Source organism: Dendropsophus ebraccatus, chromosome 1 (assembly GCF_027789765.1).
Source record: "Dendropsophus ebraccatus isolate aDenEbr1 chromosome 1, aDenEbr1.pat, whole genome shotgun sequence".
Taxonomy (NCBI): Eukaryota; Metazoa; Chordata; class Amphibia; order Anura; family Hylidae; genus Dendropsophus; species Dendropsophus ebraccatus.
Genome location: NC_091454.1, coordinates 30019893 through 30091981, shown reverse-complemented (window position 1 = coordinate 30091981; position 72089 = coordinate 30019893).

Genomic DNA, 72089 nt, shown 5'->3' with positions numbered 1-72089 from the left:
GTCTGTCCGTTTATTATTTTTTCCTGGGCACTTAAGTAGAGTAGGGATTGTCCACATGGTTGGGGCCACCCTGTTAAGGAGGTGAGTACCCCAAAAGGCAGGGAAAGATTACACCTCCTAGAGCAGTGTACACTTTCCCTGTGTCTTGTTCCATCTTCTAATATCTTGCCGATTCCACGCATACCCCTACTCTCTATGTACAGCACTTTTTGCATGCACTTTTTTCACGTTAGATGGGTTTGAGGTGTGTACCTCTTTTAGTGTAATTCAATAAATGTTAAGTTTTATGATTATTATTTGACCAACGGTGGACCATATTTCTCAGTGATACTTCAATATTTATTCTCCACTGGGTCGCCCCTACCTAGGGCTCACAGACCCTTACTTTTTCCTGTGTTTTGGATTGCTGTACAAATACAAAACAGACAGACAAACACAATGAAGAATAGTCCACAATCCGGGTCACAACAGTCGGGCAGCAAAAGTACAAAATCAGGATCCAAAGGCGTAATCAGAAAACAGGCAATATGATCAGGGGCAGGCAGCAAGCAAGGGAGGTCAGAGATACAAAGCAGTAGTCAGGAGATGCAAAGAAACAGAATCCACAAGCAGGCAGAGACTAAGTCAATAACCAGCAATGATATCCCAGACTGAGGTAGTTATATAGGAGGCCAGGGTTCTGATCCAGAACATCATTGGACCATCCCCCTGAACTCAAAGCACAGACACCTGAGAACAAAACAGATCCACTGGCAGGAAGACCTGTCAGTCAAAGCAGAACCAAAACACAGATTAACCCAGACATGGCCAGACAGAACTCAACAGGTGAAGTCGGGTGTGTCTCTCAAGGTGAGCAAATAACCAGTGTTCAGACACAGCAAAACAAAACACAGAAACAGAATGCAAGAAAATCAGCACCTTCTCGGCCGCACGGCACGAGCCGAGGGGCGCATAATGCTGCGCAAAGATACAGTCCTGACAGTACCTCCCCTGTTATGAGGGGCCTCAGGACCCTCACAGGACTCGGCCTCACTTAGAAAATTGCCATCTGACTCCCATTCATTAGAAGACGAGTCCATGGCATGGAGAACAGGCTTACTGACAGGACGAGCAAAGGAACATGATAAATTCACATCAGATACAGGCAAATAAGGTACAGCAGAACTAGAAACATTTATTTCGCCGGAGGGTACCTGTGCGCCCAAGTGACTTTCCTGGGAGTCACCTGAACGCTGATGATCTGAGTGCTGGTTTTCATGCCGCTTGGGACGCTTGTGGCAGAAACTGATGTAATGGCCACTGTCACCACAGTAGTAACATAGATCGTTGTGTCTCCAGTGTTCTCGCCTGGTCCTAGCGTCCAATTGTCCCAGCTGCATGGGGTCGTCCTCATGAATATCAGGGATAGCAACAGAGTTTTTGACAGAGCAGGGAACAGAGGTCTTAGAAGGGTCAGAGCCTACTTTCTCCCTATGTCTATCACGGAGCCTACGGTCTATGAGAATAGCCAAATTCATGGCCTGCTTAAGGGTGGAAGGATCTGGGTGTCCTGTCCAGGCATCCTTAATGCCATCAGACAACCCCTGCTTAAATTTGCATCTAAGCGCAGGATCATTCCATCCGGATGGAACGCACCACTGGCGGAAATTGGCACAATACTCCTCCACCGGTCGCTTGCCCTGTCTCAAAACTGTCAACTGCCTCTCAGCTGCTGCTGCACTGTCAGGATCATCATACTGTAATTCCAATGCAGAGAAAAACTGATCCACAGAAGACAATTCAGTGGCATCTGGAGACAAGAAAAGGCCCACTCCTGCGGAGGTCCTTGTAAGAGTGACATAATAATGCCCACTCTCTGGCTCTCATCCAAAGAGGACCGGGGACAAAGACTGAAAAACAACTTACATCCCTCTCTGAAGATTCGAAAGGCCCTTCTCTCGCGTTTGAACCTATCAGGAAGCTGCACTGGAGGTTCTGGGGGAACAGCAGCAGATAGCATGGCATTTTGGCCCAGGAAAGACTATACCTGCTGCACTTGTTGCGTAAGGTCCAGAACAAGCTGGGTGAGACTTTGCATTTGCTCAACCAGAGCTTTCATGGGGTCCATAGCCAGGTAGGGAGAGAGAAGAAAAAAAATTAAGGCTGGTTATTCTGTTAGGAACCGGTGACACCAGACACACAGAGACAGTGAATCCACAAGCAGGCAGAGACTAAGTCAATAACCAGAAATGATATCCCAGACTGAGGAGGTTATATAGGAGGCCAGGGTTCTGATCCAGAACATCATTGGACCATCCCCCTGATCTCCAAACACAGACACCTGAGAACAAAACAGATCCACTGGCAGAAAGACCTGTCAGTCACAGCAAAACCAAAACACAGATTAACCCAGACATGACCAGACAGAACTCAGCAGGTGAAGTCGGGTGTGTCTCTCAAGGTGAGCAAATAACCAGTGTTCACACACTACAAAACAAAACACAGAAACAGAATGCAAGAAAATCAGCCTCTCCTCGGCCGCACGGCACGAGCCGAGGGGCGCATAATGCTCCGCAAAGATACAGTCCTGACACCAGTACTATACACCAGTGCTTCTCAATTCCAGTCCTCAGGCCTCACCAACAGGTCATGTTTTGAGGATTTCCTATAGAAAGGACACCTGGCATAATACCTGATGCCCTGAGTATAATTATATCACCTGTGAAATACTAAGGAATTCCTCAAAACATGACCTGTTGGTGAGGCCTGAGGACTGGAATTGAGAAGCACTGCTGTACACCACAGTGAACCAACTGTGGAAACCCTTTTTTGAAGTAAACCTTAACAGGACTGTTACTTCTTCGAGAGGAGAGTGGCGACAGCCTAATCATGCAAGCTCTCCCATACACAGGCTATGACACACTGAGGCAGGAGGAGAGTTCCACCGCGGAATTCCGCATTATTTACTCAGTGTTATTATACCCTTAATCAAAACAGTGTGTCTCGACAACGTTTAATGCACACTTTTTCCAGCTGAAGGAGTTTTGTCCCTCCCGTCCTCTGCACCAAATATGTAAATCTGCAACAAGGCTTGAAGATTAGTTGTATGGTGAGTGCCAAACTTTATTTCTCTTTGGTGACTTTGTTTCTAGATTTTGAGTACCACTTGCTAATGGACATAATATATCCAGAGTTGGATTCCACAAATATTAGTACTTTAGTAGTGCCGGGTCTGTCTGCTTATTTTTGTGACAAATAAAATTGAGTATTCATTGGACATTACACATGGATATGGTCCATATCTGCATAGCCAACAACAATCTTAGAACATTTCCTAACACTGACCATCAAGGAAATGGGAAATCAAAAACTATTTTTGAGGGCAATAATTTTTATCATTTTTTTCTACCCTACACCCAGCACACATACCGCATCAATCATCCAACTATGTCCCTGAGAAGGGGGACCTTATGTTTTTTTGCCAATAGACCCATTTTTCTTTGAATGCCTCCCTGTTTAGATGTACTTAGGGCTTCAACTATAACTGATACAAGAAATTCTGTCTTCACGGAAAACATTAACTTGCATTTTGCATTGTATTAAGCATAATAATAACATTTCAATTTTGGAAATGCCTGTACATGTCCAATGCCTAAATGGAAATCGTGATCTTTTCTCATTTCTGTGTTCTGGTAGTAAAACTGATTTATGTTGTTTTAACAGTAATTTCCTGGAGGAATAAATCCCTAGGATGTACACCTCCAATCAAGCTATGACCATACACGCCCGAGTAACTGTAACATTGCACCGTACATTGATGCAGCTCATAATATTATATTGCAGGTCTAAAATCCATTTTCCATTCCAAAACAATTCCCTTCAATTTTATTCCTCGGAGATCAACAAATTTAACTTACTCTGCATGTTAGAAAATGATACTGTAAGAGGTTGTTCACGCCTATCGGTTCTTTATAAACGTTGATAGCATTCAGATTAAGGTGAGACGGCCCGGACGTGTTATAGAGTAAGATTTGTTAAAACGACTGGAAACCTTTTGCAGATATGACTTGAAAGGTTCGTCTTTTTCATTCTACTAGAGCTTTAAATGCATTTTTATTCCATTTCCTTCTCTTCTTCTTTAGTTTGCACAACACTTGCCAGAAGCTGATGTTAAACCGAGTTCTTCTTGCCTCAGTGACTCAGCCAGCCTAGGAAGCTCGAAGAAGACACGGATGAATTTCCATTCCATTAGCGTCTACTTTAAGGGGGAACCTCTGAGCTTTACAATCCATGAATACCATTAACATTTTAACAGTGTTTATACACCTGGAGAACAGGCAAAGTCTTATTCTTGACATCTGACCTTTTCTAAATGAAAACTTAAAGCAGAAGTAACAATGTATCAGACATGGGAAGCTAAGCAGTGGAGAGGTGAGGCCTGTAGATATTTTTCTGCAAGAATGGGGGGGTATGCACTTAAACTGCTGTTGTCTGTTCAGTCAACCACCATGTTTATTCTGAGCACATGCATTCATTATAGTGGTCACCCCCATCATATGTTTTTTTTGTTCAAATGAAATATAGAAATATATGAGTGGCTTTCAATAAAATTTACTGTCCATAACAGTTTGATATTAAAAATTATCTTCCAACTGTATTGACAGGAAGTCAAAAAATTGTATCTCTCACAAACACTATATTCACCGAAAATATCCAGTTCTATGAACAGTCAAACATAATGTTATATGGCTTTAGTAGTTCTGTGGCTCTTCACACTGATTCTCCAGGCAGCTGCTGTACGGAGTCTTAGGACAATGTACACTGGCTAGGTTCACACTGCATTTTTGCAATCCATTTTTTTCATCCGTTTTTTGCAGGAAAAAAAACCCGATGCATTTGTGTGCATCTGTTTTGATCCATTTTTCCATTGACTTTCACTGTAAAAAAAAAAAAAAAAAAAACGGATCAAAACTGATCTGTGTTTTTTTTTTTTTTTTTTATGGACACCAAAGTGGTATCAGCTACGTTTTTGTGTCCGTAAAAAGAAAAAAAAACGATCCATTTCGATCCTTTTTTTTTTTTTTTTTTTACAATAGAAGCCAATGGAAAAACAGATCAAAACAGATGCACACACATGCATCTGTTTTTTTTATCCGTTTTTTTTTTTTTGCAAAAAACGGATGGAAAGAACAGATTGCAAAAACGCAGTGTAAACCTAGCCTTAGGGGGAAAAGAAGCAAACTACCACCTTTTGTATAATATGTAATATCCCAGATCTGATAAAAATAAAATGTCTTCCCGACTATGTTCCTGAATTGGGATAATAGCCTTATGGCTTATTCCTACATCCTATATTTCACAGAAGCTCTGGAAGGGGAGACCCTATAGTGCAGTATTTCCCTGTCCACCATCATGTATTAATATGATGCCGGGAGCAGGAAAAGTGTTTGAATCTTCTTGGCACTGTGATGAAGCAGCTACCCGACAGTCCGCAGTGCGGCAGACTTGGAAATAAGCCCTAAGAAATTAGTTGGCAAATCTTAAATCTTGAGTTGATTGTTTGACACATATGGGCTCATGTACACGGTAGCGCCATTTTGTTTGATGGCATGCACAGTCCCTACAGGGATGTGCTGCTGTTTTTTGCTGCCTAATAGTATCATAATGCAAAGGCATTCTTCCTTTGATGCAATGCCCTACCATTCACCATTCAAAGTAGAGACTATTTTACACTGACTAGTAGGTCTATTCAGATCTTCGCTACAAATTTAGCCCAGCTTCTCTAGATCAAGTACTTAAACTCTACTATCTTTATGTGCTTCTCTATCATCCAAGAGCTGCAGTCAGGTTATGCTTAACCTCCTCTGCTTTGTGCGTTTTACCTATGCCTCACTATGCTTCTACTGGGGCTGCAATATGTTCTTTTTTTTCTAATTTGTTTCTAATTATTATTTTTATTTATTTCATTTTTTGTACATTATTATAAGTTCTGTCGTCTTGCCCGAGCTGTTTTAAACAGCAATTAATATTTTTTTTTTATAGCAAATTTCATGGACATAGAAGACAATGGGCAGGACCTATCCTAATGAGAAACATTACTGAGAATACTCTGTGACCTATAAAGAGGTCATTCCACAGGGAAGGAAGGCTGTGAGTTTCAGCTATTGTTTTCTCTATCTACTAATGTCATCTGTAACTATAGTACTATACAGATCACTTTACAGTAGAAAACTGCTCTGCTATTTTCGTCTGTATACTGATATGCAAATGAGGATAGCTGAGCACAGGAGGTAGTGCCCGGGAAGCACAGTTCAAAGTTGTCTCCTCCCCCCTGATGTATCCTCCCTGGGTGGCCTGTCAGTGCGGACGCATCCAGCGGCACCATAGCCGTAACTGAGGGGAGGAGGAGACGTGCGTCATCTGAGGGGAGGATAAAGCATTAAACTTCACTTCTCAGGCTTTACCTCCTGTACTCAGCTACCCTTATTTGCATATCGGTATACTGATTAAAATAATGGGAAGGGGGCAACTAATCATAAAAGGACCCCTTCAGTTGATTCAGTGGGGCAGTGCGGATCTAGGGGTATGCAACACTTAATATAGCCTGCAAAGTGGTACATTGGCTTTAAAATATACAATAGGTCATTTTCTGGTGACACATTCCCTTTAAGGTCCCCTTCCATCCCTGCTATACTTACATGCTATCCTTCTCATACATGCTATCATTTCCTAGCACTAGATTCTATAAAATTCATAAGAGTGCCAAGATGTATCTACAACTGTTTATCCTGGTAGGCTTGTTCTCCCCCTCATACTTCTGTTAACCTCCTCCCCTGACCTTCTGCATAGTCCACGACTTGCAAGACTCCAGCTGCCCTGACCACAACCTCTCTGTGTATAAATGTGTCTGATACCCTGTCTCAGATTCCAAACTGTCCAAAAACCAGTGGCTGCTATAGGAGACAACTACGGGGATTCTACATGTCCTTTTCCTTCTCTGAGGTCGAGAACAAAGAATCACATAATCCCTTAGATCAGTGTTCCTCAATTCCAGTCCTCAAAGCCTAGCAACAGTTAATGTTTTAAAGATAAAACCTGTTGCTATACAGGATTCAGTGACTAATAATATGGAAAACCTCAAAACATGAACTTATGGTGGGCCTTGAAGACCGAAGTTGGTGAACACTACTTTAGATGACTTGAGGCTCCACATTTCCGATAATAACAGTAAGAACTATGAACTTGGTTACTTAGTAAGCATAAATAGGCAAACCATGGAATAAAATGATTTTTAGATTGTACATCTATGTTTAGCATAAAGCTAATAGCACATTAATTTTTGTAATTTTGAAATTCTAATAAATTAGTTTTGCTTAATCATAATCGATTTAAGTGGGAAAAAAATCTTCACAATAGAGGAGAACATCTCCAGTTTATTCCAGTCGAATCCAGCTAATAACCTAAGTTATGTTCCGTTTCGAATGAAGAACCTTGGCCTGATCCCTTCTCCCCTGAATGTTTCACATTCCCCAGCCTATTCAATCCATTGTGTATCTGCAAGCACAGGCATTTTGTTTGTGTCCTTTATGTTCTAAATGGCATTTTTTTTTTTTTTTTTTGTGAAATCATTAGTAGTTTCATTCCGACATTACCACTGTGATATTTGTCAAACACTTTGCATTATAAATGTACCGACATATGCTGTTATTTGCAGCAGACATACAATTCTGTTTTTATTCAATAGAACTATCCATAGAATTAAATGCTGTATGGTTTCCATTTGCAACTTTTAAATAATCGGTTACAGTAGATATAAATATCAAGTAGTATTTTATAAAAGAACTAAGTACTCCCATTGGACACAAACGTCATAAATTGTTTGGATTGCTTCGATAAGAGAAAAAGCAAAATGCTGTGGGAGAACATAGTTTCCTTTCATATATATTGGAATGACGTTGACCTTGCTTTCACATATCATTTCATTTCACATGTATTGTCATATGGTGAGCAATATTCCTCATGTTGTCATGGCTGTACAGTAATTTCTCCAACCATGCTTAGTAGTAAATTTTTATTTTCATAAAAGTTGCCTGTTCTAATCTTTTGATAATGTTTTGACATTTTAAAGGGGTAGTGTGGTGAAAAACTTCCCTCCCCACATAAAAAGTTATATAGATCCATAATATATATTTATAGCGAATTCCAGAGCCTTACCCGACTTTTCCTGGTCCAGCTGGCTACCAGAAGAGGCTTACTTCCGGGTTTCAGCCAAGACCATGTTACAGCCATCTGGGGTCGACACGTAGGGCTCATACATCACAATACGGGGCGTTCCTAAGGCTCCCGGCACTCCCTCCCTGCTTTGGCACGCCTCCTAAGCTCTGCTATTGGCCAGCGTTTATAACAGTAATTCCACTACTATTAGAACTGCAAGTCCCAGCGCACCCGATGTCCATACACTGAACTGACATGTGTATGGCTGTTGGGTGCGCTGGGACTTGCAGTACTAATAGTAGTGACATTGCTGTAGATAGCGCGGCAGGATAAAGCAAGTCATACACTGACTGACAGTGTACAACCTGCTTTACCCTGCCGCACATTCAAATTGATATACAAGCAAATTTCAGACGGTAATCCATGTGAAATTCTATTGTGTGAACAAGTGGTTACTAACTGCCCCCTCCACTGGGAATAGGGAACTGTTTCCCTATTGAAAAGGAAATGGTAAAATCTATCCATTCCTTAATCCCTGTACTTAAGTGTGTGTCAACACCACGGAGCTAATCTATGTTATAAAGTACCTATTTTTGATGCTGCACAGCACAAATGACAACTAATATAGTGAGCAGAGTTTAAATTGTCTCATAACGATGCGTTTCAGGGTCTGTGCCCCTTTTTCAAGTTAGAAGAGACTAAAAGGGGCACAAACCCTGAAATGCGTTTTTATGAGATAATTAAAACTCTGTTCACTTTATTAGTTGTGATTTGTGCCGTTCAGCGCAAGAAATAGGTCCTATACAACCTCGGTTAACTCTGTGGTGTTGACACACACTTGCTCACTAGAAGTCCCCGATCTCGTGGCTCAGGATCTTAGATCATCTTTTTGACTGGCTGCTGCGGCCCTTTTGTCTTTTTTCACTGATGACTATTTTAGATGTTGCACTCTGTGCCTATTATGTCTTTTTAGCCGATTTATTTACTTTATCCCTGTGCTATCATCCATCACTATCTAAACACAATAAATAATCAATTGTCATTTCTTTGAAAATTACTCCCATTTATTAAAAACTGCCAAAAAACAAACACCTTGATGCAATAAAGGTGTGTTACAGCCATCCCCAGAAAAAAATAAATAAAAAAATTACTATAAAAAATCTATATACTAAAATGAAATTCATGATGCAATGCATTGAAATGCAATGCAAAATTTATTATTATTATTATTATTATTATTATTATTATTATTATTATTATTATTATTATTATTATTATTATTAATAAAATCATGACTAATACTGGTAAGAAAAACAAAGCACCTACCAACTTTTTTCTGTTAATTACAATGAATTATGCCAGCCATATGCCAGTGGCATTGAAGGAAAGTATGTGCTTCCAATTCTCATATAGTAAGGAAATAAAACTGCCTACCAGCTGTGACTTAATATAACCAATATCTTTATAAAACTGTGCAGCACAGATGCCCATGCCAAATATTTTATTAAACCATTATGGTTTTAGTATTATTTTTTTGGTATGAATAACATGTTCGTGGAAGCTAGTAAACTTTTTTTTTTTGGAAACTTTTAAAAATGTAACATAAAATAATAAGCTGAAGGTGACTTCAATAGGCAATAACTCCCACCCTAAGGGAAATATGAGGTTACTGACATGTTTTGTTCCCCACAATACAACAGTATAAAACCTTTACCTCTAAAACTTGCAAAAGCTAAGAGTAGTATTACATGGGTGGCACACTCTCTAGGTTTCCACCCTTTATCCCACTACAGCTACAGGTCCCTCTAAAGTAGTTGCTGGCGCAGTGGAGTAGGTGGCACCAGGGGGTCAGGCAAGTAGGCATAGTCAGCAATCCTGGTCAAAAACAGGAGAAGTAGAGATGTTACACAGGAAAAAAGAAAGTCAATGCAAACAAAAAGGTCAGGATAGGTGGTACAGGTTCAGTGTCAACAATATTGTTTATTAAAAAGTAGAGACAATGTTGGGTGAAGTTGGTGAATAGCACCCACCAATGCTACAATAAAATCCAGTAGCAAACAATAACCATGTTAAAAAATAAATAAATAAATATATATATATATATATATATATATATATATATATATATATACACACACACAGTGGTGCCTTGGATTACGAGCATATTTCGTTCTGGGACCGCGCTTGTAATCCAATACACTCTTACACCAAAGCAAATCTTCCCATAAGAAATCATAGAAATGCAGACAATTGGTTCCACACCCCAAAAATAATGATTTATTATTCTGAACAACATGTAAAACAGATGAAACAAACATTCAGAAACAGCAAAAGTTACTGTACAGTAATGGAGAGGATGGGAAACACAAGGGCGGATAGAGACTTCAGGGAGTATGAAGGAGTGAACAGGGCAGATGTGAGCACAGTATAGCAGCACTCTCTGTCCGGGGAGAGAGGGGTTACAGCTATGGAGAAATTACCTCCACAGTCCTGTCCCCTGATGGAATCCTCAGCCTGAAGTAGATCTGCTATGATTTGGAAGGTAAGGGAGACTTGCTGGGTCAAAGAACAGTGCTGTAGACCCCGCTATGCAGACCATTCCCCTCCTCCACTTCCCCTCCCACCCAGTACAGAGAGTTCTTAAACCAAAGCAACGCTCTTAAACCAAGTCACAATTTTGAAAAACTGTCAGCTCTTAAACCAAAACGCCCTTAAACCAAGTTACTCTTAAACCAAGGTACCACTGTATATATATATATATATATATATATATATATATATATATATATATATTATACTTTTTGGAAGGGTGATTAACTATATAACTATATAGGAACTATACAACTATATAAGAATGGGTAGAGTAGGCTACATTTTTTCATACAGTAAAGGAGAAGTCCGGCCAGACCCATTTTTTCGGGACCAGGGTGGCACTATGCGGCCACCAGAGCTGGGGAGGGGGGAGGGTTAAGAGCATGTTATTTCTTTAATCCTCCCCCTCTCCAGCACTTGCTATAATGGGTCTGGCTAGACTTTTTCTTTAATCAAAAACCTATAATAACACCTACTTTGTTGCCATCAGCTTATGTGCTTGGAGTATTTATTTCCTGTCGAATGTACAAACTGAACGTGGTGTGAGCTTAGGCTAACTGTTGCAGGACATGAGGAATCATCAGAATAATAGAGAACAAGTGCAAAATTAAATCTAAAGAAGAAGTAAGGAAAATGCAATGTACAGTATAAGGCAATGAAAGAAAAAAAACTTTTGAGAATGCGGCAGAAATATTATCATTACATTTACATCAACATTTAGGACCTATAGTAGTGTGGACTGCTGGATTGAAAGTTTGCATTGAGATCATAAATAATAAGTATTGTGGAGGTTAAAAAGACACTTTAGGGTACAAACCCACTTGCCGGATCTGCAGCGAGTCTCCTCGCTGCGTTTTTGCAGCGAGACTCGCTGCAGATCCTGGCCCTATACTTTCATTAGCAGAGAAACTCGCAGCAGGGATGTACATCCCTGCTGCGATTTTGTCTGCAGCCCTCCCCATTAACCCCCTAGCCGCCGGACATTATACATTACCGGGTCCCTGTTCCTGCTTGCTTCGGGGCTCCCGATGTCTTCACGGCCCGCCCGGCCAATCAGTGCGCTGCGGCAGTGCAGCGCACTGATTGGCAGGGGAGAACGTGTCGGGAGCCACCTAAGCAAGCAGGAGCGGGGACCTGGTAATGTATATCCTGCCCGCCCCCCCTGCAGCCCCGATCGCCCCCAGCCCCCGGCCGCACGATCGCCCCCCGCACCCCCCGGCCGCACGATCGCCCCGCGCAGCCCCCGGCCGCACAATCGCCCTGCGCAGCCCGTGCGGCCGGGGGGTGCGGGGGGCGATCATGCGGCCGGGGGCGATCGGGGCTGCGGGGGGCGATCGTGCGGCCGGGGGGTGCGGGGGGCGATCATGCGGCCGGAGGGTGCGAGGGGCGATCATGCGGCCGGGGGTGCGGGGGGCGATCGTGCGGCCGGGGGGTGCGGGGGGCGATCATGCGGCCGGGGCGATCGGGGCTGCAGGGGGGGCGGGCAGGATATTCATTACCAGGTCCCCGCTCCTGCTTGCTTCGGCGGCTCCCGGCACGTTCTGCCCGGCCAATCAGTGCGCTGCCCTGCCGCAGCGCACTGATTGGCCGGACGGGCCGTAAAGACACCGGGAGCCCCGAAGCAAGCAGGAACGGGGACCCGGTAATGTATAATGTTCGGCGGCTAGGGGGTTAATGGGGAGGGCTGCAGACAAAATCGCAGCAGGGATGTACATCCCTGCTGCGAGTTTCTCTGCTAATGAAAGTATAGGGCTGGAATCTGCAGCGAGTCTCGCTGCAAAAACGCAGCATGGAGACTCGCTGCAGATCCGGCAAGTGGGTTTAAACCCTTAGGAACATTTGTGTGCTTAAAGTGTCACATTTTTATTTTACTAACCAATATTAAAGAATTACATTCTTACAAAAAAAAGCCCCTTTTAATCAAACAGAAAAAAATTATCAAAGTAAATTTCATTAACCTAAAGGTAGATAAATGAAATTCACTTTTCTACCTTGTTTTTCACAAATATTATAAAAATCTGAAAAATGGGTTTGTCATTGAACATGCTTGATGTACCATACTAACAGTTATGAATGTAGCGATACACATAATAAGAGGAATTCTATCCAGGTACAATATGTCCATTAAATACTCAACTTGACCATTGAAGGCATTTATCTCTATAATAAGTACAGTACTAAAGCACTTATAGCACAATACAGTGTTATTTTGTTAAAAAGTTAATGGTACCAATGTTAGTGAAAACCATATTAGGGTCTAAGACCTCGGAGCTTACCGAGGACAGAATTGAAGGACCAATATCGGCGCTGGACAGCATGGGTCAGGAATAGGGATGGTAGCAGAAGTTTATTCGCCTCATACAACTTGACACATAATCTTCTGCTACCGTCGTTATTCCTGACCTGTGCCATCCAATGGCGATATTGGTCCTTCTGCACTGTCCTCAGTAAGCTCCGAGGTCTTGACACCTTCCTGCATCTGCACGTCCTTGGTCCCGTGGCTTAGGATCCTGGATCGTTCCCCTGGATCGGCTGCTGCAACAACCTTCTATCTCCACTGATAGCAATCACAGGTGTTGTACCTTCTGTAAAACTTGCAAAGGTGAGCATACCCATTATTGCCACTTTTGCATATTTGGTCCTTTACATTATTACCCTATCATGCCTCTCACATTTTTTTGCCTTTCTATTCTTGGGAAAACAGAAGTAGCAAGAACCTACCCACCATCCCATCATGGAAAGTAGAAGAGAGGAAGCCCTCCTGATTGCAGTATTTCTCTTGAGTTAGAGAAGAAGAAGAAGAGAACCCCAACTCCAATCAGTCTCGCTTACCTGGAGGGTTGTGCAGATCAGACAGGACACTGGAGGATAGAAATCATGAAGAGGGCCTGGTGCTTCACCTGTCTGCTCCAAGGGGAGGATAAACTTTAACAGACAAATAAGCAGGTACAGGATACAGGGGCACAGACAGACTAAGTAAATTGGAACCAGAGATAAAGCTTGAGGTAAAGCTTATCAAACACTTGAGGCATTTCATGGTCGTGCTGACCCATTCTTCAGAAATGTTAATCTACCATGGAACATAAGATAGAGAATATATAAACAAGAAACAAACCTGAGCCAGGTTTCATAAGGCAAAATCCTCTAAGGGGTGGGAGAATGATATCTGTATTGCACACCTGCCTGATCAGTAAAGGTCAAGCCATGCATACTAAAAACGAAGTCAACCATATAATTAGGAACTGAGCATTGCTCAGGTATTACTACAGAGATTTATCCTGACTCCAGACTTGTTCCTGACTATACTACTGCCCGGGTTCGGACTTCTAGCTTTTCCCTGACTATGGTTTATGCCCCGGGCCTGGCTTGTCACATTCTGATTGATCTCTGATTGAGAGGATAGATAAATAAAAAGCTCTTCCCACTCTAAATGGGAAGTGTGGTCATGTATTTAAGGGATACTATGGGACCCCATATGTAGCAAGCATAGTCCAGCACCAGCTTTGTTAAAATCTAAATTTTTATTTATTTTATTATGATTAGTGCTGAGCGAGGATGCTTGTTTGATCATAGTGCTCAATCGATTATTAGGGTTTTTGATCAAGCTTGATGCTCAACTGAGGGTGCTTTTTAAATATTTGTACTACTGTACTGACACCGCATGTCAGTACAGTAGCGCTAGTATTTTAACCCCCACCCTGAGAACCCCCGGCTCGAAAAAGGCCCTACGAGCACCTGGTTAAATGCTTGAGTCGCCCATTGATTTTAATGGGATTCATTACTTGAATCCAGCATTGAAAAAAGCTTGACTTAAGTAATGAGCACTCAAGCATTTAACATACATTACAACTTTGTAATGTATGTTATGTCTGTGAATGGCCCCCTTCCCCGTGTCCCACCACCCCCACCCATGTACCCGGAAGTGTGGTGCGCTATACTCACCTGTCACGTGCCGACACCCGTCTCCGATCTTCAGCAAGTGATGTCTTCTTTGGGTGGCCGGCGAACAGCTCCTACTCTCCCGAATGCCGCCCGCCCTCTGCAGCGTCATCAGCCGCTCAACCGCGATTGGCTGAGCATAACTGTGCTCAGCCACTCGCGGCTGAGCACAGTTGTGACGCGGCGGAGGGGGGACGGGCGGCAGCGACACGGATCAGGTAATGTATAATGCACCAACACTTCCGGGTACACGGGTGGGGGTGGTGGGACACGGGAAACAGGGCAATTCACAGACATAATATACATTACATAGTTGGATAAGTTTGTAATGTGTGTTATTCTGTGAATAATTTCTGAGCACCACACTACCCTTTTAAGTACTCACTCAACACTAATTGTGATCCACGATTAAAGGCAACAAACAAGTCACATAGTATCCAAAGCCCATACATTTTGACTGTTACACATTCATAGCTATGACTAAAAATGTATAGGGTAGGTATTGGATATTGATTGATATCAGTGGCTATCTTTTATCATGGATCTTCAATAAAGAATTGGACAACTGTTGCTGGACAAACCTTACTAAGGGTCCTATTACGCGAGCCGATGAAGGCCCTATCAATACTTTTAACCAGTTTAGATATGCTATATCGGCTCTCATTTACTGGGCCTATTACACTGCCCTATAATCAATTAGCAAGGGCTGCACAGACATCGTTAACGATGTCTATGCAGCCCTTGCCAAACAGTAAATACTTCACTTCTCCACACTCCCGGTCGTCTCATGCCCTCTGTATGCAGCACGGCACCATATTCTTTGGCTTCTATAAGCCAACAGGCCGCTCAGCCAAACACTGACCATGGCAGCTCCGGCAAGTAATTGGCTCAGCGGCCTGTCAGCTCAGACAGACCGTCCTGAAAACACAGTGTGTAGTGTTGGGATGCATAAAGAGAGCAGGAGAAGACTGGGAGCGTGGACATGTAAAGTAATAACTGTTTGGGCAATCACCAGTTGTCATCCGCGCAACGCTATTACACGTAGCAATTCACGTTTGGCGGATGATGATTTTTGGTCTGGGCCTAAAGAACCGTTTCATCAGTTGATCGTTGGTCCTTATTACACGGAACGATAATCGGCTGAATCAAAACGCTCCGTGCAATAGGGCCCTAAGTCTGATATTCTTGACCTGCTCTGAGGCCTTTCCTGATGACGATCTTGATTGACAGTAAATGCAGTGAAATGCTTTCTTTTTGGGAGATGTACATGTACTATAGAGGTTTTAAAGCTTATACCTCAATGGGCTAGAATTTCTTTCAAATATTGTAATATAAACAGAGTAGAAGTATTGAAATCTTTCCTGCATTCATCATGTTTATGGAAGTTTCAAAATACTACTTTGTAAGCAATTTGTAGGATGAAAGAGATCCCAATATATTTTATGGACAGTATCTCAATCATAACATATGCGTACCATGAAACATGCTGAATGTGGCATGAATCTTGGTGTGCTAGGCTTAGTTTATCTGTAAGAACATACGTATAAGGTTTCTGCTGATATGCCGTCAGCTGGTGTGCATCTACCTAACTCCGATTTCAGACTGAATCTCTAAGAGAGTGACGTTATGTTTTAGCCGATATCACCCTTATTGTGAGACCAAGACCTTGTCATGATAACCCAAGGGCCTGTTCTTTATGCTCTTAATCTTAGTGACATGTACAGTATGCAGAGGAAAGGAATCCTATAGAATAATAATAGAAATAAAAATAAAAGTTGGCCTTACATTGTACCAGCCATCATTATAATGCATCATTTCAAGATCTAAGTACTCTGTTTTTTTAAGGGACTCCTCACATCCCTTGCCAGAGAGAAATGTGGTATAAGCCTCAATATGATAAGATGATCAAATACATCTGCGTGCGTCCTAATAGCGATCTACAATACTGATTCATATTTTATCTCTCATTGTCTTACATGAGAGAATATACAACAAAGTCAGCCAGCAAAGGCGAACAAAAAAGAAGAAATTGAGTAGGTGGAGGCTGCAAAGCAAAAGCGAACACAAGCACATAAAAGTACAGCAGTGTACTAAGATGTATGTAAGAGGGAATATATGGATTATTTTGATTTTTGTTACTGCTTTCTGTGGGCCCCATTCCCCAGTTGACAGAGCTTCTGACTCATCCACTCCCTGGACTCTAATGGAGCGAACTAGTCAACTTTGACAGCTGTGGAGTGAAACATGCTGCTACATAGTTCCTTGTTATATTTTGGGATTGCGGTTGGTCTCATGGGTAAGACCTGGTGTAATCAGAAATTTTTGACATGTCAAAAGTTACTGAAAATAACAGTAACACTTGGTTTGGAAAAATATGGGGACATCCTGTATGTCTAGAGAAATAAAAGGTTTCTATGTCAATGCAGAAGTGAGGTTAGCTTCCTCTGGATCAGCATTGCAGAATAGTAGACTAAACTGGATGCTTCCATGTTTGAAAATATTCTCCATATTAGCGTGCCGATAGATTTTTCAACTTTCAACCGAATTATAAAGCAATCTCTCTTGGTTCCTCAGGCAAGTGTTGTCAACTGTGCTTCATCTTCCCTGAGGTTTTGTATGATCATAGTTTGGACAGTAAATAAGAAATACAACTAAACATGAGCGAACCAGCTGGAAATTCTTTTCACGACCTTTGCAAATTTTCGGTCAAACTTTGCTAATTAAATCTTAACAAATTTTATTAAAACAGCAAAACTATAGTAGCTTCAATACTAGGACTATTACAGAAGGACAACTTTGTTAATGTTGTTTTAAAAGTGTCAAAAATAAAAAAAAATCCCAATTAAAAAAAATGTCAATCCAATTTCCGCCATTCCTCTACTTTCTGTACCTATATCCCTGCTCCGCTCTAACTGTCTGCTGCTATCCTGCTCTCTCCTACACACATATCTGGCTGGTCACCTCCTATCGAGCCTCCTTGACAAACCGCCTTATATAGAGGAGGAGGGGGAGGTTCTGACATCACCCACAATCAGCCCTCCTATCTTCTCCTCTCTGTCCCTATATTGCTCTGTTAGTCTCTCTTTGCTCTGCTTTAACTGCCTGCTTAGAGTCTGCTCTCTCCTCCACACACAGCCAACTGGAAACCTCCTTAACCCTTAGACCGGGCCAATTTAAATTTTTGTTTTTTTGTCTATTCCTCCTTGTGCTTAAAAGGCCACAGCACTTGCATTTTTCCACCTAGAAACCCACATGAGCCCTTATTTTTTGTGCCACTAATTGTACTTTGCAATGACAAGATGATTTTTTTTTATAAAGGAAAATACACTGCGAAACCAGAAAAAAAATTCAATGTGTGGTGAAATTGAAAAAAATAAGCATTTCTTTTATTTGGAGGGTGATTAATTTACGCTTTTCGCCCTGGGGTAAAACTGACTTGTTATATATATGTTCCTCAAGTCGTTACATGTATAACATGTATAACTTTTATATTATGTGATGGCTTGTAAAAAATTAAAACCATTGTTAACAAAAATGTGTTCCTTAAATTCACTCTATTCCCATGCTTATAGCGCTTTTATAGTATTTTCTATGGGGCTTTGTTAGGTGTCATGATGTGTTCTTTCTATTGGTACCTTGATTGCGCATATGCAACTCTTTGATCACTTTTTATTACAATTTTTCTGGATTTGATGCAACCAAAAATGCTCAAATTCGCACTTTGGGATTTTTTGGCGCTTACGCCATTTACCGTGCAAGATCAGTAATGTGATTAATTAATAGTTCGGGCGATTACGCACGCAGCAATGCAAAACATGTTTATTTATTTTTATAACATGGGAAAAGGGGGGTGATTCGAACTTTTATTAGGGGAGGGGGCTTTTTAATAACAACACTTTTTTTTTTCTTTTACACTTATACTAGAAGCCCCCCTGGGGATTTCTAGTATAAGCACACTGATCTCTCATTGAGATCTATGCAGTATAGTTAGTAGAGACCCTGGCCCGAGCTGGATGTGTGTATCACTTCTCCCGGACATCTTGGAGTAGCGATCCACCCCACTAGACACCAGGGAAGGGCTGCATAAGGTGATCGGATGCAGCTATCAACTTTGACAGCTGCTTACGATTACTTAATTAGCTGGCACCCGGGACCACGGCGGTTCAGACCGCACCCGCCGCGCGACCCCGCTCTGAACACCCGTAGGCGGCCTTGGACGTACAGGTACGCCCAGGGTCATCTAGGGGTTAACGGACCGCTTTATATAAAGGGTGAGGTGCTGACATCACAGAGAGGCCTACAGCTGATAGGATAGGTGCTAGGGATTATGGTTAATCCCTTTTTCCTTTCCAGTCACGCTCCAGAAAGCATGTGCAGCCGCCATTTTGTTTTTTCCAAACTTCCTTAACGAATCGGCAGGAATTCGCTTTGCATAACAAATTGAAATGACAGCGCAATTTGCAGCAAATCTTGATTTGTCAGATTAACTTTGCTCATCTCTACATTAGGGTCCATTTACACAGAAAGATTATCTGACAGATTATCTGACAAAGATTTGAAGCCAAAACCAGGAATAGATTTAAAAAGAGGAGAAATCTCAGGCTTTCCTTTAAGACCTGATCTCTATTTATAGTCTGTTTCCGGCTTTGGCTTCAAATCTTTGGCATATAATCTGTCAGATAATCTTTCTGTGTAAATGGACCCTTACAAAGCCAGCCATCTACCTTACCCCAGACCGGCTTCTTCTTATCTAATTCCATCTCTGAAGATATACACACCGCCACCTGACCATCAGTATTTACGATCATCATCTATAAAGGATTTCTCTATCCATAAATTCTACCCCTCCCCCATGATGCCCCAGATGGCCACCTACTCCACCATAACTAATTCTATATTATGTGAAAACACCTTAAGACTTGATCAAACATTTATGTGAAAAAAAAAACACCTTGCTTTCTCTCTTATGTAGACGGAAACCAAAGCCACCATCAGCTTCAAAGACACAAGTGCTATCTCTCCCTGTTCACAAAGTGACACGTGCCCACTCACATTGCATCTATCAGTCTACTTCCCGTACTAACATTAATTAGTTTGATAGTGTCTTGCTTCTCCTTTGGGATCAGCCTATTGGTGTTTGCTGCAATTCTATTTATGCCTGAGATCTGATGTGCTTACAAGGACATATGCTTTGACTTCTTTTTCATCTATTTTCTGTTTAAATTGCAATGCATTCTGCTTCATAGCAACCAAGAGAGTGTGAAGGTGTGCTATCACTTTTATTCTCATCTTTGCAATTTACACTCTTTAAGATAAGATGTAGAATGAATATTTAAAGCAAATACAACAAATTCAATACTGGCTATTGAATCTAAGCTTTCAGTGCATGTGATAATACAAAGAAAAGATGAGCAATGAAAGACAGACTGATGAACAGACATATATGATGCATTGGGGGGGTGGGGGTGCAATAGTGTTCTGTATATCTCACTTGATATCCTTAGGGAAATCCACTTCTGACACTAGAATTAAGTGAAACAACTGTAACTTACTGAACTGTGCAAAAAATCGACAATCATACATTCCCTTATGGCACAAGCAAGGCAAATATAACTTTTATACTTGAAGTTAAGAGTAGCTGGTCATTGTCCCTTTAAGAATACTGCAAAACATGTAAGTTACCTGTACAATTAGGCTGTAAGGCACGTTGTTAGAGGTATATCTTGGTTGCTATATGTTACATATCTACTTAATTCAGTCCACATAGACTAGCTTATGAGAATCTTTACAGCTGGGCTGACTTGGGTTAAGAAGAAAAAAATCATACTCACACAACAATTCTGGATATTGTCATGCATTAAAACAGGCATAAGGCCCTATTCCACCAACAGACCTGATGACAGATTATCTGCCAAAGATTTGAAGCCAAACCCAGGAACAGACTATAATCAGAGATCAGGTCATAAAGGAAAGGCTGGATTTCTCTTCTTTTCAAATCCACTCCTGGTTTTGGCTTCAAATCTTTGGCAGATAATCTGTCATCAGATCTGTTGGTGGAATAGGGCCTTTAGACTCACGGGACAGGGAAATAATATTACCGCTTTATAAAGCTTTGGTGCGGCCTCATCTGGAGTATGCCGTCCAGTTTTGGAACCCGATTCATAAAAAGGATGTTCTAGAGCTGGAGAGGGTACAAAGACGGGCAACTAAACTAATAGGGGAATGGAGCATCTTAGTTATGAGGAGAGATTAAAAGAATTAAATTTGTTTAGTCTGGAGAAGAGACGTATAAGGGGAGATATGATTAATTTATTTAAATATATAAATGGCCCCTACAAGAGATATGGGGAAAAGATGTTCCAGGTAAAACCCCCTCAAAGGACAAGAGGGCACTGCCTCCGCCTGGAGAAAAAAAGGTTCAATCTCCGGAGGCAACAAGTCTTCTTTACCATGAGAACTGTGAATCTGTGGAACAGTCTACCACAGGATCTGGTCACAGCAAAAACAGTAGAGGGCTTCAAAACAGGGCTAGACAAGTTCTTAGAGCAAAATAATATAAATGCATATGTATAGAACCTATCACCCCTCCCCCTTCCCTGTATCCATCCCCTCCTTGGTTGAACTTGATGGACATGTGTCTTTTTTCAACCGTATTAACTATGTAACTATGTAACTATATGTAATTCTGCAGGAGGGACATTTGTCTGGAGGGACATTTGCAGGAGCACAGCCATGTGCAAGAAGAGGTAGAACATAGATTTTATCCTCGCAGCATGGACTGAAAATAGTGACTTGCTTGTAGCAGGTTCAAGACCTCGAAGAGTAAACACGTCTCTTCACACAGACGGAAAATCTTCTATGGCTTTACCTTAACTTCACGATCAGGTTAAGTTTAGAGGCAAGATCTCTTTTCTCTACCTGGATAAGCTTTTAAACTGAGAAAATTGTAGCTTAATAGCTAAATAACTCATCTAACAGGAACTTAGCTAGCAGTTGTGTGCCCTAGCCAAAGCCTGCCACTAAAGTGCTTGAGTACTTGATTTGAGTAACGAGCCCCGTTGAATCAATGGGAGACTTGAGCATTTAACCAGGTGACTCTTGCTTTGCAAAGTGGAGCGTGCCTGGTTAACCTATTACTTTTTTGTTCTAATTGTTGTTTAAATGGGATGTTTAAACAAAATATACAAAGAATTGGAACAAAAAATGTAATAGGTTTCTGCAAGACACATTGGAACTATGGCGGGATGGCTACAATTGCTCAAAAGTATTTAAATATTTGCGTTACTGTGTCAGTACAGTAGCGCCAATATTTAAAAACCACCCTGAACACACTGAGGTATGCTCGACTAAGTATACTTGCTCAACACTACCTACCGCCAAAGACACATGACCTGCTAGAGCTGCAAGTCACATGTCTGTTTTTAAGGGAAACTGTCAGCTCTAGATCATCCTCATCCTGAAGGGTCAAGGAAGCTGATCCCACTGAACAAGTGTGTGTGCAAAGTACTTCAGCTTAATGCATCTTTGCCTTACTGGGGATCAGTCCCTCTTCCTTTCCTTTGGGGCTGACTGTCCTCACTGTAGAAATCCTCAGCGAAGACAAGGGTTGTCCTATTGTCCGGTTTCCCCACCTCTTGGGTTCAGCATACTGTCTGTCTGTCTGTCTCAGCATGCAGAAAGAAGTCAGGTTACCGTCAAGGACTCTGAGTAAGCCAGGCCGGCTTAGTTACTTCAGCAGGAACTCTGGTCTCTGGTCTGTCTCCCATACACACTTGAAAAAAACTAAGAACTGCACTAAACTGACTCCTGACAGGAAACCCCTAAGTTACATAGGGCGGCGTGACAGAAAGTGAGAGTGAGAGGGAAGAAGTGTATAGAGTGTAGGCACAATTAAATTAACATGTAAGAACATAGCTAAACCTTACCACATACACATCACTTGGTGGGACACATGAGAGAGCAACTTTACCTGGGTGGAATAAGACAGGAACCACCTGTGGTGGGACACTGCATATCTCCATACTCTAGCTACATTTTAAACAAAAATAGATTACTTCAAAAGTGAGTAATTACGAATAGAAGAAATCTTCTTGCTGTTTTTCTCCTGTCCGTTTAGGTGCATAGACTTGACTGGAAAATAATGGCCTTCTGGTCACATTGAAAGATGCAGATCCTAGGTTCCCAACACTGATAGACAAATAGAATACTCTTGCACACACTCCATTATTCACACTTGAGTGTAAATTCTTTTCTTCTATTTTTGTTATCATTCAGACTTATTATTAGTCTGTTTGGTGCAGTTTTATTTTATAGGTGATCCATTCCTCTGGAATAACCATTCTTGCCTGCCAGCTATGAATAGTTGATAGTAAAATTTCTGATTATTAGTCTCTCCCTGTTTAGTCATGCTGATCATAACATTTTTTTCTGTGCATTAGTGTTTCTAGTGCCATTGTCCAGTCTGGTTTTGTCACAGTAGTTACATTTTTTTCTTATTTTGTACTGTATCTTAAAGTTGCCTGTTTGTCATCTCAGTTGCTTGTGTATTTAGCTCTGGTAATTCAGTAACTGTTCTTTGTTTTTGTCTCCGGATCCTAGTGCCTACCTGCTGCTTCTGCTAAGGAAAGTTAATATGCTCTTTCTATGTTTCTATAGGAATATTTGCAGGGACAGGACGGCTTAGTGGAGTTTGGTGTTAGGGTACAGATAAGGGAAAGATTAGGGACATCAAACTAGGGCTTGTTCTTTAATTGTTCCTGATCATGATTATCATTTATTTATACCTTTTATTCAATCATCATCTTTGGTTTTTGTCATTTCTGGTCAGTTGCTATTCTTTTTCTTGTTATTTTTCAAGCACTGATGTGTGTTTTGTATGTTTTTCTTATGACTTTCTGCTTGTTATACTATATAACTCTACTGTAAGGGCCCTATTCCACCGGACGATTATCGTTGGCATAATCGTTAATGATTAACGATCTCAAACGACCGCTATTGCGAAAGACCTAAAAATGTTCACATTTCCATGGAACGATAATCGTTACTTATGATCGTAATTGCGATCGTTTTTTCTTCGCTATTTATTCGCTACTGCGTTCGCATCTATTGCGAATGACCAAACAATGTCTTATTCAATGCGAACGTTTTGCGAACGTTTTGCGAACGATAAAAATACAGTAGGCCCAGGTCTTATAAAGCGATCAACGATTTCTCGTTCGGTCGTTAATCGTTAACTGCATTTCAACCGAATGATTATCGTTTAGATTCGAACGATTTAACGATAATCTGAACGATAATCGTCCGGTGGAATAGGGCCCTAAGTCCTGGGTTATCTGACTATAGAGCATGGATAAGACCCATGAAAAGCCGTCTAGTGACCAATTGGTATCTTTACGATCTCCTAACATTTCTTTAGTCATCAGGATACACCATAGTTTATAATGCTGGTTTATACGTCATATTTTTTCTACTATTCTCCAGATGATCAGTTGACCTACAAAAAATAAAACTCTGTAGACCTGTAGACACATGCCGGCATTTGTTTTCTCTAATGAAATATATTGGTTGTAATTGATCCCAGTGGCAATATTTCCACTCTGGTCAAAGTCTAGATTTTGTCTCATTACTACCAAATCAGTGGTTTGCATCAAAACCTTTCTTCTCTCTCCTTATTTACTCCTAAGTCGAGCATAATCCTCTTTATGTTCTTGTCAATCTTACCATCAGTGAGTCTGATTTTATCTCCAGGTCCCATCTCTCTGTAGTACCTGATGATGTGTGACATTCCCTGTTTTCATGCCTGTTCCCTTACAACTCTAATGTTGCTTGGCACAAGAAATGCAATGGGAATTGTAAGCAATAAACTTTCAGAAAAACTGACTAATACTGATGCATACAGAAAAATATAAAACATGCAATATTGCTACTCACTACGCCAGTCAAAAGCAGACTTGCAAAACAATATGCATTGTATTTTATTTTTTTCTTCCAATGCATTTTGAGTATATAATTTGTCTTGAGGGTTCTAACACTCGGTTCTTGTCAGTTTATAGCCTAAAAATGAGTAAAAATAAAACAAGGCTCATTTTAAGTATTCAAATTGATCATCTGTTGACTGAACACAAAATTGAAGAAGTGTGGCTTTGTACCCAGGGTTTGGTAAAGAGGTTATTCTGGGGCACAGCTTGTTGATGGTACAAGCCTGGAGAGACAGAAATGGCTGCACATCCAGTGTCGGACTGGGGTACCTGGGGTCCACCATAGGAATTGATCCTTTGGGCCCACCTTTATAGAACCAGTGGACAATCTGAGTGGACAATCCTATAATAAATCACTGTGCAGAATCTCCTGGTGGCTGCAATCTGTGGGTGACAAATATCAGCCCTGAAGGTCCAGCAATACATCTGTCTACAGCGGCAGTTATCAGAGGATTGTACTACTGTACTACAACTCCCAGCATATGCTGAGGGCTGCAGACTGTCAGTACATGCTGGGAGTTGTAGTGCCTCCAGCTGTTGTAGTTGGGTACTAGGTGCATCATACACTGGATGCTTTGTGGCATATAAAAATACTTAGATTTGTGGGGGCTCAGTCTAGGGAAGTGACCCCAGAACATCACTAATAGGGGATAGAACAAGAACATCTACCCCTACCATATTATCACCATACCCTACCACTGTTACCATCTTATCACCAAATCCAGAAAGAATGAGATTACCAATAATACCTTTATATAAGAAAAAAATCTTATCACCTCACTGTGACCACCACCATTACCACCACATACTGACTAAGGTCACATTCACACATTTGTAGAAATGATGTTGGGAGCTCCAAGGCAGTTTAAAAGTTTGCGCTAGTGTACTGTAGTGAATGCGGGGCTGTGTCAGTACACTAGCGCAAACCATACACTGACCCATTTAGAACCCAATGGTACACAGGCTCCCGCACACTATTTAAGTGATTACAGTGCAGTTACTAATGACTCACCAGTGACGTCTTCTCTAATTGCAGTAGCTCACTTTTTCGCTTTCTTCGACATCAGTCGCAGCCATCATAAAGACTTCTCCAACCAAAACTCGTTTGCAGGGAAGGCAGCTGGAGGTGGCAGGGGGCAGCTGGGGGGACTGGGGGGACAGATGGGGGTGACAGGAGGACAACTAGAGGTGACAGGGTAACAGCTGGGTCTTCTGGGGGTGAGAGGTGGACAGCTGGAGGTGACTGGGCAACAGCTGGGGCTACTAGGGGTGACAGGGGGACAGCTGGGGATGAATGGGGCTGCTGGGGGTGACAGGGGGACAGATGGGGGTGACTGGGGCTGCTGGGGGTGACATGGTGCAGCTGTGGTGACAGGGGGACAGCTAGGGGTGACTACAGCTGCTGGGGTGACAAGGGGACAGCTGGGGGTTACTGAAGGAGAGCTGGGGTGACTGGGGAACAGCTGGGGGTGACTGGGGACAGCTGGGTTGACTGAGGCTGCTGGGGGTGACTGGGGAACAGCTGGGGTGACTGGGGGCCAGCTGGGTGGAGTAGGGGACAGCTGGGGTGACTAGGGCTGCTGGAGATGACTGGGGGAAAGCTGGGGTGACTGGGGGAAAGCTGGGGTTACTGGGGGACATCTGGGGTGACTGGGGGACAGCTGGTGTGACTGGGGCTGCTGGGGGTGACTGGGGGACAGCTTGGGACAGCTAGGGTGACTGGGGGACATCTGGGGTGACTGGGGGGCAGCTGGGGTGACTGGGGCTGATGGGGTTACTGGGGGGCAGCTGGGGGTGACTGGGAGACAGCTGGGGGTGACTGGGGCTGCTGGGGTGACTGGGGGACAGCTAGGGTGACTGGAGGACAGTTGAGGTGACTGGAGGACGGCTGGGGTGACTGGGGCTGCTGGGCGGACAGGAGGATAGCTGGGGGAACAGCTGAGGGTAACTGGGGCAGGGTCCGACACATACCCCTCCCCTCGCCGTTTGGGAGAGGTTTTCCGGTCTCCTTTGCTGGAATCGGCTGCATACTGGTCCCAGATGAAAGCCCAATTCAGGCAACTAGGTATCAGACAAAATCTACAGAGTCAATGAAAAAATTATAGTAAAAAAGTAGATCTTTCAGGCGAGGAGAGGTAACCTTATTACATAGGTATAATAGCCACTAAAACTGTAACCCTAGACAGTTCTCAGTACCTCTAGCTCTGTATGTTGTAGACTGTAATCCCTCTAATTATCCTTTCTTTCACTTTAAAATTCTACATTCTTCTACCATGTTCTAAAACTCTTTATTTTCCACCACCGGTAGATGGCGGCAAACAGTAACTAAGCCTGAATAGTGTGTGTATGTGATATGAATGGAATTAACTCTTCACTTTCTGCCAAACAGATTATAAAAAAATATAATATGATTCCAACATTGTTAGGATGCACAGAAATAATACAATTTTGACGTAGTGCTCTATTATATGGAGTGATAATCTGGCACATCTGCTATTTGGCAGATTATCGTTCTGTGTAACAAAAGCAACAGCCATCCAAATAAATGATCCCAGCGTGTAGTGGCGCGTTGGCGATGACTGATGACACTGTTTTCCCCTTTGCCTATGTTCCCTGATCAACAATGGCGCTTTTTGTCCGGTCTTTTACGTGAAAGGCTGCTCAGCCAGTCACTGGCCTTGGCTCTGTCCTATCTAGGCTAGTGATTGGCTGAGCATCCCGGCACTGAAGATAGGGAGGCAGAAGCATCAGTGGTGAGCAGGTAACACAGGTGAAAGGTTACAGAGAGAAAAAAGATAAGTATAATCTGTAATATTTGTACAGTAAGGCTATGTTCACACAACGTCACGGAACGGCCGGTCATCCAGTCCGAAACTTAAGTACCAGCCGGATGATCTTTCCGGCCGCAGGGTTCTGATGCGGGCGCATCAGCGCGCGCCCGCATCAGAACTCCCCATAGCACACAATGAAGCAAGTGGCCAGAGCCGCTTGCTTCATTGTGTGAACTGACAGGGTTTCCTATGTCCGCAAGTCCCTGAATTGCAGCCGCAGAAAACTGACATGTCAGTTCTTTGTGGCGCTGCACAGGATCCCGGCCGGAGCGTATACGATGAAGCAGAGGCAGTGTTCCACTCCGCAGAAAGTGTAGTGTAGTGTAGTAGTTTATGTAGTGTGAACATAGCCTAAAAAGCAAGGGCTGCACAGATATCGCTAACAATATTCGTGCTGCACAATGATCGAGGCGTATATGGACTTGGTAAGCGAGAGCCGATTTAGCAAATTTTTGTTCGTCATTTGATTGTTGCTACATTTTCACTAAAGGATTATCGCTTAAATTTGAACAATTTAACGGTTTATTGCACAATAATTATAAAAGTCCCTTTACCAAAACACTTTGTACAATAGATTTTAACCACATTTCTCAACCGTGAAACCACCAGATTGCTGATTACTACTCTTACCACTTCATAGCTTCTAAGATATTCGATTTCTAAAATCTAGGCGATGTTCCACCTCAGGCATATGTACATTGAGAAACTGAAAAACAATATTTTTAAGCCAGTGAAGTATAAAAAAAAAGAATTGGAACATTGCTTCACTACTGGAAACTGGACACTTCAAAACCGTGTTTTATGGGTTAAACAAAGGGCTAAAAAATACTTTCTGACATGTCTTCAACCAGGCATGAGTTATTTTTGTTTCCTTTGTAGGATATATATTTATATCCACGCTGTTGAATTCAAACTCAATTGCAACACGATATATTTGAAGTTTAGTTTCTATTCGTTTCCAATATGAAGGGAAACAGTTTCCAGTTATTACATTTTATCTCTGCCTAAAGGTATAGTGTGGTTGCAAACATCCCTGTTTATAAGAAGCACCCCAAAAAATAATGTGTTCTGCTGCCAGGACTAACAACACAATAATGATAAATTTTGCAACTAAGTTTCCAATGCAGTGCCACCACAGGAGATATAAAGAACAGTGTTGTGCAAACTTGAGGAAACTGTCTAGTTTTGGCAATGTCTGCAAACCCAAATTCTCTGGATTTGAATCCTGGTATCTGGAGAAATTAGATGCCACCCTAGGGCTGCCAGGAAAACAGGGATTTAGCCAAAGGCTATGTTCACACTATGTAAGTTCCGTAGTAATCATGACTGATTTGCAACAACGGCCGTGATTACTAAAGAACTTATGCAATGCTGCTGTCTATGGAATCCCGGATGGAGTGTAAACACGTAGGGGGACATTTATTAAGTCCGGCGTTTTTTACGCTGGACTTAAAAATGTCCCCGCATCTCCAGCACTATGGGGATTTATGTAGAGGCGGACTGCCTATACATAAATCCTGTGCGCTCGGCCGAAAAACCTACGCCAGCTGAGGACTGGAGTAGGTTTTCGGCGTATCTTTTGGCAGGACGGATGGTGAATCACGCGGACTCTGAGTCCGCGCCCTCCATTCCGCCCCCTTCACACCCTCTCCCAGCCCCCCGGCGTACTCGGTGGAAAGTGTCGATTTGCGAACATTTTATTCGCAAATGGGCCATTTGCGAATAAAATAATTGCCAAACGGCACTTTCCGTCGAAAATCATCCGTATGCCGGATGATACATGTCCCCCATAGTATGCACTCCAGCCGGGATCCCTAGCAGTACAGCAAAAAACTGACAACCGCATCCCAGTTCATCAGAAGTGAAGATCATCCGCAGTATCGGCCGGGATGATCTTCTCTAACACCTGCCATTCGGTGATGTGGTCGGGTCACGTAATGGCAGATGTCTTACACCATGTGAACATGGCCAAAGGCTGTATACATGTTTTTCAAGAACTCCCTATGGTGGCATCCAACTTCTCTAGATGCTTGGAATTAAATGGATTGCGTTCAGGTTCAGAGAAGTTGCTGACGAAGAAACTTTCCTCAAGTCCATTCAACACTATTGAAGAATTACAATACAATAGTGTTCATGATGTTTAAAAATCAGTCTTCAGGGACATGTTGGGTCCTTCACAGAGAGAGAATACCTTCATCCATTATATATAGTCTTTCATTTTTTTGTCTACCAAAAGTGGTGGCATATATGGATTTGCATGGTTTGTTGGACAGGGTGGTCCCGTAGCAGGACATGCCAAGGATTTTTAAAGCTGACACTTGCATATTATATAGTTGTAGAATTGGCACCAATATTCACATGGCCAAAAAATGTTGACATATTGAGTATTTTAAGATATATAAGTTTAAACTCAACGCAAATCATATTGGATTTAATCCATGATTTCATCTTTCATGAATTATGCAGCTAATGATTTACTTTAAAGCAGAGACTGTAATTTCCCAGCAACTAATTGGAGAACTATGGTGTCACTAGTACAGATTATTTATGCAGATTTGTTTCACAACAAGATTGTGCATTTCTTATCAGATGGAAAACAGCAAACTCAACAATTAAACGCAGTGATTAATAAAGTGAATAAATTGTGCATTAACGGAAAACAAATGAGACTTCCTGAGGGCTTCAAACATTAACCATCAATTGTTTATAAAGGATTGTGTGAAAGCTCTGAGTCTTAGGAATGCACATAAGTATCAATAAGCCGAATATCCTGGAAATGAACATATTTCTAAGAAGTGGAGTCCTACACTATATGGACAAATGGGTTGGAACAAATGTGAGATAAATTATTGAATCTCATTTTCACAAGTATATAAATTATAGCACCTACCAATAAAGTCTGCCTTTACAAATGTGTGCAAAAGTATGGTCATTCTAAAAAGCTTGGTGAATTCTAGTGTTACACTGTAATAGGATGCCATCACTGCAACAGGTCACTTTAAGGAATTTCTTGAAGCCTTGATCTTCCATGATTATGAGTAGCAGACCATGTAAAGCTACAGAGACAAGTTACCAAGTGAACACCAGGGGAACATAGTACATAAAAGTCACCAATGCTCAACTAAACTTTCAAACCTAGTCTGAAATTAAAATTAGCACCAAAAAAAAATCATGGCTGAGCAGCTGCATGCTCGCCATGGAGTGCAACAAGGAGAGAGCAGGATGGCAGCAGGCAGTTACAGCAGAGCAGGAAGAGACTAAAAGGGAGACATAGGGACAGAGAGGAGAGGAACGGCGGAAATTGGATGATTGCCTGGCTGACTGACATTTTTTTAAGGGTGATTTTCTGATTTTTGACACTTTAATAACAACATGCTTTAACAAATTTGCCCTTCTGTAATAGTCCCAGTATTATAACTACTATAGTATGGGCTGTTTTAATGAAATTAGTTAAGATTTGATTCACAAATATTAACGAATTTGACCCAAAGTTTGCGAAGCTCGTGAAATGAATTTCTGGCTGCTCTGCTCATCTCTAGGGAAGACTATTCCACCATGACTGTGCCCCAATGCACAAAGTAAGGCCCCTAAAGATATAATTGGGGGAAGTCTGGTATGGAACAACTTGACTGGTCATATATAAATTTTGAATAGGATTTTCTAGAAGATTCTATAGGTGTAATGTCTTAGGTATCCTAACACTTTTGCCCAAAGATGATAGCCTAGTTGCCTGATGTCATGTTCTGTAAAAACTGAGAATAGAGTACATTACAATTAAATAAGGCAATTGGTCTACTGTATAGTCAACTGTTCAGAATTGAAGGCATGGTTAGAATAAAATTTGCATAGTAATGTCTACGGATAAATATTTTGATTCTTTTTTGTTCAAATTTTCACTATATGACCTGTTCTACATATGCAAAATCTGTAAAAGTTATGTAAATGAATATATTAAGGAACCTTACATTATTGTCTACCCAGGAGAACCATTTATTTTTTGTTTTTTGTTTTTGTTTTGTTTTTAACCTAAATAGGTCGAAAGTTCTTTGATGATTATCCTCCTTTATGGCGCCTTAAGATCTATTTTGTTGACACAGAGCTCCAAATCCCCCCACATACACAGTTATTAGACTGTATACAGTAGACCCCCCAAGCTTCCTTAGTAACTGTTGCAGACAGAAGTTAAGAAGTTAATCTTTATCTTCATGCAGGGGATTTTGAGGACCAAAATCAGAAAGAGTGAGATCCAATTACTATAATGATGCATTAAAAATGTAGTGAACGCAGAATATTAGATCTAAAACTGACAGGGTAGAAGTTTCCTATAAAGTCAATGTCCACTCTTCAAGAATATTTAGTTTTTTTTTTAAACAAAATTTCTTAATACATCTCTTCAGAGTTAAGTGGTAAAATTCTAGATGTCAGCAGTCTTTATCAGGAGAATGTATTAGCTTACTATGTACGTTTTACTATATACTATTCATACATGCAACTATCCTGGTTCATGCAGGTAATTTAGGACTCTATCAGCAAAACTGAGCACATCCACCACAAATGCTATAAATAATGTATAATACACTGACACTCAATGTGGACCAAAGGTTAGGTTATAGATACGCAGCCCTTTGAAGACTCTCTTGCCTTGCTTGTTCCTTCTGGGCCATGATACTACATTTCAAAGTTTTCATGATCCTCTATGTACTCCATATGCTATCAGATACATTCTTATTTGCAGAGGTAACCTAGTGGGTTTGGTAATGTAATTCAATGCAGGTGATAAGAAGGGATGAGAAATTCTATTAGATTTGAGTTTTATTTTTATTTACTCGGTCTATTCTAGTTATGGAGAGGAACTCCTGCTCCTGTATTTACTGCTCAACTCCTTAATGATATAGTACTTACCTGTTCCCCTCTCCCTTGAGGGCATTTTCACTTGTCCCTACTCCAAGCATATTCCGTTGAGGTGCCTTAGAGACACAGAGGATAATTCTGATCTGGGTAGTGGAAAGTGTGGGCATATTACTTCCCCACAAGCAGAGGAGCAAATTTTCACTTTAAGAATTTTCACCATAAAGACACACTGCCCATTGCTGCTTACTGTCTTTACAAGGAGGTACAGTAAATATAATGGAAAGGTAGAGTGCAGCCGGCATCGCTAACAGTACAGGACATATGGTGGGCCTGACCTGTATATGCTTGTACTTGTGGTGCTCCCAGACTTATAAAGGCAGAAAATGCAATGCAACAAAGTAAGGAATAGAGACTGGGGCACTCACCGATACTTCCAAGCTATAGTTGCTTTATTCCGTCAGACTACAATCCATAGGTGAGGGAGGACAGATGGACGAGCGGGCGTTTACACCCCCGGAACGAGGTTTCGCGCACAGTCGGCACTTCTTCCTGGCAGGGAGAAGAGCTGACTGGGCGTGAAACATCGTTCCGGGGATGTAAGCGCCCGCTAGTCCATCTGTCCTTCCTCACCTATGGATTGTAGTCTGACGGAATAAAGCAGCTATAGCTTGGAAGTATTGGTGAGTGCCCCAGTCTCTATTCCTAACTTTGTTGCACAGTAAATATAATGATAAGCATCACCACTTAACTCCTTCAGTATTTACTGAACAAGTGGAATACAAGGTATGCTTACTGCTCAGTTCATAGTTTTCAAGGAATCCCAACATAGGACACCACAAAACTACATGGAGAGCAGTAATTTTTACAGGAATACCTAATCCTAAACAGTAAATAACATGGTATGCATCACCACCTAACTCCCTACAATTCATGGTCTGGACAATCTGCAGGATTGCAGGAGACTAACCATGCTCCTGCCCAAAGTGCCCAACACCAAGCTCGTATATGCCTATGGAGAACACAGGGGGCGGGGCATGGTCACATGCCCCTTCATGTTGACAATCCTTTGGACAAACTCACCCAGGAGTAGGGCAGCCCAGCCTGGAAGAGGGGAGTCTTATTTTAATTTTCTCATAATATAAATTCAGTACAATATTGATACATGTTAGCAAAATCCTTACAAACATGCAAATTGCATAAAAATCACTGGATAGGCACCGACACATCTAGATAATACATCTCCAGACAGAGTGCCATAAAATCATCTCATTCTGGGTTATAATGAACCATGAGAAAATGTAAGGGAAAACACAGGGGTTCGCTCATCCCTGTACGTGGGTTATTTATGGTATCGCAGGTAGTCCTTACACCATAAACAGCCACAAGAGTGCTTTTTTTCGCGTAATAAAATCTTGGTCAAGCTGCATAAATAAAGATTACAATCTATAAATAAAGAGTTAATAATAATCTCTGACCAAAATAGTCTAATAAATATGTAATTGTACAGATGTAAAGAGGTGTGTAAAAATATCCAAAAATGTCCCGATTGCTCATTGCTTTTGCTTATGGACTAAATTATTAAGATTTGTCAGGAACAAGGGATAAAAATGAACACGATTTTATACCACTGCACTGACTACATACAAATCACAATACCTTTGACAGCTGAAGGGCTGTTCAATCAGAATCCATTCAGTTAAAATAGCTACACCTGGACACTTGATAGAATAACTTCAATGCAAATGTGATGAACTTAGCCAGCCAAAACAGACTTATGCCCACTTAATTGGGTTTAGCTGTTTGGACAGTTCTAATAGGAAGAAGCAATCTCTACATCTGTCTTTTGTCATTTCCATCTCATTTTCTTTCATTCCACTCTCCCTTCACGCTAATCCTTATCCTGCTATAAAGCAACATCTGAACATATGTAGAGAATAATCCAGGCTTTCTAAAATACTACAGACACAAGGCTTTATACTCCAAACACACACACATACAAAAAAAAAAAAAAATGGAATCTGTGATCTTGGCTTCTCCCATAAGCCACCCGGTGTCTATTTTTGGTCGATGCACGTAGTGAAGCTACTCTGATAGAAGAACGAAAAATCTGGCTGTTTGACTGGGACAATGACAGATTAGGAGTGTCTGCAGCCAATCAGACTTAGAAATTAAATTGAAATCAAGGCGTTTGTCCAAGATCGAGATAGGATGGACAGGTTGGAGTCCTCAGTTGGATGATATTCTCCTTAATATAGCTTCACTATAAGGCTTCCAAAAAATGTCCGGGGCTAAGATCTTATGTTAAAAGCTGGTTCGCTTGGTTGCTTTCCCAGCCAACATCCTGCAGCACGAAATGATGAATATTATATAATGCTAATGAATAGCCGCGTGTAAACAGTAAGTCCTCTTTGTCAGGCAATATTTTATATCCCAGTGTATAATTAATGTACAACAGTTATCAGCTACTGAGCAGAGCTGGGTACAACATTAACGACGGGGCATTAGATGGCCATAGTTTGGAACACACCATGATTTGTAATTTATTGACCATTTCTGTGCTAAGCCACAAATATTTTATTGTCTAAACTGCCAAAGGCAAAAATGTGTGGTGTTATAATGAGGCATATTGATGTACGTTTTGGCTTATGAACCAATTACATCTGCTAATTACATTTATATAATTTATGTAAAATTTGTTTAAATTAGTAGAATATGAAGTTAGAGATTAAAAAAAAGTCAATACTGAGATTCCTAAATCTGAATCTAAGAAACCATTGATTCAATTGATTTATTTAGTCTTGAAAAAGTGTCCAGATTGCTTAAAGGGAATCTGTCAGCACCTGGTCCCTACCAGAGCTGCTGACATTGTGCTGTAGTTGGCAGTCCCCTAGTGAGCATGTTACCTTTAGGTAATTTGTCCCTGGACTGAACTATGCACAATTTGGTTCACTTAGGGTACTATTTCACGGGCCGAGGAGGGCCCAATCAACGATGTAAACGAGCGCCGATCTGCTAGATCGCCGCTCGTTTACTGGGCCTTTTCCACGGCCCGATGATCGTTGAGCTAGGGCTGCAGGGACATTGTTACCGATGTCCTTGCAGCCCTTGCAGCATACATTACCTGTCAGGTCTTCTGCTCCACTCCGTCCTCCTCTCCGGGTCCGGCGCGCTCTATCTTCAGAATGGCCTGTCAGCTAACAGGCCACTCAGCCAATCACAGGCCGCAGGGGTCCCGGCCTGTGGCTGGCTGAGCGCTTCGTCAGCCGACAGGCCATTCTGAAGATAGAGCGCGCGGGACCCGGGGAGGAAGACGGAGCGGAGCAGAAGACCTGACAGGTAATGTATACTCCTGCTGCTGCTTCTCAAATCGTCAGTCGCCCCCCCGCGCACCGCTATTCAACCGTACCGATGCACGGTGGGGGAACGATGATTTTAGATCTGGCCCTAAATGAACGATCAGCCGATGACACGATCATCGGCTGATCTTTCTCTCTATTTCACAGAGCGATAATCGCCCGAATTGGGCCGAATGGGGCCGAATCGGCCCATTATCGTTACTGTGGAATAAGGCCCTTACTGTAATGAGGAGTCAAAGAGGAGTTGTGACTCAGCGTTTGTGCTGCACTCTGGCACGAATCCCCACTGCTTCCTCCTCACTTTTATTCATGAATATTCTCTGCTGCTCAGCCCCCTGCTCGCTTACACTGTTAGCCAGTGTCTCTGAGTGTTGATTTCAGATACACACTGCCTACAGAGGGTTGATATGCAAACATCCTAGCTGTGCTGAAGCTGTGGTCTAGGGTTTAATGACCTGTCTCAGGACCAATAACAGTTTTTTTTCCCTGGGTTCGATTCTCCTGATGGAAATTATTTTTTTTCTCTCATAATTGTATCATTTTTAAAAGAACACATAATTCCCAATTAGGTCCAAATAAATTATATATATATATATATATATATATATATATATATATGTGTGTGTGTGTTTGTTTGTGTGTGTGTGTATTTTCCATCAGGGGAATTAACCCCTTAGTGACCGCCGATACGGCCTTCTACGGCGGTCACTAATGGTCCTTATTCTGCTGCCATCAGCTTTTTACGGCGATGGCAGAGAATAAGGCTGCGGGGCCGGGACGGCCCCCACCCCATCCCCCCGGCTACCTGAGGTAGCTGAGGGGTTGGGGCAGTGTGTGGGGTCCGTCCCGGCCCCCCCCCCCTTACCGACGATCGCCGCTATTAACGTTATAGCGGCGGCCGTCGGTAAAGGGGATTACCGGTGCTGCCGCCGCCTTTCATCTCCCCCCGCCGTGAATCTACGGCGGGGGGAGATGAAATAAGTGTATATCAGACCCCAGATCAGCCCCCCCTAGTGCCCCAATAACTAACCCCCCTCCCCCGGCGGCCATCATTTCCAAGATGGCCGCCGCCATCGCTGTGAACCGACTAACGTCGGTTCACAGCGATTAAAAAGTTAAAATGAATGAAAGCCCCATGCTCTCCGCCATCGGAGGTAGCGGAGAGCATGGGGCAGTCATCGGGGACCCCCCTGTGGGGTCCCGGTACAAGCGATCAGCGGTATATACTATATACCGCTGATCGCTTGTACTATGTGCTCCCGGCACTTTTTATCCCCTGTCACCATGAATGATTGGTGACAGGGGATAAAAAGTGATGTCCCCCCACCCCCCAAGTCGCCCCCCACCCCCCCTGTCACCCTCGTCCCCCAGTCACCCCCCCCCTTCCCCATATACTCACCGGAACCACGGAGCTCCTTCCTCTTCCGTGTCCTGGCTGGTTATGAAGTGCGCATGCGCTCCACAACCAGCCAAGCTCTGAAAATTTAAAGTGACAGAGACCAATTTGGTCTCTGTCACTGAACTATGATTACTGTGATAGAAAATAACACAGTAATCATAGTAATACAGTGTAAATGAATATGTAAAGTACAAAAAGTGACAAACATACAAAAAAATAAAACACACACTTTTTATTATAGTAATAATTGCAGTTTACTCCCAAATTACCCCTAACCCCTCCCCAGATTACCCGTAACCACCGCACGTTGCCCGTAACCACCGCACGTTGTCCGTAACCACCGCACGTTGTCCGTAACCACCGCACGTTGCCCGTAACCACCGCACGTTGCCCGTAACCACCGCATGTTGCCCGTAACCACCGCAAATTGCCAGTGACCCCCTCCAGATTGCCCGTAACCACCCCAAATTACATGTACCCACCCCAGATTACCTATAAGCACTTCAGTTTATCAGTAACAATCCCAGATTGTCTGTAACCCTTCCAGGTTGCACATAACCCCCCAGGTTCCCCGTAATCATGCCAGATTACATGTAACCCCCCCCCCAGATTGCACGTAACCGCTGCGCGTTGCCTCTGCCCACGCCACGATGCCTCTGCCCATGCCACGATGCCTCTGACCACGCCACGATGCCTCTGACCACCGTACGTCGCCTCTGACCACCGCACGTCGCCTCTGACCACCGCACGATGCCTCTGACCACCGAACGTCGCCTCTGACCACCGAACGTCGCCTCTGACCACCGCACGTCGCCTCTGACCACCACGCGTCGCCTCTGACCACCCCAAATTGCCAATGACCCCCTCCAGATTGCGGTGCCCATGTCAGATTACAGGTACCCACCCCAGATTGCCTATAAGAACTTCAGTTTATCCGTAACCACCCCACATTGCCCGTAACCACCCCACGTTGCCCGTAACCACCCCAGATTGTCAGTAAGCACTGCAGGTTGCGCGTAACCACCCCACGTTGCCCGTATCCACCTCAGATTGTCTGTAAGCACTGCAGGTTGCCCGTAACCAGCCAACGTTGCCTGTAACCACCCCAGATTGTCTGTAAGCATTGCAGGTTGCCCGTAACCACCCCACGTTGCCCGTATCCACCCCAGATTGTCTGTAAGCACTGCAGGTTGCCCGTAACCACCCCACGTTTCCCGTAACCATCCCAGATTGTCTGTAAGCACAGCAGGTTGCCCGTAACCAGCCCACGTTGCCCATTACCAGCCCACGTTGCCTGTAACCAGCCCACGTTGCCTGTAACCAGCCCACGTTGCCTGTAACCACCCCACGTTGCCGTAACCACAGCAGGTTGCCCGTGACCACCACACGTTGCCCATAACCACCACACGTTGCCCGTAACCACCCCGCGTTGCCTGTAACCACCCCACGTTGCCTGTAACCACAGCAGGTTGCCTGTGACCACCCCATGTTGTCCGTAACCACCCCAGATTACCTGTAACCACCTCAGGTTGCCCAAAACCACCCCAGGTTGCCCGTAACCACCCCACATTTTTTTATTTTATTTTAGTAACTGCGCTATTCTAATAACCATTACTAGCTGCGGTTTTGCTCCTGTAAATTGGCGCTCCTTCCCTTCTGAGCCCTGCTGTGTGCCCATACAGTGGTTTATGCCCACATATGAGGTACCGTTTTACTCAGGAGAACCTGCATTACAGATTTTGGGGTACGTTTTCTCTCCTGTTCCTCGTCAAATTGAGAAATTTCATACTAAACCAACATATTATTGGAAAAATTCGAGTTTTTCATTTTTACTGGCCAATTTTGAATACTTTCCTCTAATACCTGTGGGGTAAAAATGGTCACCACACCCCAAGATGAATTCTTTGAGGGGTGCTCTTTCCAAAATGTGGTGACTTTTGGGGGGAATCTATTCTGCTGACACTACAGGGGCTCTGCAAACGCACCTGGTGCTCAGAAACTTCTTCAGAAAAATCTGCACTGAAAATGCTAATTGGCACTCCTTCCCTTCTGAGCCCGGCTGTGTGCCCATGCAGTGGTTTATGCCCACATATGGGGTACTGTTCTACTCAGGAGAACCTGCTTTACATATATTGGGGTGACATTTCTCTCCTGTTCCTCGTGAAATTGAGAAATTTCAAACTAAAGGAACATATTATTGGAAAAATTCGAGTTTTTCATTTTTACTGTCTACTTTTGAATACTTTCCTCAAATATCTGTGGGGTCAAAATGCTCACCACACCCCAAAATAAATTCTATGAGGGGTGCACTTTCCAAAATGGAGTGACTAATTGGGAGATTTTACTCTGCGGACACTACAGGGGCTCTGCAAACGCACCTGGCGCTCGGAAACTTCTTCAGCAAAATCTGCATTGAAAAAGCTAATTGGCGCTCCTTCCCTTTTGAGCCCTCCTGTGTGCCCATACAGTGGTTTACGCCCACATATGGGGTACCATTGTACTCAGGAGAACCTGCGTTACAAATTTTGTGGTACTTTTTTCCTCTTGTTCCTCGTGAAATTGAGAAATTTCAAACTAAAAGAACATAATATTGGAAAAATTTGAGTTTTTCATTTTTACTGTCTACTTTTGAATACTTTCCTCTAATACCTGTGGGGTCAAAATGGTCACCACACACCAAGATGAATTCTTTGAGGGGTGTACTTTCCAAAATGGGGTGACTTATGGAGGGTTTTCTCTCTGCTGACACTACAGGGGCTCTGCAAACGCACCTGGAGCTCAGAAACTTCTTCAGCAAAATTTGCATTGGAAAAGCTAATTGGCGCTCCCTTCCTTCTGAGCCCTGCTGTGTGCCCATACAGTGGTTTACGCCCACATATGGGGTACCGTTGTACTCAAGAGAACCTGCATTACAAATTTTGGGGTGCTTTTTGTCTCATATTCCTTTTGAAAATGAGAAACTTTAATCTAAACGTATATATTATTGGAAAATTTAAATTTTCAATTTTTTTACTGCCTAATTGTGAATACTTTCCTCCAGCCCCTGTAGGGTTAAAATGCTCATTATACCCCTAGATTAATTCTTTAAGGTGTGTAGTTTCCAAAATGGGGTCACTTATGGGGGTTTTCAGGATACCAGACTTCTAAATCCATTTAAAAAAAGAACTGGTCCCTAAAAAAATCAGTTTCACGAAAATGTGATAATTTGCTGATAAATTTCTAAGCCCCATAACACCCTAAAAAAGTAAAATATGTTTACCAAATTATGCCAGAATAAAGAAAACATATTGGTAATGTGACTTAGTAACTAATTTATGTGCTACGACTTTCTTTTTTTAGAAGCAGAGAATTTCAAATTTTTTTAATTTTTCATGATATTTTGATGTTTTTCACAAAAAACACACAAAGTAGTGACCAAATTTTGCCACTAACATAAAGTGCCATATGTCACGAAAAAACAATCTCAGAATCGCTAGCATACGTTAAAGCATCACTGAGCTATAAGAGCATAAAGTGAGACAGGTCAGATTTTGAAAAATTAGCCTGGTCATTAAGGCCAAAACTAGCTGCAGCACGAAGGGGTTAAACCCAGGAAAAAAGACTGTTATTGGTCTCTAGACAGGTGATTTACTTCTAAATCTAGTCTGGCTGCGTATCAGTCCTCTGTATTTTATGTAATAAACAACCACTCTGAGACACTGGTGGACAGTGGAAGCTAGCAGAAGGCCTCTTCTACCTACTTTTTTTCTCCCTTATTTCCATCCATGACAGACTGCATTTGGAGAATGACATTGTATATCTTTGAGCTGACACTTGTAAAGGGTTTAGGATATAACATTGGGGGAAGATGAGTATCATGTATTTATTAGAATAAAAAAAAATTGCCATGGAGATATCAGCCACTAGCAGTTACATGTGGAAACAATAGTGTAAAGACAAGTATATAAAGCTTTGTCCAGGAACACATACAATTCACTAATAAGGGTTGTAATTACCAATATTCACCATCTTACCTGAAAAACATCATACTTAAAGGTATAGTACCATGGTGACCACAGAGAAGTAAAGGTCCATTACTTTTGCACATGCATATTTTGTGTCTTTTTATAGCAATTGTCCAGGATTACTGATTACAACATTTTTGTTTTGTAATTCTCTTTGTTTGAACAGCTAAAAATCCAGTTAACTCTTATCATAGCGTTATCACTAGTTTTTGACCTACATTACGTTATGGACACTGCACTGTGAAATTTCCACAAGGCTGTACCATTGGTTAGATTATTGTATGGCAGCTCCATTCAGTCCTCAAGGCCTTCAGCAGGTCATAGCTTCAGGATTGACTTAATATATATTATGGTCAGTGCATTGGGCATTATTACCATAAATGTTGTATGGGATATCCTTAATAATGGCTAATTTTGAGGCCTTAAAGAGGTATTCTGACCTGGGCTTGTTATCCCCCATACATAGGATAGGGGATAGGAAGCTGATTGCTGGGAAGTCCTTGTTTTCAGGATTGCTGAGGGTTTTGGCGGTTGGACCCCCACCGATCAGCATATTATCCCCTATCCCCCTAGAAACTACTAGATGGCCTCAATATTGAGACAGACTGTTCTGGTCAGTACATTTCAATCTAGAACCATAGCAATTATGGTCTAGCTTGCATGCATTCATTTTTAGGCTGGGTTCACACACAGTATATTTCAGGCAGTATTAGGTCCTCATGTCAGGTCCTCATAGCAACCAAAACCAGGAGTGGATTGAAAACACAGAAAGGCTCTGTTCACATAATGTTGTAATTAAGTGGATGGCCGTCTTTTAATGGCAAACATTTGCTGTTATCTTAAAAAAAGTCTGTTGTTTTGAAATAATGGTAGTTATTTACTGTTATAGCGGATATCCACTCAATTTCAACATTGTGTGAATAGAGCCTTTCTTGTGTTTTTAATCCACTCCTGGTTTTTGTGGCTATGAGGACCTGACATGAGGACCAAATACTGCCTGAAATATACTGTGTGTGAGCCCAGCCTTAAGGAAGAAAGATGTCAAACCTCTCATATGAACATGACATCGCTGTAGCAGAATGGCTGGGTTGGCTTGTCACGTCTCTAGTCCCATGTAAGATCTGGAAGAGTTTGGACACTGGAGGACCAGAGTGGAGGAATGCAGGCAGCAGCGCTGAAGCCAGGGAGGTAAGTAGATGTAATTGTTTTCACCCACCCCTTCCCGTTGTGAAAAATGGTGTTCTGGCCAGAGACCCCCTTTAGGGAGTGATTTTGTATGCATTGCAGTACACAGGGATAAGGAAGGATATTGTAAGTTTTCAATAACACAATATGGAACTCACAGACATCTACATCTGTATATGGCCATACTATATCTCCAAGTGCCTAGACAGAAAAAAAAGTTATGGCATGCTACCTTAGTTGCTATAACAAGGTATTATGGCATTGCTTATATAGTGCTGTACAGAGGCACTCTACAGTGGCATGCCTATGGGGTATCTATGGCTCCATAGTACAGCACTGTAGGGAATATATGTGTCCGCTGTAAGGCTTCATGCACAAAACAATGCCATGTGCATAATGCTTCACAAAGGTACTGCTCAATAGAATTAACACATTATAACTACATTGGCATATTGGTGAGGAGTGAAGCTCCTGGGATAAAATGTCTTACATAGAACCAATCTTGATTTGGTTTGAGCACCAGTAAAGGACTGAGAATAATAAATATGTATTCCATCTGCTGGATGACATGTATAAAAAATAATGTATCTGGAGATGGAACTCCTCTTACTCAGCTAATGGTGTAAAGTTCTTAATTCAACTTTTGGTTCCTACTATATTTTCTAAAACTTAGACACATTGTCATCGAGTTTTTCATATTATATTATATTTATACTCATATTCTCTATTATTAATGAAGAAGCAAAAACACATGCCGAGGCACACTTAAAATAATGGAAAAACTGGGATCCAAATAATTCTGAAGTTTTGAAACTTGTCAAGCCGTCAATGTCTATGTGACATCATTCGGGATACGTCTCATTGGGTAACCATGGTTTCTGCACATCAACGACATTCTGATCCATTTCCAAAAAACACTTTTAGCTAAGGGAGTAAGATGTCAATGGTTACACTAAGAATGCTAAATTATTTTTATTTATTTACAAGCTGGCTGCATCTCCTCTATGTGTGCTGTCCTTTTGGGGAATAGTAATTGGGCAAGTAAATTGTATGTGACTAATTGGAATGGGTACGTGCTACTGGGAAAAAAAGAGAACCACACTTCTATGGAAACCTAAGTTGGAAGGGAGTATATTGACTGGAGGCTTTATAAAACTATTTATTATATAGTATAAGTATTACACAAGTACCCGATAAAAATAGCCAAAAACTTGCATTTTAGCCAAACAATTATAGCGGGTACCTAAGGCATTTCCCAGTTGGCAACTTTGCTGATGTCAGGTTCTCCAAACTGCTATATTGTAACCTCTAATAAAATAAAAGCAATGTTATAACAATCCATATACAGAATGACCCAGATTAATCAATCTGTGTACAACAAAAGCTGGGCTAATTTGCCCATAGCAACCAATCACAGCTCAGCTTTCACACCAATGGTTTTCAGTGCTCAGATACCCTGAAGATTTATAATAGAGCAGAATTCTGAATAATGAATACACATACAGTCCATATCAGTGGCCGATAGAATTTGTAGTCCTGGTAAAGCGTCAACATAAAACCCACAAACAGAACAACAAAGACATAGGGTATATCCAAAAACAGCACAGGGCAAAAGACTAAAAAAAACTCTAGAGAAATGGTAGAAAGCTAAAGGCAGCAAAAACTAGGAAATCATTACATTTAGCACCTAAAGCTAGTAGCCGGGCACCTAAATAGACTAAAAGCATCACCTCTAACCAGGGACAGAAAAATCTGGCATAGAGACTAACCCTGCTGCTAGAAACTAGGATAAACATTAAAAGGCAGGGGAGGTTTGCAGTGTCCCAGTACGAATATCCCAGCATAGAGTTGTCACGTAGTGGAGGAATATCTTACTAAAAGCTAGAAATTATGTTTGGATAACATATGTTTCTTGTACATATAGATGTTTTAGTTATCACACTGCCAATCATTACCTAAAAGGTTTTTCCTGAGAGCAGCAAAGGTTCTACCTCTCTTTCCGGTGCTCCACTTCCTCCTCGTGACTGTCCCAGGTGATAACTTCCGAGACAACAGGGGACAGGAGCATGTTGTGGTCAATGATCTATATCTACCTGATGTTACCGAAGTTACCTGCACGCAATATCCACAATATGCTCCCGTTCCCCTCTTGCTTTGGAAGTTATCATCAAAGATGGTCAGAGAGAGGAAATGGAGCCCTGGAAAGTAGAGGAGGTAGGATCTTTTCTGCTCTATGGATAACTAATTATTTGGTCACATGACACTCCTTAAAGCAACTTCTTTTTGAAATGAGACTCGAGGAAGGAGTCTTCCTTGTCTACCTCTTCCCGGGTGAGAACCAATTCCTGAAAAGTTCTCCCCAGAGGGATGCAGCTTTAATTAGTGATGGGAGGGGGGTCTCCTCCAGTTGACTCACCAAGCCTTAAAAGTAAATTCCCACTCTCCTTTAATTTGCTTTTTACTTAACATAACAAATCCCTAAATATACAACATTTATACCTGCATATCATACTGAATAAAACAAAAAAGTAATAACAATATAGCTTTATGATCCTCTAATAGCCACATTTATTTCCTATTTAAATAACACTTTCCAAACTCCCACTCACCTGCCTTTTAACAAGGCTTCCGAGAATAATATGGTTTAGAGCTATGTAATTAACGTAGGGCCTGTTAGATATCTCTCTGATAAGGTCACTTCATGTTACAAAGCCTTAGAGAGTTGCTGCCTCTTTCTGTCTATATACCATTGGTACAGTAAGTTCCTGACATAGCCCATAGTGTATAGCTTAAGCGATGGAATTAGCCCCATTTCCATGTGACCTTCGTGAAGTCCACTTCCAGTACTGTATATATTTCAGTCCCAGCATTCATTCATCGAAACAATCAGCCTTAAATATCATACTGCACTTTTTTTTTTTTTTCCACAAAACACCTCTCCTGTTTTTTCGCTAATCATTTCCTCTCATTATTGGCGCTGCAGTGAATGTGACATATCTGGGGCCGGCAATTAAGGAGACGTACAAATCTTCTTGCTGGTTTGTCACAATTACGTGTCCTGAAGGAGAAAAGTGTGACTGCAAAGATAAAAATTGTTGAAATTGAAGTGCGAAGATTCAGCACTACACACAGGAGGTTGGCAATCATAATCAAACTGTTAGGATCCTTTTTTATTATTTTTAGTAACTATACGGTGTCTGAAAGTTATGCTCCAGAATCCAAGACTTCAAGATGCTTACTGTCAATGGTAATGGAAAAATCACTCAACTGTCCATATTCCGCATGTAATACTTGCACTTCCCCAGGTTCCACTAAATGCAACATTTATTACTATGTGGATAATGCTTTTGGTTCATTGTGGTAGAACTAAAGTGTACCTGTCACCATGTAGGCTTTCAAACTTCTTTGTGCAGTCGCCGCATCCTGCACTTACTACTGCATCAAGGCTTTACTACCTGGATAAAATGGTGATGTCACAGCCCGACTCCCAGAGCTGTGCGGGCTGTGGCTGCTGGAGAGGATGATGGCAGGGGGATGCTTAGTGTCCCTCCAGTGCCCTGTGTCCCTCAGTGTCCCTCTGCCATCATCCTCTCCAGCAGCCACAGCCCGCACAGCTCTGGGAGTCGTGACATCACCATTTTATCCAGGTAGTGAAGCCTTGATGCAGTAGTAAGTGCAGAGAAAAAAAAGCACTTTATAAGCATTTTCCGTAATAAATGTAAATAGGTAATTTATATAACTTTTGGGGGCAATACAATACTTGTTTGTTTGTTTGTTTTAACCACATCCAGCTAAACTGTGAAGATCTCTATAAGCAGAGTATAGTCTAATTTGCTTTAAAGGGAATGTACCAGTTAATATTTTTTTTAATGATTAGTACTAGACACTGGAACATTCTGTTTTTTTAATCTATTTCTGTTTTCTTTTAGTAATTTTTTTTAACAGCATGTAATGATATGCTTTGCAGCAAGCCCCATGGACTAGAGGCATACTGGACAGAACTTGGCTCTTTCAAATGAATGCAGAATAAGGCTATGTTCACACAACGTATATTTTTGTAAAAGTACGGACATTGTTGTAATTGGCAACAACAGCCATACTTTGTACAAAAGCATACGTTGCCTTGCTTTCTATGGGATCCCGGCCAGAGCATATACACATAGTATACGCTCTGGTCGGGATCTCTTGCGGCGCCGTATAAAAACTGACGTGTCAGTTTTATGCGGCCGCTATTCAGTGAATAGCGGCCGCAGGAAACCATTTCAATGCACACTATTGAGCAGGCGGTTTCAGGCATTGATGCACCCACATCAGAACTCTGCCTCTGCAAAGATCATCCAGCCGTTACTGCTGTACCGGCCAAGATGATCTTTTCAGAGACCTGCCGTTCCGTGACCTGGCCGGGTCACGGAACGGCTGGTCTCTTACTGTGTGTGAATATAGCATTATTCTGGTCATGCTTAGGTACCTTTATTGAGGTTATGCTACAGGAAGGGAGGTACTGAGTTGTGGGCCACAGCTATTTGGTGTACCTTTGTTATCTATCTATGGTGTCACCTCTCACTGTACTCCTGTATGTGTTGAGAAGGGCACTTCTGGGAAAAGAAAATGTACAGAACAGGAAGTTTCATCTTAGTTAAGTGGTAAAAAGAGTAAAAATTATTTTAAAATATAGAAAGTACAATGTATTAAAAAAGAAACATCACCAAAAATTTCTTAAAATGTTTTACATAAAATTTTGATTTTCTGATGATAGAATCCCTTTAAGTAGATCTTTATCTCCTAGCAACAAAAGTCTTCAGTGAATCTGCTCTTTGTAGTAAACTTAAAGGAACAGTAGCCAAATATTCTTACTCCCAAGCATATAATCTGTAGCTTTCTACTTTGTGCTATTCAAGACAGTTTGATTATTGGAATTTTACACAAGAACTGTTCAGTAAAGTGCACCATTGTTTCAAAGAATCCTAATGTCAGAGATAACTTGCTTGCACTTCGTATCAAGTAGTGTGTTGTGCACTAGGGAAACTACTTTAACATTGCCACTAGTGATGAGCGAATTTTCCGATGTTCAGTTCGGATCCCAAATATGAACATTAAAAAAATTATTGTAATCGGTGCGTGTTCACCGAACATTCACAAACAAATAACGAACGGACATAATGAGCATACGTTTTGGTCTAGAGTTACGCACATGCGTACAAATTATCAGGAGCAAAGTGTAAAATACGTTAAAGCGGAGCAATTACGAGGTGCGTAGCATTTGCCCGTGTGTATATACGCAATGATGTGCATGCATGTATAACGCAATACGCGCGAGGAATGCTATGCCACAGCCAGTGGCGGATTAAATGTACCCTGGGCCCCGGGCTGTCCACCCAACCTGGGCCCCCCCCCCAGTCAATTCGCCCACATTATAATCTGCTACTGCGCCCCCCCCCCCCCCACTGTCCCCAATAAACACTGCCTGCCTCCCCTCCCTGCTGGCCCCAATAAACATAATGTTTGGTCCCTTGCTGCTACCCCCAGTAAGCATTGCCCACCCCACCTCCACTGCCCCCAATAAACATATTGCTACTTCACCTGGTCCCCTGATGTTGCCCCCCCCCCAAGGTCACAGCAGCACAGAGGATGTCAGGAGGAGAGGGTGCTGATCTTATAGGAGAGGTCCGAGCAGCACAGAGGATGTCAGGAGAGGAGGGTGCTGATCTATAGGGGAGGTCCCAGCAGCACAGAGGATGTCAGGAGAGGAGGGTGCTAATCCTATAGGAGATAGTCCCCCTTTATAGATGGTCTCCCTCTTCCCCCCCCCCTTATAGATGGTCCCCCTCTTTCCCCCTTTATAGATGGTCCCCCTCTTTCCCCCTTATAGATGGTCCCCCTTTCCCCCCTTATAGCTGGTCCCCCTCTTCCCTCTCCCCCCTTATAGCTGGTCCTCCTTTCCCCCCTTATAGATGGTCCCGCTCTCCCCCCTCCCTTATAGATGGTCCCCCTCTCCCCCCTCCCTTTATAGCTGGTCCCCCTCTTTCCACCCCTTATAGCTGGTCCTCCTCTCCGTCCTTATAGATGGTCCCCCTCTTTCCCCCCTTATAGATGGTCGCCCCTCTTTCCCTCTTTATAGCTGGTCCCCCTCTTTCCTCCCTTATAGCTGGTCCCCCTCTTCCCTCTCCCCCCTTATAGCTGGTCCTCCTTTCCCCCCTTATAGCTGGTCCCCCTCTTTCCTCCCTTATAGCTGGTCCCCCTCTTCCCTCTCCCCCCTTATAGCTGGTCCTCCTTTCCCCCCTTATAGCTGGTCCCCCTCTTCCCTCTCCCCCCTTATAGCTGGTCCTCCTTTCCCCCCTTATAGCTGGTCCTCCTTTCCCCCCTTATAGCTGGTCCCCCTCTTTCCCCCTCTATAGATGGTCCCCCTCTTTCCCCCTCTATAGATGGTCCCCCTCTTTCACCCCTTATAGATGGTCCCCCTCTTTCCCCCCTTATAGCTGGTCCCCCTCTTCCCTCTCCCCCCCTTATAGATGGTCCCCCTCTTTCCCCCCTTATACCTGGTCCCCCTCTTCCCTCTCCCCCCCTTATAGCTGGTCCCCCTCTTTCCCCCCTTATAGCTGGTCCTCCTTTCCCCCCTTATAGCTGGTCCCCCTCTTTCCCCCCTTATAGATGGTCCCCCTCTTTCCCCCTCTATAGATGGTCCCCCTCTTTCCCCCCTTATAGATGGTCCCCCCTCTTTCCTCCTTATAGCTGGTCCTCCTTTCCCCCCCTTATAGATGGTCCCCCTCTTTCCCCCCTTATAGATGGTCCCCCTCTTTCCCCCTTATAGATGGTCCCCCTCTTTCCCCCCTTATAGATGGTCCCCCCTCTTTCCCTCTTTATAGCTGGTCCCCCTCTTTCCCCCCTTATAGATGGTCCTCCTTTCCCCCCCTTATAGATGGTCCCCCTCTCCCTTATAGATGGTCCCCCTCTTTCCCCCCTTATAGATGGTCCCCCTCTTTCCCCCCTTATAGATGGTCCCCCTCTTTCCCCCCTTATAGCTGGTCCTCCTTTCCCCCCTTATAGCTGGTCCCCCTCTTTCCCCCCTTATAGATGGTCCCCCTCTTCCCTCCCCCCCCTTATAGCTGGTCCCCCTCTTCTCCCCTTTATAGATGGTCCCCCTCTTCCCCCCCCCCCTTATAGATGCCCCCCCCAGTTAGTAAATAACACAAAAATAACAAAATACAACTCACCTGCCGTCCGTTCCCCCGTCGATCCTCTCCCCGTCTGATGCGCGGCTGCCGGGGGTGTCCCGTCCTCTCCCCGGCAGCGCGCGCATCACACAGCTCCTAGTGCCGCCTGGGCCCTGACTTCCGGTACGTGTGCTCCCAGTACCGGAAGTCAGGGCCCCAGGCGGCACTAGGAGCTGTGTGATGTGCGCGCTGCCGGGGAGAGGACAGGACACCCCCGGCAGCCGCGCATCAGACGGAGGCAGCCGGAGACTCTTGTGACCGCAAGCGAAACAATGCTTGCGGTCACAAGAGCCTGCAGTGGCGAGGGGGCCTCCCGGGCGGCATTATAATGTGGGCGGCAAGGCATGGGCCCCCCCGGAGCCTCGGGCCCCGGGCGGCCGCCCAAACCGCCTACATTATAATCCGCCATTGGCCACAGCTCACAGTGATCTGAGCAAGTCAAGATGTCCGAACAAGCCTCCTTTTTTGGCCTTGGAGAACTCAAATATATGGTGACGATAATGGAAAGGATGGACTATGATCTGCATTATGGCTCAGTGCAGTACAATCCAAACATGCATTAAAAAAAATACATAAATTCTGGGTTCTTAAGTTTTTTTTCAGAGGACGTCTTATAGTGCTAAAAGGTTTGATTCTGTCATTGTCCCTACACTGATGATTTCACAACATTCTAAGCCCTACTCGGTCAGCTCTCCCTCACTACACTGACTAACTACTACTGGGACCTAACTAAATTTAGATGCTGTCTCTGCTCGTTCCACTCTCCCTACTAAATGACACAAGAATCAGGAAACACTGGGAGAAAATTTGCCTCAGCGTCACGTTTTAATTGCATGTACGTAACGTATGTATTGATGCTAATCGTACAGCCAATCTTAGTAATGCCAATAGTGAACACGACTACTACATTGCCTTATGTGTCCTTCCTTGCCCACACGTTCATTGGCTCTTTCAAATTGGTAGGAGGAAACTACCCAGTTGCGTACATCGCAAAATAAACTTTTGAATGTTCGAAACTGATCAAGAGTCGGGAACACAAACAATCAGTGTCATGTTCATACAAACATATGAAAATTTATGAGCTTGTTCGCTCACCACTAATTGTCACCCTGCTACATACTACATACTACTGCATCCAGCTAGCTCTTTACTATACCATCTGTTGCAATCCCTCATGGTCAATACAGTAAGAAAAAATGGCTGACAGAAAGAGGGAGAAGGGAGGAGCTAACACACCACAGCTAGGGTACAGGAAGAAAGGAGGGTCAAACTAAAACAGGCAATGCAATATAACATAGACAAATGTCAGTGAATGAAACCAAGTCCTGGGACATGACAGCCCTTGTCCTATCACTGGATCAACTATGCAAAGCAAGAAGAAACTAAGACCCAGAAAAACACAAATTAAAAAAAACTAAAGCTTCTAAATAACAGATTCATTATCATTTTTATCTTAAGGTTGAGTCATTTCCAAGAACAGTTTGCTTTTCTTCTTACGATGCAGAATATTACAGTTTAGCCTCCTTATACATCACCGTCACCCTGGGAATACAATGGAATATGTTGCTAATAGGCTTCTATCATAAAATAAGTACACTGCGGGGTATCCATTTCTTACTGTATATTTCTAAATTAAATAATGTTCTCTTTTTCGCTATTCTATACCGTAAAATATGTACATGTGGGAGCTGGTATTAACAAAATATGCATGCTGTTCTATAGTCTGCTAATAGTTTATATTATACGGGATATTAGGTTCCACCCTGATTTCTTGGCGGTTTATGCCATTGGGATAAATTGGGATAATTGGGCTTGCACCGGATATTGAGAGTACAAAAACATACATTTCTATTCGATTTTTGGTAATATTTTTATGGGGATGTCTTTATTTAGGTTGGCTTTGTAATATAAGTTAACGAAGGACAGACAGGGGCCAAAAGGACAGTTGTTTGTTTTTCATTGTTTTCATTGTTTTTGTTGTTTTTTTTTTGGCCTCCTTTGGTCGAAAAGAATCCAATGGAAAAATTTAGAGCATTTTTCTTCACATACGCCAAAGGTAAGCTGTCAGAACTTCAACTGCAAGTGCACAGCTCTCTTGCTGTTACTTTAGAACAACAGGGGATCCAGCTCCCCAGATATTCCATATGGTGAAAGTAAATAGACCGTTTGCTCATTGTGCAGTCTTCCATGTAAGTGTTAATTATTCAAATTTGCAGCAATTGCTCTAAGGGGATTTGTAATAGGAACTGGCCCATAAATTAATCATAATTCTGCAATTCCACCACCAGACCCCAACGGGTTAATCTGTGGTCAGACTAAAACATTGTCTATTATTAATTGATCCTAAGTTGTTTCTAATTGGCTTCCTATAAATTGGCCTTGGTGTGTGTGTGAGATGGGGACGTAGGATTGTGAGCCCCACTGACGTTCTGGACTGAAATGAATAACAACTTCAATGACAGTGGGTAACAATTTTTGTACAATGCTCTGGTATATGTTGGCAATACAAAAATGAAGGCAAATAGATGGCATCTCAGGCTAAATGATCTCTGACAAAAAGGAATCATTTCAGGCTAAGTCGTCAGTGAAAAAGAAAAATCTGTTGATCAGCAGATTTCTTATTTGCCCCTTTTTGTTCTATTTTGACCTTTTAGATGTTTTTAAAAATATAGGTGGGGCTGCAAACCCATGAACGACTCCAGCTGCCACAATGTGTATGTGGTATCCTTTTTTAGGCTAAGTTCACACTACGTAAACTTTTGTAAAACTACGACTGTTGTTGCTGATTGCCGTGATTAATATGAAAATATACGTTTCATTGCCGTCTATGGAATCCCAGCAAAGGGATACACTCCGGCAAGGATCCCTAGCGGCGCTGCGAGAAACTGACATGTCAGTTTTCTGCGGCCGCTATTCAATAAATAGCGACCGCAGAAAACCCTGCTAGTGCACACTATGGAGCACGCAGCTCCGGCCGTAGAGTTTGGAGAGTGCAGCGGAGAGTTCTGATGCGGGCGTGCACAGATGCGCCCGCATCAGAACTCAGCGGTGCTAAAGATCATCCGGCCAAGATGATCTTTTCTGAGACCGGCTGTTCCGTGACCCAGCTGGGTCACAGAACACCCAGTTTCTTACGAGGTCTGAACATGGACTTGAGAGAGATAACTTGAAGCTTCTAGACTCCAATTCAGAAAGTGTCAGTAAAAACACCTAGTACCATAGGCCATTTATAATTTTACAATAATGGTGTCTTCCTAATTGGGTTGTCCAATGAGATATGTTTACCAGTCCCAGTGTAAACAAGTGCTATGAAAATACACATAATATAGGCATTATAAATATGTGTAACATCAGGTATAATATGACTTTTAACAATTTTTCTTTGTAATGTTTGGGGATATATGGGATAGTACAGTATGTAGTGTACAAAGTCGGTTACTATATTTTCTTGATTGTTCGATTATCCAGATGATTATCCAGGTTTTTTATATGTTTGTGATATGGGCGGAGTTTGGTAGTCACATGACCCCATGCCGCATATTTGTTAAAAAAGTCTTGTTACCTTACGCTTAAACCATGACTAGGGGCCTGTAAACCAGAAACATGTTGGTCTAAAGATTTTTGAGTGTGTGCTTTTATACAATGAAGACATAGGGGGACAATTATTTATTTTTACGTCAGATTTAAAAATGTTCCCGCATCTTCGGTGCTACCAAGATTTATGTAGAGGTGGACTGCCTCTACATAAATCCCATGCGCTCCGATGCGCACGGCCGAAAACCTACTCCAACCTACTCCAGCCCCCCCCCCCCCCCCCCCGGCGTACCCGGCGGAAGGTGCCGTTTTGCGAATGTTTTATTCGCAAAATGGCCGTTTTGCGACTAAAATATTCGCAAAACGGCACTTTCCGACGAAAATCAAAGATACGCCAGATGATACATGTCCCCCTTATAGATTGGACTACATTGATTTGCTGGATATCTCTTCCATACACTTTACTACAAGTGACACCAGTATATGGAATAGCCAAGGAGAGATAGAAACTGCCATAACAATGTACAAAAAAAAAAGAGTTACGATCAAAGACACGAGACAAATTCGAAAAAAAAGAACAAGTTTCAGTGCCTGCCTCTGGTAGTATAAACAGTAAAAACTGTTAATTAAAAAAAAAGAAAAAAAAAACAGGAATGTATGTAGGTGATATATTTCCTATAAGTTGCCAGTCCCGCTTTTCTACATTTGGATATCTGACGCTTTCTTTTCTATGCCTGTGAAATTGTATACATTGTACTAGTGTTCACAAGACCTTCCTATTAATGTGTTGGAATTTTCAGATTTTAATAAAAATAGACATAAAAAAAAAAAAAAAAGAATAGAAAAAAAATCCTATTAAAAAGAAAACAGATCTAATCAGGTTGTTGTGTTTCGGTGACTTTCATCTTCTGGCGGTGACATTACTGTGCATCATTTTAAGTGATCCTGCATTAATGAACATTAAATGAGCTATGTTTCAATTTCCTGAAATGTGTGCATCTGTGTGAACTGCTCATTAGCCTTATATCAGAGATAAGAAACATGCTAATTATGGTATATACGTTGCCAAGTTAGGTTTAAGCCTCCTCAAACCTGACTGATTATATTCCAGCGGGTTAAACAAGTTCATTAGACATAAGATTCCTTAAATTTCGCATCTGTGGAAAGGTTCCATGGGAGCTGTAATACCGTTTAACATAAGAATCCTACGCTGATCTAATAAAATGATTGCTAGCATATGTACTTCAGTGTGCAATGTCATTATTTCCATGCCTTACATTTCCCGAACTTATTGGAGAAAATGGCTAGTGTTGAGTGGATTAGCTGGATGCTCTCAGGACCTGAACAAGGGTGGGGGCCAAATACCAAATGTTCAGGTTCGGAGTATGTTGCCCAACCCAAATAGTTCGCTCAACACTAAAAATGGCAATATACTGTTGATAAAATATACAATACAATACAGTATATAGTCAATTAATTACATATATGAAAGCAGCTGGACCATCCATAAGGCAGAGGAATAACCTAAAATTAAACTCAAGTGGTACCACTCCCTGACTGTAGAGGGCAGTATTCTGACATATTTACAATCCATGCCGCTATTTTACCCTTTTTTGGGTTGCCACTTGTGTTTTGTCAGCACAAAGATTAATTGCCCCCTTGTAGTGAAGAACTAGATTTCCTCTAGGTTCAGTCAGTTTGCAAATGGTTTCTGTTCATCACAGAAGATACTCTTGATATTTTTCATGATGCTGCCACCACCACCATGCTTCATTGTCAGGATGTAAGTGGGCAGGTGAAGAACAGTGTGAGGTTTCATATAGACATGATACTTAGAAATGAGGCCATAAAGTATAATCCATTTCAACAAACTAGTCTGAGAGTCATTTAGGTGTTTTTCCTACAATGTCTTTTAAGGTGTAGGTGTGTGTGTGGGGGGGGGGGGGGGGGGGGGGGAGTATGAGCTCCATTATAAAATAATGGCTGTTATTTTAAAAACAACAGCTGTTATTTTACCTAAAAAGACATTGTGGGAACATAGCCCATATGTGTCTTTTACTTAGGAGAGGCCTCATTCTGGTCACTCTACTATATAGTCCATATTGGTGGAGGCTACAGTGCAGTGTTGCTTGACCTCCTAAAAGATTCTCCCACCAGCACACAGGATCCTTGGAGTTGACCTAGAGTGACCATCGGGGTTCTTGGTCAATTCTCTTACCAGTCCTGTTTGTTCCAAAGTTATTTTATTTAAGAATTATGGACTTGTGTGGACTCTTTGCCTGATCTGTGCCTTCACACAATCCGTCTCTGAGCTCTACAGGCAGTTAATTCCTCTTTACGTCATATTTATGTAGTGGGAACAAAGCCTATATATATCTTAAAAAATACAGCTTTCATGCTAGCCAAATGAACTGTAATAATAGGTACCAATGCGCCATTTCCATTTTCCCCATTACCAATAGACAGCAGTCACCTTGAGCCAAAGTGACAGCCGTTGAGCTAAACAAAGCCATAGTCAGCAAAAATAAAGCTATTTTCTGATTATGCATTTTCTTGAAACATACTTCCTGGAGAACCGTTTGGTGTATCTCAGCATAAGATGAAACTGCTACATATATTTCCTATAAAGCATTATTTGCAGGTGGCCATTGGGGGCAACATTGATTTCTATTGTAACTTTAGTTAATGGAAAAGTCGACTACCTCCTCCGCTGCTAATGTCATTGCTGAATTACACTTCCTGGCTTTCCTGTTTCCCATCCTAATAAAGTCAGATCATGTCTTGCAATGTACAAGTGTAGATTCAGATACTGTATGCTTGGTTTATCTAGTAATCCAAATAGTCTGAATAAAGTGGAGGGCCCCCTAGGTGGCTGGGTGACAGCGTTATGAGGAAATAGATGGCGGGAAACTGCTTCTTGTATTGAAAATGCGAAAAGGTAAACTTACAAATCAGAAACTAATGCACATTGCCTCTGCAAATAAGGTTCCAGCTGCACAGTCAAGATTTCACTTCTTGTATAGAGGCCAAAAAAAATTTGCTCATGGGTGACATGAAGGTGTGTAAGCCCTTCCTTACAATAACAGCATTAAAATAAAAAAAAGAAAAAGAAAAAAAAAAAAACTATTGTGAAAACTCAAAAAAAAAATAAAAAATAAATTATAATACATACAAAAGAGCAAGTCTATTCAGGGCCTTAAGGCTATACGCTCCGTCCGAAATCCTAAACGGCGCCACATGTCCGGTCATGCGGGTACAGAGTCGCTGTAAAGGTGTTGTAAGGTTAGGTAAAATATATGTTGAATCACCCCCCCTCCTGGAGACTAACAATTTATTCTATACATGTCATTGTCTTTACTGTCTCCTTCCCTCAGATTTTAACTGCTGAGACAGTTTTTTTTTTTTTTCAGGAAGCAGCAGTTCAAAACTGTTTAAAGGAGACAGAAAAGGTAATTACATACATGGCATGAATTGTAAGTATCCAGAAGGGGTGATGATTCAACATATATTTTACCTAACTGAATAACCCCTTTATTTCATAGGTTATTGTAACTCTGCCATTGTGCCAAATTCTATATATATATATATATTTTTTTTTTTATGGTCAACTCTTTAAAACTCTTTAAAATAAGGTTACTTGATACAATATCTCTAGACCTACAGTCTAACGTGTTATGTAAGAGGATATTTAGGTAGGGAGTAGAGATGAGCAAACTTTTCAAAATTTCGTTCCGACCAGATTTTTTTGGAAAGTTCTGTTCGACCGAATTTCAGATTTCTTCGGATTTCATAGTTTAAAGCATCTATATGATACGGGGGTAGTGTATTTGGTTGAATTTAGGGCTCTACATGTCAGTACCATCATTATCTTTTCGATATCTCAAAGTCATTTTTATTTTTTATTTTTTTACTTCAATATTCACCATTACAGGGTCTATGCAGGAAATTCACCATTACAGGGTCTATGCAGGAAAAAGGTCACAAATGCAGTGAAGGAGGAGCAGTAGTCATTGGAGGCCAGTGGAGGTCCAGCAATAGTCATTTGAGGCCAGTACAGGAGCAGCATTAGTCATTGTAGGCCAGTGGAGGTCCAGCAATAGTCATTCGAGGCCAGCACAGGAGCATCAGTAGTCAACATGGAGGCCAGGCATCATCAACAGTAGTCAACATGGAGGCCAGGCAGGAGCAACAGTAGTCAACATGGAGGCCAGGCAGGATCAGCAGTAGCCAACATGGAGGCCAGGCAGGAGCAACAGTAGTCAACATGGAGGGCAGGCAGGATCAGCAGTAGCCAACATGGAGGCCAGACAGAAGCAACAGGAGCCAACATGGAGGACAGGTAGGAGCAACAGTAGTCAACATGGAGGGCAGGCAGGAGCAACAGTAGCCAACATGGAGGGCAGGCAGGATCAGCAGTAGCCAACATGGACGCCAGGCAAGAGCAACAGTCGCCAACATAAAGGCCAGGCAGGAGCAACAGTAGTCAATATGGAGGGCAGCCAGGAGAAGCAGTAGCCAACATGGAGGCCAGGCAGTATCACAAGGCTCCAAGTATGGGACAAATCTGTCTGGATAGCAGTTTTTTTTTTTTTTTTTTTAGAGTTTTATGCTACCCACATTCACCTGGTATATTTTTCAGGATAACTTGTTTGTGATAGACAGTATCACAAGGCTCCAAGTATGGGACAAATCTGTCTGGATAGCAGTTTTTTTTAGAGATTTATGCTACCCACATGCACCAGGTATATTTGTCTATCAGGATAACACGTCGCCCTCTCTATATTTCTCTCTCAATCACTAGATCTTTCTCCTCTCCGCTCTCCTAATCTTTTGGTCTTTCCTTTTATACAATTGCTTCTCAGTAGTCAGTAGTACACAATAGCAGCAGCAGCACTAGCAGCGTTTCTCTCTCTCTCTCTCTCTCTCTCTCTCTCTCTCTCTCTCTCTACACACACTGTGTGGTGCGGTCATGTTACCGCTCCTCTTAAGGCAATACTGATGTCACACAGGTGGTGGGCTAGTGCAAGATCCCTGCTGATTGTATGTGTTCCGGGCATCATGGGAAAGCTCTTTTCCCGCCCGGAACACTTCCTGCTTTCTAGAATGGCGGCTGCCATTTTAGAAAGCAAAAAAAAAAAAAAAATTGGAGCAGACTTCCAAAAATCAGAATCCGATCGGACTCGGACTTTTGGAAAAATGCCGAACCGGTTCGCTCAACTCTAGTGGGGAGTAATATGTATAATGTGCAACACATGTGGTTAATAGGTATGATAAATAGACAGGTTGTAGATAGGGAGCAGCACTCAGCACCCAGCCGGGTCACAGAACGGCCAAAGTCTTACGCCATGTAAACATGGCCTAAGTAAGCGACGTTTCACTACCACATTTGGACCTTTATCAAGCAGTGCAAATACATGTGTACACTTAGAGGTGAAATGTGCTCAGGATATCAATCAACAATTAGTCAAACATGGTAATCAATTGAGTGGATGTTCCCCATGTCCCCACATATGCTTAAAAATCACCACTATGGGGGAGATTTATCAAACATTGTGTAAAGTAAAACTGTCTCAGTTGCCCCTAGCAACCAAGCAGATTCCACTTTTATTTCTCACAGACTCGTTGGAAAATGGAAAGTGGAATCTGATTGGTTGCTAGGGGCAACTGAGCCCGTTTCACTTTATACCATGTTTTAAAAATCTCCCCCTATGTCTCCACACCCATTTGTAAATCTTTCATGTTTTTCACTTAATTATCATGTTTGACTAATTGTTGATTGATATCCTGCGCACAAATAACCTTTGAGTGTACACCTGTATTTGCACTTCTTGATAAAAGTCCACTAATATGGGACTGAAACGTTGCTTGCTTAGGTGAGAGAAATAAATGCACATTTTTAGAATAGAAAACTCATAAATAAATGATGGTTTATAAGTCATTTGTGGGGTGTTTTAACCCCTTCAGGACCAGGCTAATTTTTTTTTTTTTTTTTGCGGTTTCGTTTTTTCTCCTTGTGCTTAAAAGGCCATAGCACTTGCATTTTTACACCTACAGACCCACAGGAGCCCTTATTTTTTGCATCACTAATTGTACTTTGCAATGAAAGGCTGAACTTTTGCATAAAATATGCTGCGAAACCAGAAAAAAATGATATGCGCAGTGAAATTGAAAAAAAAAACACAATTCTTTTTCTTTGGGGGGGATTGTGTGTTTACGACGTGTGTCCTATGGAAAAACTGACATGTTTTATATGTTCCTCAAATCGTTAAAATTAAAACGATATGTAACATATATAACTTTTCTTTTATATGATGTCCTGTAAAAAATTCAAACCATTGTTAACAAATATATGTTCCTTAAAATCGCTCCATTTCCAGGCTTATAGCACTTTTATCCTTTGGTCTATGGGGCTGTGTGAGGTGTCATTTTTTGCACCATGATGTGTTCTTTCTATTGGTACCTTTTTGATCGCTTTTTATAAAAAAAAATCTGGATTTGATGCAACCAAAAATGTGAGGAAAAAACTTTGGGATATTTTTGCGCTTACGCCGTTTACCGTGCGAGATCGGGAATGTGATTAATTAATAGTTTGGGCGATAACGCATGCGGCGATAGCAAACATGTTTAGTTATTTATTTATTTACTTTTATTTATAACCTGGGAAAAAGGGGGTGATTCAAACTTTTATTAGGGGAGGGGGCTTTTTATTGACAACAACACTTCAGTAACGGAGATCGCTCCTACGGGACAACGTCCCGGAGGAGCAATCTCCCCCACTAGACACCAGGGAACGGCTGAATCCGGTAATCGGATTCCGATTATCTAATTAGCGGGCACGGCTATCGGACCGTACCCGCTAATAGCCGTGATCCCGGGCTACATGAGGCACCCGGGATCGCGGCGGTTCAGAGCGGGATCGCCGGGCGTCCCCGCTCTGAACGCCCGCACCCGCACGAGGACGTACAGTTACGACCTCGTGCGGGAAAGGGTTAACGGACATAACTATGACATGCCCACTCTGCAATTTGTTTAGACAAAAATGTCAGTTTTTTGTCGGGTTGTGTCGCAATTTGTAATTTACTTGTTTGTAATTTGTAATTTACTTCTATTAAAAAAAACCTTAAGTCTTCCAGTACTTATCAGCTGCTGAATGTCCAGCAAGTGGTGTATTTCTCCAGTCTGACACAGCGCTTTCTTCTGACACCTCTTTTCGTGACAGGAACTGTTATTTCTAGTCTGCTCTCCAGACTAGAAATAATTACCACTTAATACCATTTATTTATTTATTTATTTATTTTTTATTGTAAACTACCCCTTTAATGAACAAGCCAGTTTTAATTTTTGCATTTTCGTTTTTTTCCTCCTTGATTTCTAAGAATTATAGCACTTTTTTTTTTTTTCATCTATAAGGCCATGTAAGTGTAAATGCCACCTTTTAATTCACTACAAAATGCATGACAGAACCCTAAAAATCAAACTTATAGAGTGCAACTGGGAAAAAAATTTAAATTTTGTAATTTTAGGGGGTTTCCGTGTCTACCCAATGCACTTTATGTTAGAATTGACTACATATTTTTATTTTATATGTCAGTCAGAATACAACCATGCATGTTTAGGCTATGTTCACACTACGTATATTTCCGACCGTAGTGCGAACCGCAAATATACGCCCGTAGTTTTGAGGTTGATACGTATGCTTGGAAGTATACGATTTCCGGCCGCACAGTGCACACTACTAATGAGCCTACGGACGGATCGTATATGGCGACATGAAAAATAAATAGGACCAATGTTTGCGGGCGGCACTGTTCCAACTCACGGCCGTGGATTTCAATGCGGTCCCGTACGGAGTACTTATTTCAGCCAAATTGAACTTGTTTTTTAGATCCAAAAGGTTCTGTGTGTTTTATTGTGCTGGGCGAAGATTTCCAAGTAAATGACCTGTTTCAGATTGCTTCGAAACAAGTTAGGAAGCATAACTGTACTACGAGTGTATGTTCGCGGTTCGCCCGCATGTTCGCAATCCGGCCGCATGTCTATTTTTCCCACGGCCGTAGTTTCAGCCGCACATGTCCGGCCGCGTACGAACTATGGCTGGACATATACGTAGTGTGAACATAGCCTTACATAGCTTTTGTAATATTTTATTATTTCGTTACCAGCAAAACTTTTTTATCTGCAAATAATTATGGTTAAAATTTCATTTTTGTGACTATATTTTTAAATTACGGGCTATTTGGGGGGCGTCATTTTTTGCGCTATGATCTCTAGATTTTATTGGTATCATATTTGTGCATTGCACTGAAAAATGAATAATCTTTATAAAATATAACTTTTAATATTTATTTAAAATATATATATTTTTTTAAAGTGTCTGTGCCCCAGGTCTGTGACACCTCTCCTTTCTCCCTCCTTGCCCTCCTCATCAATATGAAACCCCCAAGGGGGATTTCTAATTATCACTTTTCTAAACAGTGTGCTATAGCGACACAGGTGCACTGTTTAGACCAGCAATGAATAAAAATCCTGCCTGGGGATATTGCTAATGATGGGGAGAAAGAAAGGAGAGGCGTCACAGACCTGGGGCATAGATACTCTAGGCCACGTCTGTAGGACATGGTTTTTGCTCTAACCAAGGCACAAGGCACATTTTAGAAAGACCCGACCGTTAAGGATTTACTCTCATCAAACGAATGGTACTAGCGGTTTGGTGGGGTGGGTTAGTGGATACAGAGCAGCTTTAACATTCTCCCCGCCATATATAAAGAAAATTAATGTCACTGAGTAAATCCCTTTAAGGCTGACATGTTGCTTGTCATCTACTACTAACAATGTTATCATATCACATAGTGATTGGTAATATTTATTTTGCTCGTGTTAGGAAAAAAATAAAAAAATGTTTTCTTTGTTGTATTCATTACAGGGACCTTTAGGATAAAACGTAAAACAAATATCCAAAAACAATGTTCTTGTTTTTCTCTACTCATCAGTAGAGAGATGATACGCCCATTATTCCGCCAGCTGATAGCATAATCAATCTCAATTCTAAATCAATAAAGTTTAATGCCAAACATATGACTAGATGTGATACTGAGTGACAGGGACCATTGCCATTTATATTACAACCTGAACCATGTTTTCCAAGACCCCACAAGCTGCAATGGTAACCATAGAAAGTCTTGACGCATTAACCTCCTCTGCATCAGCCACCGAGCCGTCCTGCCAATGCTGCAGGTGCTTGGCTATCTAATTTTCAACCCTTTGATTATGAAAGTGTGCCTCCTGATCCTCTCCATTAATCAACACGCTTTAACGCCAGCTATGCAAATGCTTGGTCTTCCAGTCCTCGTCTGTCTAAGCCAAACGGGCCTCTTGCCAGCCGTACAAATGCCAGTGCTTCTAATCCTCTCCAGCATTAATCAGCAGGCTTTATGGTAACCCTGTAAATGCCTTGCATTCCCTCTTTAGCCTTTTGCTAAGATCCAACATGGATTAGTTCAGTTTAAATTATTGTCCGATTTCTGAAATCCTCCTGGCTAGCCAATCGGTATAAGGTAGGCCATGGCTGATCCTTTTCTATTATACACAGCAGCCTACAGGCAGTTATGAATGGTATTCTATGAGCTGGGGATAAAAGTTAACCTCGGTCAAAACAAGTCTTCTAAAGTTAATGGCAGTATCTTCTACATTGTAAGTATCATAGGATATATACTGCAAAATGTTCCACACTATTCAAATAATAAGTATGCTATATTCAGTGAGGTCTGGTCTCAGTTCAGTGGTAATGGTAACAAAATGTTAGGTGATGATGAAGCCTATTTTGAGTAAAAAAAAAAAAAAAGATGTGGTGAATAATTTTAGGGATTCAAGGACTCTTTTCAATTGGTCTTGACTCTCCAATCTCAAAATAAACAAGTGTCGTGGTCCAGGGTGCTGAGGTGGTATGAAGCAGTGGGTTTTTGGGTGTTTTTGTCACTGGGGCACTTTTACACAGCGACTAGGAGTGGTGTTACCCACCCTCAGACACACGAGCACTGGCTTTTGAAGGGGTAGCACAATGTGAGGGTGCAGGTGCTGCGGGTAAAAGAGGACAAAGTCCAGCACTTAACAAAACTGAGACTTTATTGAGTAACCTCAGTGCCATAGAAAGTGGAGAAAACAGCTCACTAGTTGCAGGTGTAGGTTACTAAAGCACTTGAGGTAGTGAAACCGCTAAGAGGAAGAGTGCAGTTGAGCTTAAGGAAGGTGTAGATTTACTTTAGGATAGGTTTAAATGACAGTCTTAGAGACCTTGTCTAAAGTACTCTGTTAGGATTGTATTGAGTGAAATACATAGTGTTGTAGACTATACTTGTACTCACAGTTAAAAGCACAATAATGAGAAGAACACCTTTTGCCAAACCAGTTTAGTGAGTGCCAGGTTTGGTAGTTCAAGCCCCAGGCCTTTACATGTGGGTGTAGCTAACTCCTCAAGCCTTCCCAAGGTAGTCAAGAGCGGATCAGTAGAATATATAAGCTTAGGCTCTTTGTCCTAGTGTGGATCAGCCTCTGGGACTTTAGCAGACTGTCCTGACAAAGAAAGAAGGATCCCTGGAGTAGACAAGGTTAAAGGGGTTATCCAGTGCTACAAAAACATGGCAACTTCTTCCAGAGACAACATGACTCTTATCTTCAGTTCAGGTGCGGTTTGCAATTAGGCTCCATTCACTTGAATAAAACTGAGCAGCAAAACCCCGCCCAAGCTGGAGACAAGATTTGTGTTGTCTCTGAAAGAAAGTGGCCATGTTTTTGTAGCGCTGGATAACGCCTTTAACACAGAGGATAGTTACCCCACCTTTGGGTTAGCAGTGCATCTCTGACAAAAGAGTTTCTCTTTCAGAAGAAAATCTATGCTTTGGGTTCCTGGCTAAGGGTCTGGCCCTGGGCCAGGCCTGTCTTTCTACAGCAGCAGGAACTCTCTCTGTCCATGTCCCTTCCTACCATCCACTGACAAAATACCTCCCACCAGGAACTAACTATCGTTATATACAGGTGATAGGGTCTATCCTCCTATTGGTGGGGCAATGGAAAGAAAAGAGAGGGAATGAGTGTAAGTGGCTGTGTGGTCTGTAAGGCACCTGCACCTGTCATTGGCTGAACAGTGAATACAGAAAACGCATAGTTAACCCTTTATCCCGCAGTTGTTATCTTACAAACAGGAACAGTGAGACACCAAGTGGTGAAAGTGCTAAAGACATTTATTATCCCATAGTGTTACAGCTGAAAATTTTACTTTACCAGAACTTAGTGGCCCACCCATACCGGGACACTGCACAAGCACCCAGCATTTAACACATACTACAGATAAGCACCATACTACACAGGCCAAGTGCTTGCTTAGCTGACAGCTCTTTCTCCAGATTCCCCAAAACACATGCACCCCCTCCTAGGCCAATATGTCAATAAGGATGAAGAATGCACTCAATAATTAACATTTTGATCTAATAGGAAATCCTATAATATTTTATGTGTGTATGGTAAAATGGTAGACTGTTTCACACATAGTATTTATGTTAGTCTATGGGTCAGTCTTTTTTCATCCAGAGCCAGGATTGTGTTAAAAACACAGAAACTGTGCAAATGTTTCCTTTAGAATTTTGCCCTGTGAGTTCCACTCCTGGATTTTGGTGAAAAAATATTAAGCAAGATACTATTTGTGAACATAGGGGGACATTTATTAAATCCGGCGTTTTTTACGCCAGACTTATAAATGTCCCCGCATCTCCGGCGCTATGGGGATTTATGTAGAGGCGGACTGCCTCTACATAAAGCCTGTGCGCTCTGGTGCGCACCGCCGAAAACCTACGCCAGCTGAGGACTGGAGCAGGTTTTCGGCGTATCTTTATGCGGAACGGATGGTGAATCGTGCGGACTCTAAATCCGCGCCCTCCGTTCCGCCCCCTTCACACCCCCTCCCCGCCCCCCGACGTTCCCGGTCGGAAAGTACCGATTTGCGAATAAAATATTGCGCAAATTGGCAATTTCCGCCGAAAACCCCCGGACCGCACGATGATACATGTCCCCCATAGTCTATTGGGGACATTTATTAATAAATGTCCCCGCATCTCCGGCGCTACAGAGATTAACAGTACGTAGAGGCGGACTGCCTCTACATAAATCCCGTGCGCGTCGGTGCGCACAGCCGAAAACCTACGTCACCTGAAAGGTGGAGTTGGTTTTCGTCGTATCTTTTAGTGTTAAAAATGATAAATCGCGCGGACTCTGAGTCCGCGCCGCCCGTACCGCCCTCTCCACACCCCTTTCCGCAAAAAAGTACGCAGTTTTGCCTTGATACTGTACATGCCCCCCTATATGTCAAATGATACATTTTACATTTCTGCTTAGTATCTATCATTTAATCTGAAGTATATGAAAAATAGTTGCTTTAATTAGAGGATCATGCTGATTAAGGAGTGTACACCTAGTCAAATTAAAGGAAATCTAACAGCAGGTTAGTGCAAAGAAAACTGAAAATGAAGGTAATTTTCTTACTTTACTTACTATGTAAATTAGGCTGTTTGGTACACTGAGGGCAGAACTACCACACTCAGTACACCGATCCTGAATAATTTTGAGGCACTGTTCTGCAATGATGTCACCTTGAATATTTTTTAGGAGGAGGCACAGGCCAGTAGAGCAGATTGGTGCACTGAAGGTGGTAATCCTGTCCCCAGTGGATGAAATCTCCTAATTTACATATTGCTTAGAGTGCAAATTTAGCAAAAACAACACTAAGGGTATGTTCACAGTGAGCAAAACAGGCAGAAATTCAGAGCTGCCTCACTGCCTCCACTCAAAATCCCGCCTGTCTCACTGTCTCAATGTGTCTGAGCTGAGAGCGGCAGCAAGTGAGATATCCCATTGAGACAGTGAGGCAGGTGGGATTTCGAGCAGAGTCCGCAATGCGGGTTTCGCTCATAATTTTTACCTGTTTTGCTAAGTGTGTACAGGCCCTAAGGCTATGTTCACTCAGTATATTTTTTATGACAAGAATAGCCGTTCTTTGCAATTAAAACAACGGACATTCTTGTGATAGAAAAATTTGCTGCTTTGAATTCAATGCAAACAGCGGCTGTTGTTCACACAATGTATTGAACAGAAGCTGTTGTTTACTATGGCTGATTTCAATGCATTTTTAGTGCAACAACAGCCGTTTTCCGTACCTTGTGTGAACATAGCCTAAGGATGAAGGTAAGAACATTACCTTTATACTTACTTTTCCTTGTGTCTTCTAACCTGCTGTTAATTTCCCTTTAAGGTTTCTACGTTAACAGAAAAGAGGATTCTTTACTGTAAGAGCAATGAACACACTAAAAAGAGATTAGCAGTGCTTCAGTATCATCTCAAAAATATAACTTCCTAGGTGGGGCTGTGCTCTGTCACAATTACAATAATTATGTTCAGGGAACATTGTGTAGCCATTGGCCACCCCATGTGGGCGTAGTTTTGTAATAGAGTACATGCCTCTTTTCTTAGAAGCTATATATTTTTGTAATACCTTACCTGTTGACAGATAACCCATTAAAGTGAATGTACATTGCTTTTTTTTAGTTTTAACTTAAACAGACAAGCACCAGCATGGAAATTCCGGTGCCTTGGTCCTTTTTCTGTTTTACCGAGCACCAGCCGGGCATGGGCACTGGGGGCAATGGGAGCACTGTGTGACAATCTCCCCTCCTCTCTGTGACTTGTCTCTATTGATTCTAATGGAGACATGTCACAGAGGGGAGTTTTTTTTTTAATCACACTTGGGGCCGACGTAATGGACCGGCGCAGGAACCGGGCGGCGGTTCAAAAAAAGGACTGTGGCAACGGCATTCCTATGCTAGCGCTGATTCTGTTCATGTGGAGTGTATTAATATTACCGGTCACAGTTAGTAGATTCGGAAAATGGATTTAGAGTCAGGAAGAATTTTTTCCCCCTAAGATGAAGAATATTGGGTTCCAACTAATGGCTTCTTTGAGATTAACTCTGCAGGGTAATAGACTAAACAAGATGGACACATAACATTTTCCCTCCTATAGTCTACAATGTGTTCCTATTAATTTTCAATAGATAGTTATAGAAGTTGTTGAGCATAAACTGAAATATACTATTTTGCTGGGGCTGTGGGGGGACACAACAGTGCAGTATTCTACTGTTCCACTGACAATATCCGCTCCCACATCCACTCCCACCGGAAATGACCACCTAAACAGCACTACACTTATGCTGTGCTATACACTAGCCGAGCAGTGTACTAGCCGAAACAGCACGTTAGTGGATGTTGTCAAATTGATGACAGCAGTAGAGAGAGGGTGCGGCCTGGGAACTTGCAGCTGTGGGGGAGTGTGACAAGTAAGTATATCGCACTTTTTTGTCCCCTGCAGCCCTGGCAGAATAGTAGATTTTCAGTTTATACCCAACAACCTTTTTAGCTTGCAGAATATGTCTAGGTTCATGCTATGTAAGAATTATGGCCGTCTTTCATAATAATGTCATTGAACAAATAACGTCCATTTTTTAACAGACGTTATTTGTTCAATGATGGCCGTTATTATAAGAGACAACCATAATTTTTACATAGTATGAATGTATATCCAAAGGTTTATATTACTTTACCTCTAATGTCAGTTCTTTCCTTCTTTCTTGCAAGTACCTAACTGTAGCATTAGTATGGATGGAAAGTAGAGAAAATTGGCATAAACATGATGACTACCTGTGCCTTACAGTTAATAACACTCATCATATCAGTCTGCGTCGCTCTTATTCATCAGTAATGTATTTGGACAAAAGACAAAGCTGAATAGTAATGCCGCCTGTGACATCCTAGTGAAGCATGAGCTTCTGCCTGTTAATTAACTGCTCCTGTGAACCATAATTGAAACCCCTTGCTCAGACCCCTTCTGCTTTATGATTACATCTCCAAAATGGCCTCAATTCAAGGGGTGACTGCTTTTTAAACAAAAATTTAAAACCTAGGCGCCTAATTTCAACCTGGAATGAAATGTCATCAAAACTCATTTCTGTCTAAATTAAAAAAAAAAAAAAAAAGTCACCAGCGTGAATGCTCGCCGTCCCTAAAAGATAAAAACCTGCTTTAAACTTTTTGCCTCAAAGTGTGAATCACAGTAATTGTTAAAATACTAATTCTGTTCTAATTGTCCTTCTTGGTTTAAATAGCCATGCCCCTCCCTTCAAAATAAAAGGGGTATTAGCTACACAACCTGGGATAAGCTAATAACCCCACTGGAACCATATGTACCATGGAATCCTGGTCTTAAATGGAATGTATCACCTCGATTAATTTTTTTTTTTTTTTTTTTAAACATAAAACATTATTTTATTCTATTCTGTTATTTTCTGATTGTATTTTTTATTTTATTTTTGTTCAGTATTATTAAAGCGTCCATTTTGTCTGAGCTATTTTAACAGTTTTAGAGAGATGTGTTTTGCAGAAAGTACCATGAACATAGCCAACAATAAACAGGAAGGCAAGGTTTCTAGGCATGCTCTTTGACCTGTTCAGAGGTAATGCCACCTATTGTCTTCTGTTATACTGGTCTCACCTTTTATAGTAATTATGTCTGTGATGAACAGGCCTCAGCTTAGTTTTAGGCCTAGTGGCCAAAATGTACAATTTTAATATTATTCTAAAACACTATTGTAGAAGAATGGAAGATTTAAATGGAACCTGTCACCAAGACAATGCTATCTAATCTGATCTAGTTATCATGTTACAGAGCAGGAAGAATTAAACATTTGGGGGAAAAGATTTAGTATAACTTGTAACTTGATTAAAGTCCCTGCTCATTTTGTGTTAAGGAGTCCAGTGGACAGTGTCACCCAATGGACTAGACGCTTTAGCATGGAAAAATCAGAGATTTCAATAAATTTCAATAAATTACAAGTTATACTGGATCTTTTTCCATAAAGATTTATTTCAATTTGCTCAGCGCCTTCTGCTCTATAAGATGATGCTGATTGCCTAGGTAGCATTAACATGGGTAGGGGTTCCCTTTAAAAATCATGACATTGTGAATAAGCATCAAACTCAGTATGAAGGCAGGGATTGGAACATGACCTATACCAATAAATACAAACTAAGGCCATGTTCACACTATGTATAACACTGGCCATTCTATCAGTGAATCATTATGATCCCATAAGCTGATGTCCAAAAACGACCTGGGCATTGAGGAATCAATGACCCTTCTTCTCCAGTCTGGTTCGGTCCTGTCCTGTCTTCTCCTCTGGGGAAGGCCTGCTCAGCCAATCACAGTCTGACTGGGATAGGCAACGCAGCCTGTGGTTGGCTGTGAGCGGGCCTTCACCAGAGAAGACAAAAGGATGGGCCCGGACCAGAAATGAAGGACCCTAGGGTAGTGCAGGCATGTAAGTATAATGAACAGCTAAATAAAATTTGCTTCCGCACGAACCCAAACTTTATATTAAAGTTCAACGAACCTGCCGAACCAAACTTTTCACTAGTTCACTCATTTCTAGAATTCAGTGCACCAGGGAGTGCTAAGGAGTGCCAGTGCACCAAATATGCTTATCTACATATATAGAATAACAGCCATAACTGCAGAATGGGACACCACTTCACACTGAGAAATAAAAGTCAACTAATAAAGCAGAAAATTTCTCATTGATCCCTTTTTCACACAAGCACTTTCTTTTCCTTACTTGCCTGGCCAATTACAGGACAGCACTTAGTCCTCACTGTTATGTCATGACCTAGTGCTGAAGAACGCTCACTGGACGGAACAGGCTGGTCCTGTGCTGGGAGATGATTTACTTAGTATCATTAATTATCATTAATAAAACACATCAGACATGGAATCTTATTCTACTATGTAAAACACCCAAATAGTAACTTTTAGGGCCGGTTCACACTGAGCAAACACAGCGCAAATCCCGCCGTGCTCAGTGTCCTGCTGTTAAGTGAATGGAGAGGGCGCGCGCTCGTCCGCTGCCGCCGCTCTCCGCTCTAAGAATGAACATGTTCATTCTTTGAGCGGAGAGGAGAGGGAGCGGACAGGCGCCCGCTCTCACATTCGCTCAAAGCAGGACACCGAGTACGGCGGGATTCCGCGGCAGAGGGCTCCGTTGCAGAATTGCGCCGTGTTTGCTCAGTGTGAACCGGCCCTAAGACAAACAAAACAAAAAAATTAATAAAATGCATTGTGTGCATATAACATTTTATATATATATATATATATATATATATATATATATATATATATATATATATATATATATGCTCTTTGGCTACCACAGAAAGCAAGTTGCTACTGATTAATACAGCTTTATAATAGATGTCCTTCATGCTCTTAGAGGTTGGATCCCCACTGATCATAAAGTATATCATAGAGATATGTTAGCTGGGAATGGCCCTTTAAGATCGTCCAGTGAGTAAAAGCTTATTGCTAGGCAATCATTACTACCCTTCACAATATATATATTTTTTTAGAATGCAACAGGCTGGCAGTACCCATACTAGCGGGAACGTTTGTACAGAAGAAATTAATAAGACACAAGATTTACACTTCAAGGGATTTCTGCCCGGAATCTCTCATTCATCCCTCTTCTATTTAAGTTGTCAGGATTATTAACACATTGGTGCTACAATTTAGAGGAATGACAGCTAACACTCCCATCACAAGCATCCGGCCTGTCAATAATTCTGTTGGTAAAATATTAATGGCTGCTTTTAAGTTGTTGAAATTTTTATGTTTGTCTGAAGCCTTTTCACTTTTCCCCTAATTAATGGGAACATTGTGCTTATGTCACAAATATTGTTGGCTAAATACGGTGTTAAATAAACATTTTGGAAATTTTTATTTCCTACGCAGTTAATTAGGCGCGGCTCTTCAGGGGTCCAGGCATAGAACAGATGTTGAGATTTTTTTTCCCTCTTTATATAAAATGCTAATGTAAAAAAAAATCTATACTTTAGACTGAATTGTTTTTTTTTATTTTTATTTATTTTTAAATTTCACTAGTTTTGCATTTGATCTCTTCAGTGCTAACTGGGTAAATGAGTTTGCATTGTGCTCAAAGCAGCTTTATATGCAGAATAAAATTATAGCTCTCTACAATGTCTTTTTTTTTTTGCTTCCACTTTGTAAAAGAGTTGTGTAGAATACCAAATACAGTCAGGTACACAAAATAATTTCTGTTTTTAGATTAACCGATACTGTACTGAAGAGTAATAATAATAATTGTAGATAAATTAGAAACCTAATGGGTAAGGCCCACATTCAGCATTTTTTTTTTTTCAAATCCACAGATTCCTCCCACTATCCACCTGTACAATCTGCTAAAAATTACAAGTCAGTTATAACTCATCCTTATTTTTTTACGGAAATACAGATGCCAAACAGGTTACAATCTGTAAAAAAAATAGCGGCTTCCATTGATATGAGAGAATCCATGAAAAAAATCTAGGTCTGCACTAGGTCTTCTGATCTACTTATTATGTGAAAACCCCAGTAGACAACAGTGTGCACTAACTTGAATACGGAAATACAGATCCATAGATTGCGGGACGTGTGAATAAGGCCTAAGACTTTCAAGCTGTTTCTGGGGTAAGAAGTCATTTTTGGTAAATTAAGTGATTTAAAATATGTTAAAAATCACATAGGCTATCACATGGAAGAAAATTGTTTGAAAAGCCAGTGACCATTTAAATTTGAATTCCCCCCTCTCTGCATAAAAGCAATATGTATTTAAAAATTACATTTGAATAAATGAAACGCCTAAGCTGTCAAAGTCAACAAAGGCACATGCCAGGACTGAGGGCCTTCCCTATTGTTATTCATAATGGCAATGGAAACTTTAATCAATAAGACAAGAATCAAAAATTCAAAGCATCAGATGTGGGCTGCAGGACTACAAAGTAGCTGCTTATGCAGATGATCTGTTCCTGATAATCTTAAACCTGTATTCAGTCTTTCAGATATATTACAAACTTAAAGATACAATACAAAATC